The 70,312-nt window shown below is 32.4% G+C and overlaps 8 protein-coding genes across 18 annotated transcripts; 3 read left to right on the forward strand and 5 right to left on the reverse strand.

Annotated features, from left to right (window-relative positions):
- Positions 1-1,214: 1,214 nt before the first annotated feature.
- LOC107893482 (replication protein A 32 kDa subunit A) lies at positions 1,215-8,325 on the reverse strand. Of its 3 annotated transcripts, XM_016818491.2 has the most exons (12): positions 8,163-8,325; positions 5,367-5,501; positions 3,753-3,874; positions 3,451-3,561; positions 3,175-3,272; positions 2,930-2,971; positions 2,737-2,814; positions 2,363-2,456; positions 2,186-2,257; positions 2,018-2,097; positions 1,577-1,645; positions 1,215-1,464 (listed from the first exon to the last, which is right to left on the reverse strand). In XM_016818491.2, the coding sequence occupies exons 1-12, from the start codon at positions 8,263-8,265 to the stop codon at positions 1,380-1,382; spliced, it is 1,089 nt and encodes a 362-aa protein (XP_016673980.2). In that variant the 5' UTR covers positions 8,266-8,325; the 3' UTR covers positions 1,215-1,379. The 3 variants fall into 3 exon arrangements, with proteins under 3 accessions (XP_016673980.2, XP_016673979.1, XP_040941512.1); XM_016818490.2 differs by lacking the exons at positions 5,367-5,501; positions 8,163-8,325 and adding an exon at positions 3,972-4,363 and having other exon boundaries at positions 2,186-2,278; XM_041085578.1 differs by lacking the exons at positions 3,451-3,561; positions 5,367-5,501; positions 8,163-8,325 and having other exon boundaries at positions 2,186-2,278; positions 3,753-3,915.
- Positions 8,326-26,247: 17,922 nt separating this feature from the next.
- Positions 26,248-33,537, forward strand: LOC107893480 (plasma membrane ATPase 4). Its single transcript, XM_016818484.2, has 16 exons — positions 26,248-26,567; positions 28,796-28,915; positions 29,011-29,247; positions 29,342-30,103; positions 30,190-30,312; positions 30,404-30,508; positions 30,595-30,739; positions 30,871-31,035; positions 31,217-31,455; positions 31,559-31,591; positions 31,682-31,763; positions 31,876-32,036; positions 32,115-32,288; positions 32,507-32,689; positions 32,813-32,994; positions 33,082-33,537. Exons 1-16 carry the CDS (start codon positions 26,511-26,513, stop codon positions 33,176-33,178), a joined length of 2,865 nt encoding a protein of 954 aa, XP_016673973.1. The 5' UTR covers positions 26,248-26,510; the 3' UTR covers positions 33,179-33,537.
- Positions 33,538-33,630: 93 nt separating this feature from the next.
- Positions 33,631-36,965, reverse strand: LOC107893481 (uncharacterized). 8 transcript variants are annotated; one of them, XM_041085580.1, is made up of 7 exons: positions 36,819-36,965; positions 35,066-36,110; positions 34,852-34,902; positions 34,683-34,781; positions 34,443-34,592; positions 34,146-34,315; positions 33,631-34,040 (listed from the first exon to the last, which is right to left on the reverse strand). In XM_041085580.1, the coding sequence occupies exons 2-6, from the start codon at positions 36,083-36,085 to the stop codon at positions 34,187-34,189; spliced, it is 1,449 nt and encodes a 482-aa protein (XP_040941514.1). In that variant the 5' UTR covers positions 36,086-36,110; positions 36,819-36,965; the 3' UTR covers positions 33,631-34,040; positions 34,146-34,186. The 8 variants fall into 8 exon arrangements, with proteins under 8 accessions (XP_040941514.1, XP_040941513.1, XP_040941516.1 ...); XM_041085579.1 differs by having other exon boundaries at positions 35,066-36,932; XM_041085582.1 differs by having other exon boundaries at positions 33,631-33,977; positions 35,066-36,897.
- Positions 36,966-40,955: 3,990 nt separating this feature from the next.
- On the reverse strand, positions 40,956-41,697 carry LOC121212348 (protein MAINTENANCE OF MERISTEMS-like). Its single transcript, XM_041084818.1, has 2 exons — positions 41,638-41,697; positions 40,956-41,552 (listed from the first exon to the last, which is right to left on the reverse strand). Exons 1-2 carry the CDS (start codon positions 41,695-41,697, stop codon positions 40,956-40,958), a joined length of 657 nt encoding a protein of 218 aa, XP_040940752.1.
- A 9,201-nt stretch (positions 41,698-50,898) lies between these two features.
- Positions 50,899-56,128, forward strand: LOC107893479 (coatomer subunit beta-1). 2 transcript variants are annotated; one of them, XM_016818481.2, is made up of 6 exons: positions 50,899-51,116; positions 52,079-54,138; positions 54,406-54,915; positions 55,112-55,197; positions 55,524-55,776; positions 55,871-56,128. In XM_016818481.2, exons 2-5 carry the CDS (start codon positions 52,093-52,095, stop codon positions 55,726-55,728), a joined length of 2,847 nt encoding a protein of 948 aa, XP_016673970.2. In that variant the 5' UTR covers positions 50,899-51,116; positions 52,079-52,092; the 3' UTR covers positions 55,729-55,776; positions 55,871-56,128. The 2 variants fall into 2 exon arrangements, with proteins under 2 accessions (XP_016673970.2, XP_016673971.2); XM_016818482.2 differs by having other exon boundaries at positions 55,877-56,128.
- A 1,722-nt stretch (positions 56,129-57,850) lies between these two features.
- Positions 57,851-60,801, reverse strand: LOC107893478 (exocyst complex component EXO70A1). Its single transcript, XM_016818480.2, has one exon. The coding sequence runs from the start codon at positions 60,178-60,180 to the stop codon at positions 58,132-58,134; it is 2,049 nt and encodes a 682-aa protein (XP_016673969.2). The 5' UTR covers positions 60,181-60,801; the 3' UTR covers positions 57,851-58,131.
- A 1,364-nt stretch (positions 60,802-62,165) lies between these two features.
- Positions 62,166-65,411, reverse strand: LOC107893477 (exocyst complex component EXO70A1). The gene is made up of 2 exons (XM_041085583.1): positions 65,158-65,411; positions 62,166-64,881 (listed from the first exon to the last, which is right to left on the reverse strand). The coding sequence occupies exon 2, from the start codon at positions 64,858-64,860 to the stop codon at positions 62,812-62,814; it is 2,049 nt and encodes a 682-aa protein (XP_040941517.1). The 5' UTR covers positions 64,861-64,881; positions 65,158-65,411; the 3' UTR covers positions 62,166-62,811.
- A 1,830-nt stretch (positions 65,412-67,241) lies between these two features.
- Positions 67,242-69,448, forward strand: LOC107893476 (serine/arginine-rich splicing factor RSZ22). Its single transcript, XM_016818479.2, has 6 exons — positions 67,242-67,355; positions 67,573-67,704; positions 67,807-67,895; positions 68,477-68,711; positions 68,816-68,929; positions 69,152-69,448. Exons 2-6 carry the CDS (start codon positions 67,616-67,618, stop codon positions 69,186-69,188), a joined length of 564 nt encoding a protein of 187 aa, XP_016673968.1. The 5' UTR covers positions 67,242-67,355; positions 67,573-67,615; the 3' UTR covers positions 69,189-69,448.
- Positions 69,449-70,312: the final 864 nt, after the last annotated feature.

The raw sequence follows: 70,312 nt of genomic DNA on the forward strand, positions 1-70,312 counted from the left end.
ATTTAGAAATTAAAATATTTAAAAAACCAATGGAAATAATGTATTTAAAAAATAAATTAAAATACCATAAAATTTATAAAAATAAAATCTTTAAAGTTACAAATTTGTTAACAAAAAATTTAAACCGAAAAATATTATTAAGAATTTTAAAACATAACTAAAATATTTATGTAATTATAATTAACAGTATTAAGTTTTAAAAAAATGGATTATATTGTTAAATGTATTGAAATATGTTATAAAAACCATAAAAAATTGAAAAAAAACAGTCTTAAATTATATTAAAATTTATAAATTAACATAATTTGTAACCATGTTAAATTTCAAATTATATTATGTTGTAAATTGATATAAAATAATTTTGAAAATGCAATAAAAAACAGGAAAAAAATAGATTTTAAAAATAGTTTTGAATAACATATTTTTAAAATACATATCAAAACAATTAAAATTTGGCAGAAGTTTTTACACATTTTAGTATATGAGATGCCAATAAACTATTTCAATTAATAATATTTAATCACACTCATAATATATTTTTAGTAAAGAGAAAAAAAAGTTTCATTTGTTTTAAATAAATCTTATTATTTATTACAGATCGTGTGATCTGTGTAATTTAGTTATCAATTGACACACACGAATACAATCTATTGTAAAATTTATTGAAAGGAAAAGGATTTATTTTCAAAACTTCTAACATATATTGCGGGTGTGAGTGAGAACCAATATTTAAATGAAAAGCCTAGGCTTAATTTACTATATATATAGTTAAATTTGTTTGTTTTTACCTTTTTACTATTTTTGTATAAAACAGAGAAACATTAACGAAAATTTGATCAGTTAATATACTCAATAATTTGTTTTAAAACTAATTTACATGGTTAATTAATTACGGAAAAGCCAATTATATTGTTATTGAGGCTAATTAATATAATTTGTATTTTATAATCAAATTAAAATTTTGCATAAATTAAAAAAATAATAAGCCAACCGGTATATCAACAGAAGAATGTCATCCCTTGTGGCAATACCAACTCGTTCATACAAAAGATTTCTTTTGATACATTTCATATAATATGATATCTACCACTAAACGAATTTCTCTACCTATAAATGTATTTACTATAATATGATACTTGCATTCTAATACTAGGCAGAAATCATTTTGTTATGTTGTGTTGGTGTGGTTCAGCCTAGGAACGATGCCTAAAAGATTGAAGCATGCAATTCCATTCTATTAGATTCTACAAGATTGAAGCGTACAATCCAATACAAGCAAATATATCATACAAATAAAGTAAAAGAAACGACAACATCCATCACCAGTCATTACAGACCCAATTTAACACCTATTTCCAAGCTAAGCTATGCTCTGAAACTTAGAGACCTTCTACAGCCTTGTAGTGATAATCATCAATGGAGGAGTAAACCAAACCTTCCCTTTCAAGAAACTCAATCGCATCCCTACCACAAGAGAAGAGAAAAAAAAAGAAGCAAAAATGAATAAATTAATAGATGAATATTTATATATACATAACTAAAATTAACTCCAAAAGTATATTCATCATATACATACTTGATTTTCTCTAGGGGAGATTTCAACTGTTGTGATAGTTCGTCTACGTGTATTCCCATTTCTCGATCACTGTAAATGGTAATAACCATCCAGTCAAATCAATTCAGAAAATCCTTAGTAGTAAGTTAAAAATTCCAAGTTTGTTCCTTTGATGGAAAGCCCCAAATAGCTATTCAAGCCAACCAAACGTAACATGGATGTTTAAAATAGCACCAACCACCATCTCCAAAACAATTCTTTAAGAGCAAACAAGGCATTCTTCAAGCAATGCATCATTCAAGTTCATGAAAAAGCTTGATTTTGATTAAGTTATACGGGTAATCAGAACATGCTTCTCATCTATTGCAATTCATTCAAGTTGCATACGGGGTTTCCCAATTGAAAATTTTTGAAGCCAGGTTTCTTCCCTAGGGGAAAAACAAGTTTTTGTTCAGCACTTACATGTTTGAAGGTTGCTGCAGATAGTTCAGGACCAATTTATCAAAACTCTTGAGTCCATCAGCATTATATTGCATAGAGAACTGGAAAAAGAAAAGATAATATTTATTGAAAGAAAAAAAAAAAGAGGATTTAATGGAAATGATAAAGTTTGATATTTTGATTTCATACATCATTTGTCGAAGCTGGGTGGTGCCCATTTGATGCACCCCGCACAGGAGTGCTGAATGATAAATCTGGCGCCTGTGAGGCCAAAACACTACCCTGTGATTACAATTAGCATAAGGAAAAGCCATACTCATCTCCAAAAGAATAAATTAAACTGTATAAGCATCTTAATATGCAAACCTCGTCAGCTTTAGACTGTACTTTGGAATTCTGCAGGTGGAAATGTATGCACTCAAGATAGTGGCAAGTAACTTCATCGAAATTTGTCACCAACCTAGAATTGCAAGCAAACCAAAGAATATTACATATCCAAACTAGTCTGTTGGTTTACGATTAATAGGTTAGGCAATCAATTAGATAACAAATATAAAGGAATCCATATGAACAATTTGTCACATGATATGGATCAGATGCCGTTGGAAATCTTAGTAAGATCAGATTCAAGCACGGATCAGATACTATCAAACAATTTGTGGAATGTGATAACAATAAAAGGGAGATCCCAACCTTGCAAATCTATTGGGAAACTAGGAATTTTATTTATGGAACCATACCTCACAGAGAAGGCATTTAATTGCCTCTTGCTTTGAAAAGTTTGCAAGTGTCCATTAACACGAACATAAGTCCCATCTCTATAGCAAAGAGAAATTAAAGAATGACACAAAATATAATAATATAAAAGCATATAATGACATTTCAAAACAAGAAACAATAAATGCTTGATTGAATTAAATGGAGGGAACTTACTCCAAGGCATCCAAGTCTCCTGTGTCGAGTCTTTCAGTTACCCTGATTGAAACAGAAAAATTCGTTTAGAGAAATAGATACAGATTTCAAATCAAAATTGCTTCTTTCACTTCAATATTGATTTTTAATGCGGTGTTGAAACAAAAAAAAACCACTAAGGTTACCAGTAATGCAGGGAAACGAATTAAATAACAATAGGATGACATTCATAATTCGTAGAATTAAAATGGAATCTACCGCTTTACCATCTTATACATTCAATTCGGCCTGTTCCATCATCGAGGTGGAAACGTACATCTGAGGACCTTGAATTTTTGTTAAACACCATGCCAACTACAGTAACCTGAACCAGCAATGCATCCGAAAGTAAGATAAAAGAAAGAAGAATGAATTAATCAAATAATTCGATGAGTTATGAGGATTTCTTCAAATAAGCTAAGAGATTTGTAACTGTAGATGCCCAGATTTAAACACTGCGATTCTTTTCAAGGGAAACAGTGGAAGGATCTAAGAAACGGTACATTGGCAACATCAACACCATCAATTATGAAGCTGGATTTCTCATCACCAGATTGAGATGCTTCACTTATCTGCTTCACCGTCGCTGGTACCAACCCCTGCATATCACGGATCTGCTAACCCCCAAACAGGTAAAAACGTGAAATTAGATCGATCGACTTCAACAAACATTCAAATTTTCAAATTTCCTCTACTAGATTTATTTGATTTCCCCTGGCGCGAAACAATTCTGCCGATATTTTCCAGGCTGCCAAACAGAACATAGGAAGGATAAGGACATAAAGGTTAAAGAGAGATGACTGACCCTAGCAGAAGATGGAGTTGAGCCACCGAGCTGAGAAGACATGAATCCGCCACCGGCCAAGGGGGAGCTGTCTTCAAACTGACTACTAGAAAACATGTTTGAAACCCTAAAAGCAGAGATAACTGATACGAGAGAGGCAGAGACGAAAATGAAACTGAAATTAATTCTATATGCAAACTATATAAAAAGTACTTGCAGTAAAGAGAGAAGTTGGTTTACCGCTTTAAACTTTCCCGCCAATTAGTCTGTAGTTTTCCCGCCTGATTTTTCATTTTAACAAAGAAATTCAAGAAATGGACCGTAACCTTGTGCCCATTCGATAATAGCTCCTCTACTGTATATAACTACTGTTACCCTTCTGTCTTAGCGTAGTGATAGGAGGCTGTTTATTCAGCCCAATTTGCATTCCTCTTATTGAGTCCACTAAGTGTAAAGAACATCCAACTAGCAAAACTAGTCAGCAATTTTACGATTAGAGTTGTCCATCGCCGAGTTCGGTCTTAACAAGATTTCAGACCCGGTTGCTAGATTCGGTTTCAGGCCAATAAATGGACTTAAATTTTATTTTTAAGTTCGACCCGGATAAAAATGTTAAAATCCTAGCTCAATCCAACCCAGCTTGTATTAATTTTTTAAAATTTTATTTTTTTTATAAAAAATAAAAATACAATACACCAAATACACCAAAAATATTAAGATAAATATTTTCTAGCAAAATAAAAATAAATTTAAAAAGTCTTTATACTTAAGTAATACTACTTAACAAACAAATGTCTCTAAAATAGTAGCAAATTTAATAATAAAACAAGTGTTATACAATATCCAAATATTAACAACAAAATAATAACATAATAGTGAAATAGTAACAAAACAGTGGCAAAAAAGTGATAAAACAATAGCAAAACATGGAAAAACAATAACAAAAATAGCAAGGTTTTTTTATTGAAATTTTGAGTTGGGGCCGAGCCAAAACCTTACCTGAGGCTTAGTCTACTTTCTAAACAAGCATTGTTTTTTTGCCCAAACCCATTTTTTTATATTTTTATCAAAATTCTCACTTTTTTGGAGTGAACTTTCAGATCGAATCAAGTGGCTTAACCTATTGATAACTCTGTTTATGATTGACCAAAAATATTTTAACAATGGTTAAATAAATTAAAATTTCCATTATATTTATTAAAGATATAAAATGATTATAATCGCGAAAACAGTACTTTTGTTTGTGAATAAAGCAGAACAGGAGCTGTAAAAGATAAATTAGAAAACAACTAATTTAGGAAAAGTAATGGCTAAACTACACTAACTGCCCCTCAATTTTGTTCAAATTTTCATTTTTATCACTGACGTTTTAAAACTTACAAAATTATTACTAATATTATCGGGTTGTTACATCTTGGTCACCCATTCGTTAACTTTCATTATCCCCTAGCGAAAAGATGAAGTGGCACATAAATTTAAATGATTGATGATTAATATGACTCCTGAATTATAACTAAAATCTCATTTAAATACTTTAGAAATTTTCCTACACACACAATAGGGAAATATCCACACCATCCATGCGTACATTAAGTCTAAAGAGAGTTGCTCAAATAATAAAGATATACCACTTACTCTTCAAAAACTTAATACGGGAATTCGAATGGCATAAATTTGTTGAATGTTGTTTTTTGCCAACGAAATTCTGTTGCCTTGGAAAATGCCTAATTTTCCACCTCCAATTCATTCTTAGCAACTCCATAATTGCCTCTGTCAAGCATGAATTTAGCTAAGTAATACTTCTTTCTTCAGTCGAATGCAATGGTAGATCTTAACATGATCAAGTTTCGAAGAAATTTAATTAAAATTTCAAAAATTATTATAGATCTAATGAGAACTTTTTTTTAAAAAATGTGGTGTTTAAATAATTTTTTTAAATTACGAGGTTCGATAAGTAATTTTTTTATAAGTTTGAAGCTTACTTACATTTTTTAAAAGTTTCGAAATTTTTAATAAGAGCGGCTAAAATTTTTCGATAGTCAAAAATTTCTATATAAAGAAAAAGAAGAATCTTACATTTGGTTCCTATATTTTCATAAAATGTCTAATGTGGTACTTAAACTATTCATATGTGTTTTATTATGGTACTTAAAATTTCATAAGATGTCCAATGTAATACCTCTATTTTGAAAATGTTCAATGTGGTACCCAAATTGTATCATAATAAAATACATATTGATAGTTTAGGTACCGCATTGGACTTATTCAAAGTAGAGGTACCACATTGGATGTTTTATGATAGTACATGTACCATAATAAAAACAATATTGATAGTTTAATTATCACATTAAATAATTTCAAAATACAAGTACCACATAGAACATTTCATGAAAGTAAAGGTACTAAATGTGATATTATCCATAAAGAAAATCCTAGCTCCCATTACTTCTGACTAAAGGTTAACTAGAGTTGTCCATGGGTCGGGTCGAGCCCTAACAAAATTTCAAGCTCAATTGATAGGCTTAGGCCTCACCCAAAAAATGGTCTCAAAATTTTTGTCTAAGCCCGTCCCAGATAAAAATGTTAAAACCCGGACTCGGCACGGTGCACCCATATTAATTTTTTATTCTATTTTTTATATAAAAAATTAAAAATATAATACACCAAGTACACTAAAAATATTAAAATAAATATTTCTCAAATTTAAAAAATCTTTATACTTAAATAACACTAATATAAGTGTAACTTAATAAGTAAATACCTCTAAAATAATAGCAAAATTAACAATAAAACAAGTGTTATACAATATCCAAACATTGACAACAACATAGTAACAACATAATAATGGAATGGTAACAAAACAGTGACAAAAAATGAGAAAATAGTAGCAAAATAGTAAGATTTTTTTTATTGTAAATTCGGGTAGGGTCCAGGCCAAAAACCTTACTCGAGGCCCAACCCATTTTCTAAACGAATCTTAATTTTTATCCAAATCTATTTTTTAAACCTATATTTTTAATCAAACTCTTTTATTTTTGGGGTGAGAGTTGGAGCCAAACAACTTTAATGTTAACATTTATCCCTTTTCCACAAAACTTGGTCTACAAGAATGGTACTTTTGGAGAAGCTAAGCATTGGTTATGGTTTTTTAATCCATAAACCGTAGCAAATTAAGGGTGAGTTTAGATGGGCAGTGCGTTTACCTGCGGTTAGTGTAAAAACAGCGGTGGCGGTGAGATTAGATACTGTAGCGGTACTGTAGCGTGAGACAAAAAGTAAGCTAAACGCACCGCACCGCACCCAATCGTCCATCCAAACCCACCCTAAGTAAGTTATGCCTCTTTCCTTTTGATCTATTATAATAACATATTATTTTTAAACTGTAAAGTTAAAAGAGTATATAATAATTTTTAATTCTAAGAAAAGAATGATGATATTATTTTATTGGTAATTAATTTTTATTTTATTTTAGGATTACCTTTATGATGAAATAGAATTTTCTTATATTAATTATCCAACATGCATTATTATTTTATGCACTAACAAGAGAATTAAAAAAAAAACCTGGATAAGTAAGGTTATAACACCAAAATCCTTATTATTGCAATAATTTAGAAGAGTTTAAGACAAATTTTTTAAATTCAAAAAGATGAAAATACAATTTTTTATATTATATTACTTATAATTTCATAAATTTTGAAGGATTTAAATAATAATTTTACTCTTTTTTAGAAAACCAAAGTCACTGTGGTCAACCTCTTATCTAGGTCTTGTCATGGGTAGGATTATCTATTTAGACTCGAAAGTCCATCTGAAATTTGAAAGAATTTAAACAAAAATATTAGGCTCAAAAAATAGGTTCGGCCAAATAGATGAGACTTGTTTATAATATGGGCCGAGTTTAAGTTTGAACATTCAAGGCCCGATCTAATCTAACCTGTTTTTAAATTTATAATACTTTATATTATGTTATTTTTATATATTATGTAATTTATAACACATTAAAAATATATATAATACTACTATAATGTAAATATTAAAATAATGTTAAGATAACTATATAAAAAATTTTAAAAAATAAAAAATATAGATAGACTTAAAACTAGTTTAGATTAGTCTTTTACAAATATAGACGAATTTGAATAAAATTTTAGGCCCATATTTCGAACTAAACAAAACTTGAATAAGTATAAAATATGTTAATATTATATTTAAACCTAGACCCAACAACACCTTTACTGTTGTGTACCCGTCGCTTTCAACACAAATTTAAAAGACTGATGAATAAATAAAAAGATGGTATGGATGGAGTAGATTGAATTAAAAATATTAAAAAATAAAATGATTCTTGATAAAAATGAAATTTACGACTGGAATATTGATAGGACGACAGGCTCCACTAAACATAAAAGTGACAATGATAAGGCTTACCTTTTTGTACGTTTAATCTTAGAAGCGAGATTGTGTGGAGTCTATTAAGCCAGCCATTGCTAGATTCCATGCCTCTCTTACAGTTACCCCCACTCACTCTCATGTTTCCATCGTTTTATTAGAATTTAGGACCCCATCTTTTCTCTTTTGCAACAAAAGAATCCTATCTATGAGACAACCCCCCCCCAAAAAAAAGGGATTTGTATTTCACAGAAAAATGACCTCCTTTTTACAAGGCAATGTAAGCCAACATGTGATGCTCTCACCTGTCATCTCTAACACCATGTTCGTGTGTTGCAGCCCATTATTTGGCCGTCTCGCTAACAGCTTAGCTTAACGTTTTGAACAAGCTTTTGAGAATATATTATACAATGACAAGTAGGAATAGGAATATAGTAGGAGATAGCACCGACCATATTTGTTTGGAGGATAAAATTTTGGATAATCTACGAAAACAGTCACTTTTGTTTGCCTCGAGTTACATTTGAATTACTTATGTTTGAAATATTATGTTTTAGTCACTTATGTTACCGTTTTGTTACGAAATGATCATTCTGCCGTTAAGATCTGTTATCTCTCAAACAACAGTCTGACGCGAACGTTAAAAAATCAATTAATTTACTTGGCTGGACATCCATGTTGGCATTTAAAATTCATTTTAACTATCATGTCGGTCTGCCATTTAGAATGTAACAAATCTTAACGACAGAGTGACCATTTCATAACAAAATAATAACGTAAGTGACTAAAATGTAACATGAGATAAACAAAAGTGGTTATTTTAATAATTTATCTTAAAATTTTAGGTAATTTATCAGATGAGGTTGGGCTAGTAGCCATTATTAGCTAGGTGAGGTTAGATTTATATATATTAGGGTAAACTACAACAGTAGTCACCCAACTATGAATTTTTTCTTTTTTGGTCACTCAATTATCTTGAATTTTTGGATCTTTTCATTTTTACGTTAGTTAACTGGTAACTGAAAAAAACAAATTGAATAGTTGAGTTGACCAATTTTAAAATTTTTCATAGTTAAATGACAAAAAAAAATTGAGTGACCTTTACTGTAGTTTACCCTATTATTATTAATATCGTATATAATTACTTAAGTGTATATTAATCTAAAATGCGAGTTTCAAATTTTATTGAAGCTTACTCATATTTGTAAGCCACTAACATGAACTTATTTACATTCATTATATTATTTTGTATTTAATATTTAACAATATTAATATTTTTTCCTTTTATAATTTTTGAAAACATAAGCAGCTTAGCACATTTTCTGTTCTTTATTTAAAGTGAATGTTTTTTAAATATAAAAAAATATAATGTTTTTATCCAAAACATTTTTCAAGGGTCCATACTTAAAAATTAGTGTTGCGTCCTTATTCAAAGGAACGTTCATTGTTATCATTTTAGCATTTTAGTTCCTTTTGTTAGTGGCGTTGGGAAGGGCAAGTGATAGGAATCACCAAATATGCTGTAACCACTTGGGAAAGTGGGGGCGTCTACTCCTTATGTCAATCACCCCCAGGTACTCACAGTCTAGCTGCTACCTATTTCCACTCTTCTTCATTAACAACCCACGAACATTATGCTGTTGTTGAAAACTTTGAGACCTATGCAGTCAATACTACTGCTAACTTCACTGTACTGAAAAGGATGCGTCATAATATCATATTTAGTGCTAAATATTCATATTTTTTATCAGTTTGATCTTTATTTATTTTTCGCGTTAAATTTAGTAATTAATCTTTTAAGAAGAGTTAAATTTTTTAATGGAAATGATAATAAAAATAGTAATTTTTAATGATATTGATATGATAATTCACGAGGTAGTTTATGTGTACTAGATTTGTCTATGGATCGAGTCACCTGGCCCGACCCGAAAAGTGGGAAGATTTGGACAAAAATGTAAGTCCAAAAAATGGGCTCGGGCAAAAAATAAAGCCCATTTAAAAAATGAGATGGGCCTCGATGAAATTTTTTAGCTTGGGCCTGGCTCGGCCCGACCCAAATTAGCGAAAAGACAAAAAAATCTACTATTTTCTTGTTGTTTTCTCATTGTTTTGCTACAATTTTACTATTATGTTACTACTATTTTACTGTTATTGTTTGGATATTATATAACTCTTATTTTTTTTTGTTAATTTTGTTACTACTTTAGAGGTATTTGCTTGTTAAGTTACACAAATCTTAGTGTTATTTAAGTATAAATATATTTTTTAATTTATTTCTAATTTGTTGGGAAACATTTATTTTAATATTTTTAGTATTTTTGATATATTATATTTTTAAATTTTTTATATAAAAAATAATTCGACTGGGCTAGGTTCGAGTTTTAGTATTTTTATCCAAGCTAGGCTTGGGCAAAATTTTAACCCCATTTTTTAGACTGGGTTAAGCCTGAGCCTAGCAAACAGGTCTAAAATTTTGGAAAAACCCGATTTCGCTCATGGACAGGTCTAATGTGTAGTTTATGCTAACATGATATTATTTATCTTATATGCCACTATATCTACAAACAATTTAGACAACATACAAATGTTCAAAAAATTAGCATAAAATACTCGTGAATTATCATGTGAGCTGTCATATTTAAAAATTTAATGATTTAGTTAATATTTTATTTTTTTAAAGATTAAAGTCAAATTTAATTAAAAAATAAGAAATAATTTGATAATATATATGTATTTACACACAAATGAGCAACTCTTCCTGATTTGAGATTAAAGTGGTAGAATGCCTGGAAAAAAAGAAAAAAGCAAAGTCTTTTTGTCCAGATAATCTATTTGATGGGGTATCACTGTGGAAAAGTCCCTAAAAAAGGATTGGTGATAATACATTTGGAGGCTGTATGCTGTCACATTTTCAGATAATTATTCCTCTCCCATATGTACATATTCCCTCCCTCCGCCTTCCATTCTTCCCTTTTGCATTACGAAATTTGACTGAATTAACAGAAAAAAAAATGATATTAAAAAAAATATATACATTTTTTAAAAAATAAAAATAAAATAAATGAACTGAGGTTCCAGGCGTAGTTGGGGTGTTGATAGGGGCCTGACTCCACCTAAAACAAAAAAAATTTTATTTACACATTTTAAAATTTTAAAAAATTTAAATTAATAAGATAAAATTATATTTAATTCCTTAAAAATAATAAAAATATAATTTAATTTCTGACATTCCTAAATAATTTTTCTGATTTGGCCCCTGTTGAAGCCGGTGAAACCGTACGAAGACTTCATATAGGAATTGACTTCTTTTCTATCACTAATTCCTTTTGGTTCAATGGCTGTAATGGGAGGAAAGGTCTATTGAAAGAATCCTTAAAAGCAAGGTGGTGGAGCCATGGGAACAAAAATTGTGGACCAATTTAGGTGTTGTAAGGACAAAAAGTGTAAGAAGTGAGTGGGGAATATGTGCTAAAACGGAACAGTTATTGGATTGAACACCACGTTGCTAGATGTACATGGGCTTGCCTGCCATTCTCAAATTCCTTCTCATCATTAACCCAAGTACACGCATGTCAATCCCCTAATATTACAAAATTCATTTCATATCCTTTCTGGGGACTAATAAAAATTCAATTTGTTATCTTCCATCGTATATTGTACCTACCCTTGAAAAACAATAAAAAAGGTTACACCTAACCTAAAAAGTTTAAAGCATAATATCAAATTTGATCCTTAATGTTTATTTTTTTCATCAATGTGATCCTCATTTGTTTTTTTAAGTTAAATTTGGTTGTCTATCTTTTTAAAAAAAATTGAATTTAGCCATAGATTTTTAAAAAATAGTTAAATTGTTATTTTTTTAACAGAGATATTGATTAAAATATTAATTTTTTAAACAACTAGCTTAAATGACAATTCACATATACTTCATGCTTCTTCTTCTTTTTTTGTATTTTTAAAATTATTTGTTGTCATGACATATAAGATAAATAGTGCTAAAATTGCATTAAAGAATAAGGGCCACATTGATGAAAAATTATAATTATTGAAAATTAAATTTAATATTATAGCAAAAAAATTTAAAAATTATAGTGATGAATAAATAAAATATTACACTGTGGTGTCGATAATGTAAAAATATTATTATTTTTTAATAACATTGAGGAACAATGTATTCTCAAAATTTTATTTAAAAAACACTTGTTTTGAATAGGTAAATTTCATAACCCCTATGAATATAGACCATTTTCGAGAAACTATGATATTAGTTGGACTAGCTTCAACCTTCATTTTTTTTTTTGAACAATTTCATGTTTTGATTATATCTGTTCTTTTTTATACAATGCTTAGAATTACCTATAGCCCCTTCTCAATCGAGGATAATGCGCTTCAACACATTCAAATCCACGTCCTCCTACATTCACAACAATACCCATATCAATCGAGTTAAGATTCAATCAGCAACTCCAATCTTCATGCTTTGATAGGCTCTTATTATCATGCTAACAATTTACTTTTATCAAAATTTATTTAAAAAATGAATGAATCCGAATTAGTGTTCAAATTTATTTGTTTAATTTTACATAACAGCAAAAATCAAGGATTAGACATAATTTTAGAATTACTGCATTAAATTCAGGAAAATTGTATTTACTTATTTTCATTAATCTCCCCTTTTTATTTTAAATTCTTAGTGTTTAATTTTCATTAATCTCTTTCTACCATTTGGAATCTGGAAATAGGTGATTGAAACTTCAAACCTGCATTATACAAGAACAAAACAAAATAAAAAAAAGTCGATTGAGTCTTAACTCGATTAGTATAAACGAGTTTAAATTTATTGAAGTATATTTTTCTTCTATTTACGAGTTTGAGTCAAAAAATTTATAATATAACCTCATTTTGTCGAATTAGTGAAGGAAAATATTAAAATAAACTAAGATTTGTTTTCGTTAAAACAAAAAATAGTTGAGGAATCAATTAGACAATAATGATGGGAAGAGATAAAAGGTTGAACTTGGAGATGGAGGCAGCAACCATAGATTCACAAATTGGAGAAGAAGGTAAATATGGCATGACCTTTTTCAAAGTTTGATTGATAGAGATATTTGATTATGAAACACTTTCCCATTCCCATGCGTATACAGTACCATTATTATCCTCTCATTTCTACCTTCCACGGAGTTTGTAATTCACTGTTTAACAACTTAACTTGCGGGTAGAAAAGTAAAATTACTTTTTCAAAAGTTATAGTTTCAATTTAATGAATAAATTGTAAATTTTTTAAAAAAAAAAAATTTACTAGCATAGGTCAAATATTTGAAAAATTACAGGAATTGACCAATTTTGGTAAAACACTTCCACCTGAAAATATTTTCACGGAAAACTCAGAAAAACGCTTCCAATTGGATACGTTTTTAGCATATTGACAAAAAAACTCCTTCAACTGTAAATACACATTGTTTAAGAAAACAAGAGAAATGAGATTTTGGGTCTATATATATACATATATCAATTCCCATATTGTTTAAGAAAACAAAAGAAATGAGACTTTGAGTATATATAAAGGTCTATTTTGTAAGTTTTATTTCTACATTAACAGGTAGCACTAAAAAAATAAATACATTGATACTGCCACTTTTAGTGTTGATGTAGCAAAAAGCGCTTTCAGTTGGAAGCCATTTTTTTTGTCAATATGTTGAAAATGTGTCCAACTAGAAACGTTTTTTTAAGTTTTCCCTGAAAACATTTCTAACTGCAAGTGTTTTCCCAAAATTGACCCGTTCCCGTAAATTTTAAAAATTTTAGCCTATTTTCGTAATTTTTTAAAATAATGGGTTTTTTTTGGTTATTTAGTCCAATTTAATATATCCAAAAGATTACAATAAAATCATTATAAAATAAACTCATACATGCATCAAGCTTTTATTTTTTTATTGGTTCAAATCAATAACATAACATTTTGGCCATGCTAATAAAGACATTTGAAGTAGTATTAGTCCAACGGGAGGTTTTTTTCTTCATATGGTTGACATTTGAAGTTTGCCACACAATGTTGTTCTCCTAGAGAAGAAGTTTGATATCTTCTAGTGTCAGTTGTAGCTTTCATCCAAAGTTGAAACGTCCTGTAATAATATTCCTTCATTTATTGCTTGCATTGAGTAACATGCAATGATTGATATCAAAAGGTCTTCTAAGTATAAGAGCAATTTTAAGGATTAGAATATGCACAAAGGCCTTGGCTATTGGTTCTGAAGTTGTGGACAATTGTCATTTGAAAATTGTTAGGATCTTAGGCTATGACAATTGAATGATGTAGAGAGAGGACAACCATTGAGGGGTGTTAGAGATGGTCGCTGGAGAGCAATATAATGTTTTTTGGTTAGGAGCAGGTAAAGTAATGTTTGAGAATCAACAAAGGATTGATTGTATTAGCTCAGAGATAATTTTGGAAGCTGCCATAGGGGCATGGGTTGTAGTTTTTAGAGATAAGGTTATTTATTACTTTCTAAATGATCCATATGGTACAAACCATGACGGTGTATATACTTTTTAAGGATTCCACTGAGATATCATTTTCTTGAAGCCAATGAAGAATCCATCTAAAGACGGGATGTCGTCTAACTAGTCAATTCGGAGGGCTAGGGGGATCTAAAATAAACTGCTCTTGGAAATGTTTAATTGAGGAAAAGATGATTCATTATTTCTCTATCAGTTTTGTAGAGGGGGCAAATGAGATCATTAGTCGAAAGTCTCCTTGCAGAAGGTCTTTGGTTGGGAGGTTGTTTTTACAAATTTTCCACAAAAAGATGATGATTAAAGGGTATCTTTAATTACTATAGGTTTTTCCATATGGATTTTTGTGGTCTTTCAGGAGCAACATGATGATAACTCTTGTAGATATGTGAAGCGCTTTTAACCAAAAATGGCCTTTAAAGTTGCCCTTCTAAATGATTTTATATTGTCCGCCTTGTATAGAAGTAGTTTTGGTGATTAGATTAACAATTCTATCATGGTCAATGAACCTTAAGGCCTTGGATTGATCAATGGTGAATTTGCAGGGGGTAATGAAGTTGTTGCCCCAAAGTTTAATAGTTGATGTGCAACTGTGTCAATTTGAGTTTTGAGTGGGTTAGCTAATATCCAACTATTTTGATTACTTCATAGTTGGATAGTTTTACCCTTATTACAGATGTCCTTACCAGTAGTTTGTTACAGTATTTCACCGTGAGAACTTTAGTCAAAAGGTAATGATTGTCGATGAGTATACACTAGACAACTTTTGAGAGAAGGGATTCATTAAAAAGGTTCATTTTACATATGCCCATAAGAAGTGAGAGCATATATAATGTCCCAATTGCAAGTATGAAGTTTCCCATCTCCCGAGTCATGACCCCATCGATTGACCTAATTTTTTTATATCTCAAAAAATGACAAAGGGAACTTTAAAGACAATAATGGGATAAAGAGGGATAAATGAGAGTGGATTTAATTAGAATAAGTCTTTCACCTAATGTGAGGCAATTAGATTTCCAATAGAGCAAGTTTCGAGTTAAACTAATCAAGTAAGTTGCCAAAGATGGCAAGATGAGCAATGGCAGTGCCTCTTTAAGTCGATTGACAACAATTTTTGAAATGATATTGTAAGGCACATTGCAAAGACTAATTGGGTAGTAACTAGAGGGGTGAAACTGGGAAATGCCTTTTGGGATGAGAACAATAAGAGTTTTATTGAGCTCTCTTAGTAGATGACCCGAATTGAGGAATGAAAGGGTAGAGACCGTGGCGTCTTCACAAATTATATCCCAATATTTTTTATAAGAAAACCCTAGCTTGACATCAACACTAGGGGATTTGAGTGCTCCAATTTGGAAAACGACTATCTTGACTTCAGAAACGTTAAAGGGTTTAAAAAGATATTAAGTCATTCTAAGAGAGATAGGGCATGCTCAAGTTATTGAGATAAGAGAAGGTTGAGATTCTGTTAAATGGGGGTTGAGTTTTAAAGCGGTCAACAAAGAAGTTTATAAAGACATGTTTGATGGCTAAGGGATTATCCACCCGACATTTTGAAAGAGGGTCAAATATTCCTTCAATTATGTTGACAACTTTTCATATTTTTGTGGTGAGGTGGAAAACTTAGCGTTTCTATCCCGCAAACAATGCCATTGAAGTCTAGGTTTTTGAAGTCAATAAAGGTGCTCCTACTCTTTAAGTTGCTTTAGATTTTTTCTAATGGATTTTTCTTTATCAAAAGAGATGTTGATTGAGAGCTCTAATTGAATTCTCATGAGCTCATTTTCAATATTCTTATTTTTTATGGCAAAATTACCAAATTCTTGTTTGTTCCATTTCTGCAAAGACAAGCTCAGCGCTTTCATTTTATAAAGCTGCTTGTAAAAAGGAGATCCCTCTATACTGATTTTCTAAGTCTCATTGATAACTTCTCTGCATTGTGGATGGAGAGTCCACATAACTTCAAAATGATAAGGCCTTCATTGAAAAGAAGTCAACTTGTTTGTGGATAAAATCATCTGGCCATGATTAGATAAGGCAACAAGTAGATTGAGAACTGAGATGTTGGAACGCAAGTTTAGGCAATTGTTATTTGCGAAACCCTGTTAAGCATTTCCCAAATTGCTTTAACATTTTGTCTATTATAGTCCACGTAAAGTAAGAGTCTTTAAAAGGAATTTCAGAAAGATAACAATCCTCAAGGCATTAAATTAAGTCAGAAGCACATTTTAATTCATTAGAAAGTTTGAAAACTTTGCCTCAGTATCAAATAACTTGATTAAAATCTCCTAACATAATCCAACTTTCATTATTGTTTATAGTTTTAGAAAAGTTAATTAACTCATTCCAAACTTTTGATTTTTCATAGAGGCTTGGCTTACCATAAATGCAAGAAATCTAAGTACCTAGCCTATTTCCCTCATATAGCAAGAAATAATATTTTCATTAATAAAGGTGATATTACATTTGATATTCTTCTTCCATAGCAAAATAGTCCCCCCACTAAGGCTATTTCGATCCATACCAACAAAAATAATCAAATTCCATTTAGAGAGTAAATTTCTATAACTGTCTCTATTGACCTTAGTTTACATGAAAAAACAACAGTCCATCTTAAATTCGGAAAAAAGCTAGAAACAATTTAAGATGTTAGGGGATACTCGAGTTCCTTAACATTCTAACACAAGAAAATCATGACAATGAGGGGGGTTGATCAAAGAGAACTTGTCTCAACCCATGTGGACTAAAAAGGGGGACAAACACAATAGAAACTACAAAAAAAGTCAACCAACACACTTTCAGTAAAAATAAGATAACATGGGAGTTGAGGGAGTGGGTTACAAGATCGTAGGTACAATATTGCTTTCAAACAAAGAAATCTAAGTCTTAAAAGATTGAGCATCAACTATCAGGTTTGAGTTAGGAGGGGAACATATTGTGCGAGAAGGGATGGTCGCATAGCATCAAATGAGCATTGTCCAATAGATCTTTTCCTATGGTAGACTTTCAAAATGGGGTTTTTAAAGGACATAGCTTCTAATCTTGCTTTAGCTTTAACAATGCTGTTAAAAGAGGGGTATCTTCGTTTGGGGCTTCTTGAATTCTCCTTCTTTTAGATCTAAATTGGCCCCACGAGGCATCTGAAGAGCAATCTTTGTCAGAGTTGTCATGGTTGAAAATATAATCACCTCCACTAGGAAAGTTGAACCATGATGACTGAAGTTTTCTAGGCTTGGGACATTATCTGGTTCCAACTCGATAACCGGAGTAACATTTTCATTGTTAAGCCTGACAATCTCAGAAGGGTTAGAGGCAATAATTAAATTAACATTGATATTTTTAGGGGTACTTTCAATATTTTTATCATCAATATCTATAACAAAATTAAAAAGGGATAGAAGTAGAAATTCCAAAAATTCTTGCATTGGTGGAGTTGAACATAGAAGAACAATAAACTGAGTAAGCTTTTTTCAAGCCACGTAAAGCTCCAGCTCGACTTGATTCAGCTTGATTGGAGGAATTACTTAAAAAAAGATAGTAATTGGTAAAAGTAACCTTAGAATTTGGCAGACTAATGAAACCCTAAACTGACTTTATTTGCAAGAATCATCTAAAAGCTTCTAAGTTAAGATAAGTAAGCTTAGGAGGAAGTGAGAGGATAACTCAACAATAATCCATTCAATTTATTCAAATTGTCTATTGGCCTATTAGTTTTAAAGTTGTTTATTGGCATTGATAAAAGGGGTAAGGAATTATGCTATGATAGAGCTATCCACTTCGACATTAGGTGTAAATGGGCCAAAGTTTGGGATAGGAATAGAGAAGGGATTTGTGAAAGGATTGTTTTTGTACATGATAATTGCCAATGCATGATTATCAGAGGGAAGGGAGGAAGAGGGGACAAAGGGAAGGTCCACAACAACAACAATCATTACTAAATCTATTTCAGAGAGTTAAACCATGATTATTATCATCATCGTCATCCACTGAGGGGTTAGATTCCTTCTCACCAGCATTATTATCAGGGATATGGTTAGCCATACTCGAAACACCATTTTCAGAGCTGGGATTCGTTTTCTCATCATTTTGGTTCGTATTCTCATTATCTTGGTATGCATTTCCACTATTTGATGGGGTGGCTCTTGAGCTAGATCCAAAGCGAAATCTGCTTCTTCTAGAGAATGGGTAGAAGGTACTAGTGCAAAACCTAGCATGGGGGGGTCTAGGTTCACATAAATGGATCGATTGGTGCCTCTAGCTCTAATTGCTCTGATGTAATCTCTAAAACGGATTTGATTTGCATCTCTATAGATTTTATATCCCAGGTTCTCATGAATCTTATCCATTTGATCATTCATCATATACTCAACATCGTAGAGGTTACTAGATCAGTTATAACGCATATGACCTATCATACCATAATTAATGTACATTTTGCATATGTACTTATACCTAAAATTGACCCATTAGCTAACTCTGTCATTTTATTACATGCTAAATCCAATAATCAGATGTCTCAATGGGTTGATTTCCACTCCGACTTTAAGAAATTAAATGTTTTAAGAGTCTCATCATGGTCATCAACTTGCACTACCCTTTCAGCTATTTTTCCTAACTTGATTGCCACAAAAGATTGAAGATATTCTAGAGGTAGACATTGACTTTGAATCCAAACTAGCAAGGAGACAAAAAGGTCTCCAGAATAGATGACATTTGGGGCAAACCTAGCTAACATAAAAGCTATCAATGGCATATGTCCTTTCTCGAAAGACTTGAAGAAGCTTTAACTTGGAGTCGAACTTAAGAATTAATAAATCTACACTTCTATAGCTCACATGCACTATAACGGCCCAAATTCCAGTGGTGTCAGAGCAGTAATTCAAGATCACTAAATTCGACAAATGAGTAGAAAATATTATTAAGTTAATGAAAATAAGTTTGATGTGAAGTTAGGAAAATGATTGAAATAGTGAATAGTATTTTATAATAAATACTAAATAATTTGGAAGTGAAAACGAGGTATCGAGATCTCGAAATATTAAATTGAGACATAAATATTTTTATAAATATTTCTGGACTGTTAGTAAGTTAGTATTAAAGTTTCGTCAAGAAATTTTAAGGTTTCGGTAGTCAATTGGGTAGAAAGGACTAAATTGAATTAACTGTGAAATTGTAAAATGTGATTAAATAGCTCTAATAATAATTAAAGGAGGACTAAATAGGCAATTAAACACCTATTATTGGGATGGACGGCATGTGTGTGCAAGAATATTGAAATTAAGTGTGAACAAGGGGTAAAATTAGAAAAGAAGTAAAAATTAAAATCTAGAGATTTCTTTAATTTTCTTTATCCTCTTCAGCTAAAAACAGCCATTGAAGAAACCTTAGAGCTGGTTTTTCATATTTTTACTGCAAGTAAGTTCAAATCTTGATTATTTCTTGAAATTTTTGTGTTTTTGGGACTTTTACAACTAGGTCCTATCATCTAATTCATTAGTTTTTGATTTCATGGTTGATTTTGAAAGTTTCCATGAATAGGTACTGGAAGTTTATGATGATTTAGCATGGAATTAAAGCTTTAATTTGTTTATATGCTGATTTTATTGAAAGAATTATATAGAAAGTGAATATTTGGGGATCTAATTGTAAAAGAGCTTGAAATTAGGGATTTATGTGGAAATTATAAATTTCAATGGTTGTGAAGTAATTTAAAATGTCTAAGGAAAGTGTTAATTAAAAATAAAAGGTTTTATTGATGAGTTAATTGGTCAGGGACCAAATTGTGAAAATTGTAAAATTTGGGGTAAAATTATAATTTTAGGAATTAAAGGGTATAAATTGTGAGATAAAATAAAATTGAAATGAACGCTAATCAATGAATGATTTTGCAATTATAGATCAAGAAATTGAAGTGAATCGTGAAAAGGAGAAAACAATTGAATAATTTTCTCGAACTTCTACAACTATTGCAAATTAGCCCAGGTAAGTTCATGTGGCTAAATTTTAGCGATCTTTGTTATTCTTATGAATTTTATAATGAGTTATACTATATGATTATGATAAAACCATGAATAATGTCAGCATATGAAATTGAAGAAATGATCAAATTGAATGAAACATCGGATTAAGTACTTCTGTCCAGTGACAAACGATGAATTGACGGAAAAAGACCATGGTTAGACCATGGCAACAAGTGATAAGTGATTTCCGTATAAGACCATAGCTGGGCTATGGCATCGGAAAACAAGTGATAAGTGATTTCCGTATAAGACCATAGCTGGGCTATGGCTTCGGATTAAAGTGATACAAGTGATCCATATAAGACCATAGCTGGGCTATGGCATCGGAGAAAAGTGATAAGTGCTCCAATGTAAGACCATATCTGGGATATGGCATCGGTATGATATATGACTCGTGTAAGACCATGGCTGGGTCATGGCTTCGGAAAGTGAAGCGTGATCATGTGCAAGTCCATAGTTTTACTATGGCAAAGTGAAAAAGAAGTACTCAATTTCGTATAGTTTCTTTATTTGAAAAGAGATGGTAAGTGATACATGGGCCCAAAAGAATGAATTTTAAGTGTGAATAATATTAAGTGAAATTGACTTGGCTTGTGAATGATAGGAGAAATTAGTGAATTGGAATATATGAATGCTTTACCATATTTGGTAGGTTTACGTTCTAAGCCTATGAACTTACTAAGCTTTCACAAGCTTACTTGAATGTGATTATCATGTCTTGTAGATTAACGTGGAGTCGGAGGATCAGATCATCACCAAGAATCACACTATCCAGATGTTCTCCGGTAGTTTTTAGGTTATTACCTTTGATTTATATGGCATGTATAAGTATTTGGTTGGATAAAGTTATAGATGGTTAAAGTATGTAAAAGGGATGGCATATGTGTATGAAACTTAGTTTAATGGTTAAGTAGTAGTGTGTTAATATAAAATGCATATTATGGGCATAAATTAGTTGATTGGTTGGTTGTAATTTGTATAAAATTGAGTTTAAGTGCAGGTAATGGATGAAAGGGTGAGAAAAGTGGCCTAAAACGGCCTATTTTCGTCCACATGGATAAACACACGGGAGTGTATCTAGGTTGTGTATGACACACGGTAAGCCCACGGGCGTGTGGAATGATCGTGTGTCCCCTGCATCTTTAAATGTGAAGTTAGGATAGTACACGGGCAAAAGACACGGCCGTGTGTCTTGGTTGTGTGAAGGACACAGATTTCAAGCATGGTCATGTGTCAAAATTGTGTGAAAATGACTTAAAAATGGTGAAAAATCAGTTTACCACACGGCCTAGCCACATGGGCGTGTGCCCAGGCCGTATGCCCCTTTGATGCTTAAGAAATTGCAAGTCAGAATTGCCTACGGGCTGGCCACACGGCCATGGGAGCCACATGGGCTGGCCACACGGGTATGTACCCTTAACTTCAAGAAATTTTTTTAAAGTTTTCCAAAGTTACCAGTTTAGTTCCATATCACTTCTAAAGCATGTATTGGGCCCCGTAGGCCCAGTACATAATGTATAAGTTCAGTAATGTCTCGTAACCTTATTCTGGTGACGAATACGGGTTAGGAGTGTTACATGCACCCTACCCCGAGTGTTCCAAAGTCTGTTGATAGAGCGCTCGAGACTATGAGAATCGAAACATCAGTAATCATGTATGCATCTAATTAGGCAATGACTCCGTTGCACGCAACTAACTTCAAGTTGTTGTTGACTGAAATGGATGATAGGTCTTTTTCTAAGTGTTTCATTTGCATGGGGGTAAAATTCTACTTGAATGGTATGTTGCATTTTGGAATCATCCTCTGATAAGGTTTTGGAAGATCCACTATTAAACCAAGTGCAATCTCTAAATAGTGGTGTTTTCGTGACATGTTTGAGGGGAGGATGACTAATGAAGGCAATATTTGAAGACGATGAGCAATGAGAGGGAGATGGGGGAGAAATTAGACCAAATAAGCCAATTTTTTGGCGTTTTATGTGCCTACAAATCATGGTAACTTAAGAAGCCGAAACAGTGAGAATAAATATTCTAAAAGAAAAGAAAGGAAAAATGAAACGACATGGAGGGAGGGGGTCTGACGAGGGAAAGTAGCGTTATAATAAGTTTAATGAAGGAAAGGATAGTCAAAGGACGAAAGGGAAGTATAATAATGAGGGGAGCGATGGAAGAAGAAATTGGAAAAAAAATCAAGGATTGGGTTAAGAGGATTAAATACAGAAGGAAAAGTGGTGACAATGAGATGGTTACAAGAAATGAGCAAATGCAAGGGAAAAGAAAATGCAATGAAAAGAATTAGAGAAGAGAAATTGGGAATCGAGGAAGACCGAAAAATGAGGAGTTATCGAGAAGGTTAAACGACGGCAAATGCCTAAAAAGGAACCCTAAGGAAGAGGCTGTTCTAAAAGGATTTTCTAGAAAGAAAACTTAATATATTTAATACTTATATTAAATTTAAAATCAAATTAAGCTAAACTCATAATTCGAACTCAAAACCTTTGTCTTAAACTCAACAAGTTTTGAAATATTATTTTAAATCTCAAATTTGGTTTAAAGTAGCTAAGACTTAGATTTTTTTTATTCAGATAAAAAGATATTACAATTATGTAACAACTCGTTTTTCAGTGGTGTCGAAAACAATGGTTTCAGGAGCACAACTCTAACATGTCAGTCCATAAACATTAACTATTTAAATGTTTACAGGGTTGTTAATATTGTATTAAATTTTGGTTAAGAAATTTTATCATTTAGATAGTTAATTAAGTAAAAGATTAAATCGTAAAAGTCGATAAAGTTGATTGCTATTAGTTAAGATTATTAAATAGCTATAGAAAGGTTAATTAAGGGACTTGAATGGTAATTAACTCATCATCACCTATAGTAGACGGTAATAGGCTTAAAAAATTAGTGAAAGTTAATTGTATATTAAAGGGTAAATTTGTAAATAGGTAAAAATGTATAATATAATAAAACAAGTTAAAATTTTTATCATCTTCTTCATCCTATCTCCAACCGAAAACCATAGAAGAAACTAAAGAAAGCTTTAGTCAAGCTTTGGTCCTTCGATTTGATCAAGAACGAGTGGAAAATCGAGGAAAAGAGAAAATTGTAGAATAGTCCCTATACTTTTAACGTTGCTACAGTTTAATCTAGTAAGTTCGTTCGGTTTAATTTTAATAATTTTTAAAGCGTATTATATGAACTTAGTTGTTGGATGATGGACAATACATTGATGTATATAATTGAGAATTAAACAATGGATTGATATAACATTAGCTTCTGATGAAATATCTTGAGCCAGATGAACGTAGGATAGAGTATGATTGGCATGTCAATAGGTTATTATTCAAGCGGTATGAGATTGGTATAAGATGTGATGATGATTTTCATATATCTCATGTTCACTGAATATACCAACGTCCTACATTTTTTGCAAACTATCGTGTTATATTACAATGTTTTCTAGTATGTCATCGGGGGCGGATGTTAGCCTATGGGCTAGGCACTTATTGTCAAGGCGTGTTATCGGTTGGATTAGGTCATATGAGCATTTGGTGTGTTCTTGGATGGTTAACCATGTACTCATATCTATATATCGTTCATCACCAATGTTTTAGTGATAATAAAATGATATTGAAATGTCAAAAGTTTGATTTACATCATTGTTGAGCATGTCTCACCTGTTGTGATTGTGATTGATAGGAAGCTTTGATTTTTTTTTGTCTTGTACTTTGAATTGATATGTTTAATACGGTAAGTTTTATTGTTTTAACTTTCGAACTTACTAAGCTATAGAAAGCTTACTCGTATTATTTGTCTTGTTCCTTTTAGATATTGTTTTTTGGAAATCGAGAGATTGGATTAACTTTGAGAATTCAAACTATTCAGGGGCCTTTTGGTAGATTTTGATTACAACTTGGCTTATATGGCATGTAATAGGAGGAATGAATACTTTTGTATTAGCCTATAATATTTATGTAGTGGTACCAATGTGTGATAAATTTTGCTATGTTATATGTCCATGTAGTGTAAGCATATATATAACTAAACTAGGTCACATGGGTATGTGGTTGAATGAGCACTAAATGACATATAGATTATGAGCTATTGTAGTGGTACCAATGTGTAATAGATTTTGCTATGTTATATGTCCATGTAGTGTAAGCATATATATAACTAAACTAGGTCACATGGGTATGTGGTTGAATGAGCACTAAATGGCATATAGATTATGAGCTATTGTATGCCAGAGAGGAGTAAATGTGATTGCATCATGGAAGTTGGCTATGTTGGTGAAAAGTATAAGTGTTTGTTTGTGGTATCATTGATGACCTATTGGTCAGGACTTAGGTTGATAGATTTAGTATGTTTTGATTGTTCTTGAATGTAGTTGAGGTCTCGTGATCCTGTGTTGAAAGTTAGTTTCGGTACCTAAGCATTTGGATAAGAATTGAGTATGTTTTGGGTCAATTTTAGGCACATACGGCCTGTCACACAGTTGTGTGTTGCACACGGGCAAACCCACACGAGCGTGTACCCTTAGCGTGTTAGGTGTAAGTTGGTCTACACGAGCACAGAGAGTTACACGGCCGTGTGACCTTATATTACACGGGCACAGTTAGTTACACAGCCTGCGTACACGGGCATATGGAGTAGCCACATGGCCATGTCTGGAGTCACATGGTCTAGGCTCTATCACACGGCTTGGGCACATGGTCGTATGACCCCTGTTTTGAAAATTTTTAGTTTTTCCCTAAACTTTCTACTTTGCTTCGAATTGGCCCCTGTTTATTTCTAAACTATTTTTAAGGCCTCATAGGATCAATTTAAGACCCATAAGTGTATGTTTGACTTCAATTTGAATTATTTATGAGTGTTGTTAATTAATTGATAAGTTTAATGTTACTTGTTGGTAAATATTCTAAATGTACAATAATACTTTGTAACCCTAATCCGACAATGAAAACGGGCGAAGGGTGTTACAAATTATTTTATTAAATTGCAAATTTTAAACTAATAAATAAAATTTTGGTTTTATATACATGTTAAAAGGAACAATTTTACAAATGCAACAATCACAATATCAATTAAACAAATCTATACTATAAATACTTGAAAGATTGATTAATTGATTGAAATTATGTCACAAATTAATGCAACAATGACTTATTTAAGAAAATGTAAAAACTCTAATATAATATCTTATATAATTAAGGCTATTATTATAATTTATTTTAAAAGAGACATACATTTAAAAAAAATGCAAATAGTTTCTTTATGTAAAAAAATTACCCACTTTGGAAAGAAAATCTTCCTTACTAAAAAATAATCAAAATTTTGTATAATTAACCCCTTTTTATTTTATAAATATATTTAAAAAATTTATCGATATTGTGTTAAAACCCGACTATGCACAGACCGGACCGCGCACCCAGCGGGCAGCACCCTAGTGTGTGAAGTGAATTGAATGAAGCGGCGCGTGGCGGATCGAAACGAGCAAGAAATGGACAGGTTAAGCGGGTCCCATAGCGGCTACACTTTTTGCTACTACAGATGGAGGGCAACGATTAAGGCTCCTCCTCCGCCATTTCACGTATATATACCCTGAAACAGAGACTCCATTCATTTACGTCAATATAACCAAACCCAAAACAAGGTGTGAACCGTAAAAAATAAAAAATAAAAAACTAAAGAAGAAGGGCAACGTCTCCGTTTATTGTTATACCGTCATTATCGTCTTAGAGTTTTTCATTAGTATTGCTTCTTAGCATTGGTATTAGCCATTATTGGCTTGTGTATGTGGCTCTAAATAGCTGCTACTACTACTAGTTCTTTAATCTAGCTAATACAGATGGCTGGCAACAAGGGCATAAGCCTCGACGAGATCAAGAATGAGTCCGTCGATCTGGTAAATTAAATTCTTTCTTCCATCCTTTAAATCAATCAAGTTTATGCATGTTTTTTTTTCAAGTATTGAATTGTGTTTAATTTGGCTTTTAGATCACCAAAAGACGTGATTATACATGAACTATATGTTTTTTTGTATTGTTCTCTGTTGTTGAATTTTATAAAAAAAGTGTACCTGAACTTTGCTTCTGTTTTTTTTTTTTAAAGTCAATTAAGCGACGATTTGCTGTTGCTTTTATGAAAGAAAGCTTAATACATACCAATATCTTCATTTTATTTTTCTTTAATTAGTTTGATATCTGTTTCTAGTGAGGTTTACTGCCAATTTTCTTTTCATCTCCAGCATTTATGTGCTTTGATCGTATCTTTTCATCACTCTCTGTATTTTTTCATTTTTTTTTTCCAAAGAATAAAGAGGTTTAGACTGAGGTAGCTGGTAGCTAGGAGTAAGAGCAGGAATCATTATTTTTCGCCATAAATCTTGCGTTTTTGTTTTCAACGTTGATTTTACTATTGAAAAATAAATAGAAGTTTCCTGTAGTCCTACGATTTTTAAGAACATGTCTTTATTAGGATTTTTTTTTTTCAAAAAGAAAGAGAAAAATGTTAAATTTTGTTTTGTTTTTGTTATCGGGAGTTTCTTTGGGTTTTTTTATATGACTGAGAGGGATCACATGAAAAAACAAATTCGCGACTAACTACTGAACAGTGACTAAAATTTGATAAATCGGTTTTTATATGACGGCGAAGAAAAGGGTATCATAATATGCCCCATGATCCATCGAACCAAAAAAGAAATGCCCCAGAGTCCCATATCGACATGCTGTTAGTACATAGTGAGGCTGAGCAAGATTTAAAAAAAAAAAAACCGGAAAAATGATTTCAATCTTCATATTTAAATCTATTTTATTTTATTTGGTTTTGGTTCTATTAGTATTTAAATGTATTCATTGGTTGCTTGGTTTAAACTAATAAAAGAATTTCAGAAATTTATATAAAAAAACTTTTTGGAAAAAAATTCACCCATGAATTGAAAAATCAAAATAATATATTATATAATAACTTTAAAATTTTCAAAACTAATATATTTAAACATTTTATTACATTGATGTCACTTTTAATTAGGTCACCAATTCAATTATAAATATATAGAAGCACGATTCTTTTAAATTATAATTAATATTTTTATAATGATATTTTTACTTTTTTTATATTTTTATATCATTTTTAAATAAAAAAATTAAAAATATAAAATTATTACCACTTCACCAATCTTTATTAGTGAAAAAAATTTAAAAGATAATATTTTTAATATAAAATATTTTTTTTCATTCGCACAGTAAATGTGACAAAATCTATTTATAGTAAGTTTGTTTCATTGCCATTGTCTGTGGGGTTAAGATGACGTTCTATTATATTTTTATCATTATTTTTAATTCATTAATTTTATTATTCATCCTTATGAATAAGAAAATCATTATTGATTGATTAAATTTGTATTGAATAATAATTAGGAAAAAAAATTATGGATAGCTTGACCTTGCCAATACCTCTTACCATAATTTAATATAAAACAGATCCAACATATCTGCATTAGACTTGTGTTGTTTTGGGCTTTTGAAGTTGAATTATTTAGCTAGGTTTCATTTTTCTTTGAATTTGTCTTACGTTAGGGCAAAATTTTCTTTGGAATTAGGTAATAGCTTTATTATAATTATTATTAGAAAAATAGGAGTATGTAATTCTATTTGTAATACTAATAATTACTTATAATATTTTGTTTCTCCAGCTGAAAGTTAGTTTGATTTAGGTTTAGTTTATAGCTGAAAAGTAGTTTTTGAAAAACTTTCTTTCAAAATTTTCTTTTTGATCATCAAATAAAAGGTTTTTTAAATTGAAGTATTTAATATTATTGTAAAAATGTACGGTAAAATATTTAAATATTTTATTTTAGATATAATATTTGAATATAAAAATAATTTAAATGATATTAAAATTAACTTACATTAAATATAAATTTTAAGCAATTAATATGACTTATTTGTTTTAGTCTAAAGGTAGATTCTTTTATTGGTTGTCACTTGGGTGGGGACATATGTTCTTTGTTATGAGACACTTGATTTTCACTTAAATGCATACACATACGAACAAAATAACAATTCTCCTTAGGTGCACTTTTATTGAGGAAGTGGTAATTAAATTGGCTAAGGAAGTGATAATTGCTTATAGGAACGGATTCCAATTGAGGAAGTGTTCGAGCAACTGAAATGTACAAGAGCAGGCTTGACTACCCAGGAAGGTAACAATCGCCTTCAAGTTTTTGGACCAAACAAACTAGAAGAGAAAAAGGTCCATATTCATTACCATAACCTCTTTACATACCAGTTTCTAAATATCCAGCTTGTAATCCAGTTGTATAATATGGTATGATATGCTGCCAACAGGAGAGCAAATTTCTCAAGTTCTTGGGTTTTATGTGGAATCCTTTGTCATGGGTCATGGAAGCTGCTGCTGTCATGGCTATTGCCTTGGCAAATGGTGGTGGAAGGCCTCCTGACTGGCAGGACTTCGTTGGTATCATTGTCTTGTTGGTCATCAACTCCACCATAAGTTTTATTGAAGAAAACAATGCTGGTAATGCAGCTGCTGCTCTCATGGCTAATCTTGCTCCCAAAACTAAGGTGGGAAATCAACATTCAGCTCACTCAACCGTTCGTTGAGTCATCTTTTTGTCTTTCTTTATTTTAATCATGATGTTCTTGTACCATAATGTAGGTTCTTAGAGATGGTCGATGGAGTGAGCAAGAAGCAGCAATCCTGGTTCCTGGGGACATTATCACTATTAAACTGGGAGACATAGTTCCGGCTGACGCTCGCCTTCTCGAGGGTGATCCTTTGAAGATCGATCAATCTGCTCTCACTGGAGAGTCTCTTCCTGTCACCAAGAATCCTTCGGATGAAGTGTTTTCGGGATCAACCTGTAAACAGGGTGAAATAGAAGCAGTTGTTATTGCAACTGGTGTTCACACTTTCTTTGGAAAAGCTGCCCACCTGGTCGACAGCACCAATCAAGTGGGACACTTCCAGCAAGTGCTTACTGCCATTGGTAACTTTTGTATTTGTTCAATTGCCGTTGGAATAGTCATTGAGTTAATAGTCATGTACCCGATACAGCGCCGCAAGTATAGGGATGGAATTGACAATCTACTGGTACTCTTGATCGGTGGAATCCCGATCGCTATGCCAACCGTTTTGTCTGTCACTATGGCTATTGGTTCCCATAGGCTTTCTCAGCAAGGGGCTATCACAAAGAGAATGACCGCCATTGAGGAAATGGCAGGCATGGATGTTCTCTGCAGTGATAAGACTGGGACCCTAACTCTAAACAAACTTACAGTTGATAGAAACTTAATTGAAGTGTTCGCAAAGGGAGTCGAAAAAGAGCAAGTGCTGCTTTATGCAGCAAGGGCTTCAAGGACTGAAAACCAGGATGCTATTGATGCTGCAATTGTAGGAATGCTTGCTGATCCAAAGGAGGTATTAATTTCATCCAAGTTTTTCTTCTTTTTTTGTTACCATTTGTTCCTAGAATTCATTTGTTATCTTTTGTACTGATTTTCCAGGCACGAGCCGGTATCCGAGAGGTCCATTTCCTACCATTCAACCCTGTTGACAAAAGAACTGCTCTAACCTACATCGATTCCGATGGAAAGTGGCATCGTGCTAGCAAAGGTGCACCAGAGCAGGTACTAATACTGCTTGCTCATTTTGGAATATCCATTTAAAATGTCTTGGTGGATAACTTCTAACTAATATGCTTTCAATGTTTTGAAATAGATCATAACTCTTTGCAACTGCAAAGCAGATGTAAGGAACAAAGTTCATGCAGTTATTGATAAATTTGCCGAACGCGGGCTTCGGTCTTTAGCTGTTGCAAGACAGGTCTGCAAAACAAACTTTTGCAAAACTCATGTTGATTAGATTAAGTAAATCGGTGTAGTCATATTATTTAGTTTCCATTTCTACAGGAAGTACCTGAGAAAACAAAAGAGAGTCCTGGGGCACCATGGCAGCTTGTTGGTTTGTTGCCACTGTTTGATCCTCCTAGGCATGATAGTGCTGAAACTATCACAAGAGCCCTAAACCTTGGAGTGAATGTTAAAATGATTACTGGTAAGAGTTGTTTAAATGTTATTTTAATATTGTACATTGTACATAATCTCAAAATGTAAATGTTATTTTAATATTTTACATTGTACATAATCTCAAAATGTAAATTTTGTATTATTTTCCTATTATACCAGGGGATCAGCTTGCCATTGCCAAAGAAACTGGCAGGAGGCTTGGAATGGGAACCAACATGTACCCTTCATCTTCCTTGCTTGGTCAAGACAAGGATTCTTCCGTTTCTGCCCTCCCTGTTGATGAATTGATTGAGAAGGCTGATGGATTTGCTGGAGTTTTCCCTGGTATGTTGTGTACCTCAATATGTTATATTCTGGAAAATGGAAATTATTAAAATATATTCTTACATATTTTTTTTTTTAAAAGAAAGAGTCCTTGATATATCATTAAATTTATTTGCTATAAGGTCCTCTGCTTAGTTTTTTTTTTTTTTCCACTAACAATTTATTTTCACGTCAATGACAGAACACAAGTATGAAATTGTTAAAAGGCTGCAAGAGAGGAAACATATTTGTGGTATGACAGGAGATGGTGTCAACGATGCTCCTGCTTTAAAGAAGGCAGACATTGGTATCGCTGTCGCTGATGCCACCGATGCCGCTCGAAGTGCTTCAGATATCGTACTTACTGAACCTGGGCTTAGTGTCATTATCAGTGCAGTGCTGACCAGTAGGGCTATTTTCCAAAGGATGAAGAACTACACGGTTAGTCATCATATCTCAGCTTACTTTAGTTTGCATTTTACAGTCCTTTACTCCACAGGGCAAGTGTTTCTAACATCGTTTCTTGTTCGTTTCGACTTTGTAGATCTATGCTGTTTCAATCACCATCCGTATTGTGGTAAGCATATACACACCTGTCGAGCCTTGAACAATGATAAAGCTGAAAATTTTTACAAATGGTTTAGCTCATTCATTTTCATTTTGGCAGTTTGGTTTCTTGTTCATAGCCTTAATATGGAAGTTTGATTTCGCACCGTTCATGGTTTTAATCATTGCCATTCTAAATGATGGTAAGATGATATTTTTATCAGACTGTTGCTTCAATAAGTCTGTTGTAAAGTCCACCAGAAAACCTACCATAATCTTGAATCTGATTTATTTCTTTATCACACATATCTATAGGTACAATCATGACAATTTCCAAGGACAGAGTAAAGCCATCTCCACAACCAGATAGCTGGAAACTCAAAGAGATTTTCTCTACTGGCATTGTGCTTGGAGGTTATTTAGCACTAATGACCGTGTTATTCTTCTGGGCCATGAAAGACACTGATTTCTTCTCTGTAAGTACAGCTTTTGCTATGTCCCCATTTATGTGTTATTTTTTATGAGTTTTCTTTTGATTTTTTGCTATATTTCAGGACAAGTTTCATGTTAGGTCACTGAGGGATCGTCCTGAACAAATGATGGCAGCTTTATACCTTCAAGTTAGTATAGTAAGTCAGGCCCTCATTTTTGTCACACGGTCTCGCAGCTGGTCCTTTGTCGAACGTCCTGGACTTCTATTAGTCACTGCATTTATTGCTGCTCAGCTGGTAAGAAAATTTAACTCATAGATGCTTTGTGTTGCAGTGAATACCTGTGTACCACTGAAATTGTGGTGGTTTATATTGTGTTAACAACGTAGTGGAAGTTGATAAATGAAAATTTCAACAAATTCTGCTTCATGGGTTTCATTTTACTTTTATTTTTCAAATGTAACTGATAGCTTCTTGGTACAACATAATGAAGCTTAGCTGCTTGTATTTGGCAGGTGGCCACTTTGATAGCTGTCTACGCTAATTGGCGTTTTGCAAAGATACAAGGCATGGGTTGGGGATGGGCTGCTGTAATCTGGCTTTACAGTTTGGTCACTTATATTCCACTTGATCTTATAAAATTTGCAATCCGCTATGTCCTTAGTGGAAAGGCTTGGGACAACCTTTTGGAGAACAAGGTAGGCTTCAGCATGAATTTCAATCAATCTCTTCATTTCTGATATTTACATACACACATATATATATGTATGTATATATATTTCTGATTCAATGGTTCTTATTATGCTGTGTTCCCATTAAAGACCGCCTTCACTACAAAGAAAGATTATGGAAAAGAGGAAAGAGAAGCACAATGGGCAGCTGCTCAGAGAACTCTGCATGGCCTTCAACCACCTGAAACCTCAAACGTCTTCAATGAAAGGAGCAGTTACAGGGAACTTTCGGAGATTGCAGAGCAGGCCAAGCGCAGGGCCGAGGTTGCAAGGTGAGTTGCACTAATTCCCATTCATATATGGCCATATGCACTGTTTTTTTCCAGGCTTATAATCATAATACATAACATATGTTGTAGGCTGAGGGAGCTGAATACACTGAAGGGTCATGTTGAATCAGTTGTGAAGCTGAAGGGACTTGATATCGATACTATTCAGCAGCATTACACAGTTTAAAGCTAAAGCCACCGCAGATGATGACGATATGCATTTTAATTTGAGACAAACAAAGGATCATTCATGATCTTCCCTCCCTTGCTACAAAGAAAATGTTGATGATGAACAAGGCCTATGGAGTATGGCCGATGTTATGAGAAAAAAAATAATGAAACAGGAATTTGTATTATGGTAAGTATTCTAAGATGGTATAGGTTATGTATGTTATGCTCTCTTTTGGAACACGGGATAAGCTAGTACAGGGAAGGGAAAGAAGTGTTTTACCTTTTTTATAACTGCAAAATAACAACAGGCTTTCAATTCATAGCCTGGCCTTGTTTGCAGAACCTTGCTTCTTAATCTTTCTTCATTTTCCCCAATCCTTTTTTTTCTTTCTTTCCAATTTTGATGGTTCTACATCTACAATTAGTTCTACGTATATACATACATACACACACATATACGCATATATGTATTCAGCAAAGGCAAACCAATTTGCTACTCTCTTATTGTAGCTAATATTAGCCTATCAATATCATTCACCATTTAAGTTAATCTTTAAACATCAAAAGCAAAGAAAAAAAAAGGCAACTTTTTGTCTTGGGCACTAAAAGGAAAGGTTACTGTCCTATATGTGAATTTGCAAACAACTATTGTTGATTGATAGATATAAAACTACTGTTGTTGATTGTTGATTGGATATATATGAAGTTGTCCCTTGTTTAGAATTCCTGTATGAAGTTGCACTTGCAGAACCATCATGCTAGGTTGGTCGCGTTGCAGAATGCTTGCAATTTTCTGCATTCTGATGCCTAAACATCTGGAATGGGAAAAGGGCAGTTGCCAAGAGACAAACCGGTCACGCTTGGTAAGTAACATTTGTCTGATTCACATTAAATTTATAGACGAATGAGTTCTTTCCATTGCCTTATTACTTGACTGACATGAAAGGGATTTCGTATTTACATACTTAAAGAAAACAATGTACCAGTTTGTACTTTGTCCCTTTGATTTCTATTCAACTTCAACTCAATTATGGGGCGAAAATTTGCAAATAGGGCACCAATTCTTCACCTGCAGCCAATTCTGTACGCACGTCACGTGATACCTATGCTCACACTGCAACATCCCTACTTCATCTCCATTTACATATTCTTCCTGCAATACAAAAATCCATGAATTCTATTTGGTTGAACTCAAACCAGTCCTTATATGAGATGACCAGAGCAAAACTAGCATAAAGTTTGCATTGATAGATAGTGTGGAAAGTTCTATAGGGAAGCACCTGACAGATACTACATTTGGTAACATCCTTTTCACCGTCACAGTCGACACTAGCACCTTCATAGATGCTTTTCATAAGGCATTTTGACAATGCTTCTTCTGATAGCACAGTGCTCACATTACCCATCCTTTCTTCTAGATCTAGTAATTCCTGTCATGATATCAAGCAAAGTTAATCTCCATTGTTTTATCTTTAACAATAAACTTAGACTAGAATACATCTTAGTGAGCAAAAACAAACCTCATATGACATATTGTCTATATCCAGCCTCATGTTACTATACTGGTCGTAAAAGTTTAGGCCATCAAGAAACAAGGTGGTCTCTAGAGCAAGTAATTGCTGCAAGACAGAAACCGAATCAACAACAGACAACCCATCGGGTAGAAAGAGACACTCCAAAACTAGTTACCTCATGTGTCAAATCTTCATCTTGTTCGATCCTCTCTAATGCTAATAAAACCTGCATAAAAAATAAAACAATAGCGATAGATGAAGCTTCAGTACTTCAAACAAACTGCTAATGCTTTATGTTAGCCTCTCTCTGGAGAGTATATTGAGTCCCTTCCTCAAGTTCCATAGAAAGAAGGAATATAGAATATAAAGATATAAATATGCTAATATACCTCCCCAGTGCCATCAATATTGTAGTGCCAGAAGCTGTCACGGTTAACACCTATTTCTGAAGGACTAGATGGCATGATATCGAGTAAACTCTCACTTATATTATCTGGTTGACTGTAAGAACTAGCACGAGTCGAGGCAATTTCTGTGGAAACAGGATCATTCAAATTGATAGGTATATCAGATCGAGGCACTTGGGGCATGATCACATGGTACTCGTTCGAACTTAACCTATTTCCATTTGCTTGGTTAGGGAATCCCCGTCTACCATAACTACTGTTTGACCTCCTAGTCCGAACTGAATAAGCAACACCACTATCTCTCCAGTTTCTGGCTTGCCTTGAATCGGCAGAAATAAAAACACCATGACTAGGACCGTTGTTCTGTCCCTCCAAAGATGACCCACTTAACTTCTTTCCCCTACTGGAACCGGAGGAACTTCCCTCTCCATCAGAGTTTCTCGTTTTAACCGTGTCTTCCCTTCTTCTAATGCTTGAATCTGATGATAAACAACCAGACGGGACAACATCGGATATGGACTTACATCTTAAATTTCTCAACCCATACCTGCTTGCGTTAGCACGAGTTGCCAAGCCCACAGAAGCACTTGGAGATCTCTGAATCATGTTTCTCCTCCAACTTGTGCTCGATGCCACACTAGAACTTCGCACTTCCCAGGAATCCACATTTCCAGATTCAGACTGCGGAATGAGCTCCGACACTTGCAATTCATCCCGAACACTACTAGTTTCCAGCTGAGATGATAGCTTCTTCTGAGGATTTATAGAGGATTTTCTGTTGTTACTAACAGTAGGGTTTACTCTAGAGGAACTTCCAATTATTCCCTTTCCATTTCTTGAGCAGCCATTTCGAGTATCATTCATGGAGTTTAGCCTGGCACCGCATCCAATTCGATTGCAAAACCGAGCATTTCGTTCTCTGTTATTAACATGATCGTTCAAAACCAGACCTGATCCCTTTCCAAGCCCATCAACACCTCTTTTACCACCATACTCATCCATCTAGGTAAACAATTACCCTTTATACCTGAAAGACATCAAAATAATGCATCATATAACATAATCCTGCAACATGACATAACTTTAGGACAGGAAAGAGGGAAAAAAACCCAAAAAAACCATAAATTCATTAACAAGAACTAAACCAACAGTTAAAAGTTTACAAAAATGAACCATTTATTAAAATCCCAGAAACTTTCCACCCAACAGTTAAAGCCTAGAGGGATACTCAAATTTGAAACCAGAAAGGTAAAGTTCTGTCTTTGTTCAACCTAAACATAATATGTATTGCTGTGTAACCTTGAAGTGAGATGAAAAAGAACACAAAATATTACCAAGAACAGTTTGTAAAACTTAGTCCAAAACCCAAATTCTATTTTACAATCTACAAAATCTACATATATGCATATATATGTGTGTGTGTGTGTGTGTTTGAATTATATAACAGAGTTTTCGTAAATTCCAAACCATATTTCCCAAGCTCTTCTTGTAAAGCATCATCGAAATAATCGATCTTTTATACTACTGTTTATAAAGTCGATTGAAACAAAGACAATTATTTGCCAAAGGATCTGATTTTCTATTATTATTATTATCTGTATTTACTTGAAAAAAAAATTGTGAGAGAAATAAATAGACAAAGGATGAAGCTATCTGTGAGTGATGAAAAAGAGAAATAATGGATAGAATTTACGAAGAGTTAAATTAAAAGGAAAGAACAGCAATCAAAATTTACTTATTCCTTTGATTCTTTGAATATTCAGAGAGAGAGAGAGAGAGAGAAAAGGATGTTTAAAGACAGAGCAAAGCCAACGCCAATAGTAAGAAAGTAACATAGAGAAGGGTTGAAGAAGCAATAAAACGTGTACGAAACACGATCTAATACTGCTAAAAATAGTAACTTGTACAGCTAATGTTGTATTTTATTGCAAAAACAAAACATTAGTGGAACGGCGAAGTAGAAAAAAAATTTATTTATATTATAATTTTTTAATAATTAAATTAAAATTTAATTATTTTTAAGAAATAAAGTATAATTTTTTTATTTTAAAATTTTAAAATATCCAAACGAAAAAAATTTTATTTTAAAGGTCGAGTCCATTTTCAATCCCTTAAATACACCCTTTATCAATAGGTGATGATGAATAATTCAATTTAATCAACCCCATAACTTTTATATTTGGTATAAAATATAAAATCTCATTATTATATCTTAAATTACATTTTAGTCTCTCTAATAATCAAATTAGTCATTTCATGAGTCAGAAAAATAGTCCTTCATTAAAATTTTGTATTTATATTTAAAGTATAATAATAAATTTAATCCTCAATTTTACACATTTATTCATTTTGACCCCTACTCTTTTAATAAAAATAAATTAAAAATTTTTTAAATTAATAAAACTAAAGTATTAAAAAAAACATTACTAACAAATTAAAAAAAATTCTATTAAACCCTTTTAATTATGAAAAGATAAAAGTGGCGTGCTTATCATTCCTTGAATATGCATTTATTTATACACAAAAATTATAAACAAATTTACAATAAAAATACTAGATAAAAAAAGTGTAATACAAATAAATTTTAAATAAAAACATGATTAAAAGAAAAAACTAAATCAGCCAACACTCTTCAAACTTGAGTTTATGTGAAGGTTGAACTAATGGAGATGATAGGAAAAATGCGAAGTATTCAACAAATTAATGATACAATTATTATTTAAAAATTAATTTCTAATAATTCGAGTGTTGTTTTGTGTAGAGTGGAGTATGAAAATTGAGTCTGGTAGGGGCTCGATCCTTTAAAATGAAACAAATTCAGTTAATTTTTTTATAATTTATAAATATTTAAATTAATAATAGTAAAATTATATTTTAGTCTTTTAAAAAATAATAAACATTTGATTTTATTTTTTAAAAATTATAAAAATATAAACTAATAAAATAATAAAATTATATTTTTACTATCGTAAAATTATAAATTTTAATTTTAATTTCTGTAAAATTTTTTCTAACTCGGCTATTATGTAAAGAATAATAGTTATCAATAAACTAATTATTATAATCAATAAATGTTAGAGGTAATAGTAAATAAATTTATATTTTTTAAATATATATATATATGTTGGAATTTTAGAAATAATATAATTAGAGAATACCACGATTCACCTGTGAAAAGAGAAAACATCGGGTTTTTTACCCAATTGGGTTAAAAAAAATTTAAAATACCAAAATAGGGTGTCAGATACATTATTTACGAAAATGGATTGTTTTTTGGGTTGAGCCAGACCCGGAGGCGCAACCATTCGCGCCTGCTGCAGGGGCGGACCATTCGCGCCTGCTGCAGGGGCGTGACTTCCCTGTAGCCCACCACGTGTCCCTGCCCCCCCACCCCCCATCCCTGCACCCTCCCATGCCACCTGCAAAGAGAGAAAAGAAAAAAAATTTATTAAGTTTAATAATTATTTAGGGTTTTTTACTAAAATAAATTTTTTAAAAAAATTATTTATCAAATAGGTTGTCAGCCCAATTATATATGAAAATTGGGTGTTTTTTTCATTCGTGCCTATCTGACAGGCGCAAATGATTATTTTATATTAATTTTTTTAAATAAAATATTATTTTTTTATTTTAAGGTTAATATGACTCGCGTATAAATACGAATACAGGTTGCGCCTACTTGAGAGGCGCGACTAATCAAGCCTTTCTCAGAGGCGCAAATGAATATGGTTGTGGTGGGGCCCACACGTGCTTAACTTTTCCCCTATATATACTCCCGAAAATCAAATGGTTCATATACCACAAAATTTAGCATACGAAAGTTGAACGGAAAAAAGAAGATAGGAAGAAGAAAAAAAAGAAAGGAGAAGAAAACAAGGAGGAGGATAAGGTATTTTAGTTTTTTTTTGTAAATAGAATGTAAAGTTTTGTTAGTAATTTTATTATTTGAAAGTTATTTTGTTAGGTTATTAATTTTGTTAGCTTATGAATGAAAATTTTTGCATTAAAAATTTTATGTATTTTTTTTCTATTCGAAACTGTTTTGAAAATTTTGAAAATTTTTTTAACAGATCTAGTATTGAAGATGGAGAACCAATTTTTTGAATGTGTTTTTTTCGATGGAGAAATTTTAACAATAACCGTGGGATGTATATTTGAATGTCGCAAACAAGTAGCAATCAGATTTAGTAAAAATATCTCGTTTGATGATATGAAGGAAAAAATTAGTGAAAAAATTTATAAACGTTGTGGGAGAAGGATGTCGAAACTTTTCTACAAGTTTCCAGTTTCGACAGATCCCATAAAATTCACCGAAATAGAAGTCGTAGACGATGAAGACGTGGAGACAATGGTCACTCTTTATTGTGGGACTCGAAGCAACCAAAATGCATCGATTCAGTTATTTGCTGAGTTAGCTGGTATAGAGGCAACTGAATATCCCACTTCATTAGGTGAAGAAGATAGAGCTCAAGAGCCGTGTATGGTGGTTCCGATATCGTACGTTGATAGCCAATCAACTATACACGGGATCGACATTAATCTTAATGCTGCACCCGAGACTGATGTGGTTGGTGATGATATATACCATAGTAATGATCCTTCTGATCATGAAGTCGATAGTGAGAGTGATCCCGACGTAGACGAGGTCCCGGATGATATTGACGACGAAGGCGTTAATGATGATAAAAACGTTAACGCGTCTTCAGTTGGGAACCAGATTCGTTGTATTGCGATACACAATAATCCTGGGGTACACATGTCTCGGATAGACCCCGATGCGGCGCACGTAGCTGAGTTTCCGGAGTACCCTGAAATACTACCTACTTACCGGATAGCTGTATATTCTGATTCTGAGGAGTTGTTCGTAGGCCAAAGATTCGAAAGTAAGGAAGAATGTGTTTTTGCCATTAAGCGGTATAGCATGAATATATCAGTAGACTATAAAGTTGTAACGTCTAAACCGACATTATACATTGGAGAGTGTTGGAGGTCGGCGGAAGGCTGCAATTGGAGGATACGAGCTGCATTTATCCAGAAGTCGCAGATGTGGGAGATACGAAAATTTGTTGGGCCTCACACATGCACTTCAACACGTATGACAGAAGATCATCGAAAACTTGATTCCAAAATTATCTGTACGTGCATCATGCCAATGGTGAAAGACATGCCTACCATTAAAGTTTCAGTACTGATTGCCGAAATGCAAGCACGATTCCAGTATCGAGTATCATACCGAAAGGCATGGATAGCTAAACAAATGGTAATGGAACAATTGTATGGAGATTTCGATGCATCGTACAATGAGTTACAGGGATGGATAGCCGCTATGAGGGAGTACGTGCCAGAGACTGTCATTGAGTTGCAGACGCGACCTTATTACGGGCCAGATGACCAACTACAATCGGGAAAAAGAATTTTTCATCGAATGTTCTGGACGTTTGATCCATGTGTGCGCGCATTTCCCCACTGCAAGCCGTTTGTGCAAGTAGATGGGACCTGGCTATATGGAAAATATACACAGATCCTACTTCTTGCGATTGCTCAAGACGGCAACAGGAACGTGCTTCCGATAGCATTTGCCATTGTCGATAAGGAGAACATAGAATCGTGGGAATTTTTCCTTACCAACCTACGGAGGTATGTTATTAGCAATGATAATATTTGCATCATCTCTGATAGAGGGAAATGATTAATTGCTGCCATTAGGTGTTCTGGTATGCCATGGAGATCCGTTTACTGCATCCGGCACATCGCGGCTAACTTCCAGCGAGATTATAAGAATGCAGACTGGAAGAGACAAGTTGTGAGAATGGGTAAATGATTACCTTATCTTTTCAATATAAGTTTTAATGTTTTAGGGCAGTGTTGTAACTTATCTTTTCTTAATACAAAGTTCGCGGTATAGCGTGGCTAACACTGCAGACCCCCAACTGTATGAACGTGTGTTATGCAAATTAGACAGTAGCGGTAGGTACATCAAACTGACCTCACTGCCGTGTGAATCCGGCACGAGTACACCTCCTATAAGGTGCATAATGTAACCTTGAGCGGCCTGCATAACCTCCAATTCAGTGGCAGTATTGGGCAAATGCTCAAAATTGGCCTTTAGCCATGAAAACCGCAATGTGGCAAATTTCCCCTCACTTGGGGAGCGTCCAAGTAACTCGTAGCAAATGCGAGCCGGCCTCGAGATTGAACTTACGCCCGTGACCACGTTCCCGTCGATTGGGAGCCCCAGCTGTACTGCAACGCCCTCTAAAGTTATGGTGCACTCCCCGCACGGCAAATGAAATGTGTGCGTCTCCGGACGCCATCGCTCGACTAAAGCAGAAATTAAGTTATATCGCAGATCAAAAGTCCGGATCAATGCTGCTGATCCGAACCCCGCTAACTCTAAGAACGGTATTACGCGTTCATCCGGCTGAAACCTTACATTATAAATACGACCCCTCAATACGCGGTACTCGACCTGACATTATTATATTTACGAAATGGTTAATACAATATAATTTCATTCAACAAATAATGTGACTATCAAATAAAATTTTCATTACTATCTCATTAATGTTACTCGATATGTGACCCTTATTTTCATTATCAATCAACGAACCCATTTGCTGCAATTAAAATTATCAAATAAATAAAAATTATAAATTTACATTATATCAAAGTTACATTAAAACTACATTAAAATTTCTTACTCTCTTCAGAATTATTTAATTTTATTTCTTACTCTCTTTAGATCGTTTATTCAACATCTTTTCATATTCAAAGTAACTTATTTCTCATATACTCACTTTCAACTAGTCAATTATGCATCTATTCAACCGCAAAGTACTACATTACTTCCAATCATAAAGCCAAATGCATTTTAACATATCATTTATATTAATGTGTTTAATTCTTTAATATATATTATTTCTCTTGTTATGTGTTTTATACAAGTTAAAATACAAGCATAATTTATTAATAGTCTATTTTACTCTTAAAAATATTTTATTTTTTCCTTAAGTTTTGATTAAATTTTTATAAAATTTAAAAGAATTATTTTTTGAACACTTTACATAGGTAAATTTAATTAATTTTAAAAGTTTGAAATTAAATTAAATTATAATTTAAGAATATTTGAAAAGATTAACTCTCAAGTTTATACATTTTACATAGGTATAAATTTTTATTTTATTTTTTAGAATGTATTAGTCACTATATTTCTCACTTTTTGTTAACAATGAAGTGAATGCTAGTAAAGTTTTTTTTAAATAAAATACAAAAAATATTGATTCCAAGTAAATCCGGAAATGGACAATAACTGGCAAAATATTAATTTTTTTATATATTTATTTAAAAGGGAGGCTGCCATTAAGCTATCAAAATCGAGCATCAATGACAAAATAATGGGGTTTTTTACCCAACTAGGTTAAAAAAAAATTAAAACACCAAAATAGGATGTTAGATAAAAGTAAAACAAAAATCATGGACTTGAAAATTCAACAAAAAAAAGTTTAAATTAAAAAACAAATAAAGCAAGACTTGACAAGTAGTATTAAAAACAAAAACAAAAATTAGCAACTAATAAACTATATTCAAGCACAATAATTACATAACACTCTTAAATTACTAATATTTTACTTTTTTAAAAATATATATTTTTTAATTTTAAAATAATTACAAACACTAAAAATTATCACATAACACTAAACTACTAACATTTTAATCTTAAAATAATTATAAAAAAATTACTAACATTTTTTTTCTTCTTTCTCCTCCTTCTCCTTCTTATGCTTCTTCTTTTTTTTTCTTCTTCTTCTTCTTTTCTCTCTTTGCTGCTGCATTCACAAAATTGGGGGACCGGTGCTTATATGGTCCCCCGTTACAAAATTTAATTTTTTTCTCTCTGTCTCTACAGGTGGGATGGGGGGTGGGGGGGGGCAGGGACACGTGGCGGGCTGCAGGGAAGTCGCGCCCTTGCAGCAGGCGCGAATGGTTGCGCCTCCGGGTTTGGCTCGACCCGGTTTTGACCCGACTGAATTTTAAAAATTTAAAAATTATTAAAATATAATAAAATAATAATATTTTAAAAAAAATTATATTATTAAAAAAATAGGTCGCGCCTGTCAGGTAGGCTCGACCCAAAAAAACAACCTATTTCCGTAAATAATGTATCTGACACCCTATTTTGGTATTTTAAAATTTTTTTAAACCCAATTGGGTAAAAAACCCGAAAACTTCCCATGCGAGACGTAATGCTTTAATGGTATTGTAATGTTAAGGTAGTGGGATAAGGTTGTTGGCAGTAAAAATAGAGCGTTGAAAGCATTAATTAATTAGATGGCCAAATTTTTCAATGCTAATTCTGTTAGACAAAGACTTTAGTAGTACAGTGGCTTTTTCATAACATGTCCCCAGGAGCTTAGATTTTTCTCTTTCTTTTAAAAGTAAATTTGATGACGAATAAAATGAGGTAAGAATGACTTTCTTTATGTATTCTTCGTAGTATAGTTTATAATAATAAAATTAATTTTTATATTTCTTCTAAAATTAAATTATTTTAATTTTTTTGTAAATCTAGGATTAGTTTAACATTTTCTTTTAAGAAGTACTTTTGCAGAGGTGAATTTAGAGGGTCACCAGGGGTCTCACTTCTTCTTAAAATAAAAAATTATTATTTAAGCTTTTTAAAATTTTTTAAAATTTTAAATTAGTAAAATTAAGATTATACTTTGGTTTCTCTAAATTTATAAAAATTTTAATTTAATCCTTTAAAAATTATAAAGATATAAACTATTAAAAAATAAAATTTTAGTTCTACTTATCCTAAAAAAAATTAACTTTCCCCTTGCACTTTTGAAACAAAAAGTGCTTTTGTAAAAAAAAAAAAGACAAAAAATTTTAACTTTTACTCAAAATTGATTTTCTTTTTAAAGAAAAAACTTTTTTTTATCTTAAAAATATTTTAAAAAACCTAAAAGATATCTTATTTAATAATACTTTTATTTCAAACGTATTTTTTATTCCTAAGAAACAATCGAAATTAACCTCAAGAATCAAGATTCTTGTGATAGACAGTTAAAAACATAAAAATAGTTATGAATAAAAGCGAAAGTTGAGGAAAGAAGAAGCTGGATGGCTGCCAATTGTAACCCAAGGTGAGGTCCAAAGTCCCCATACTTTAATTATTTTATGTTTCAGTTAAAGCGCTTGTCGTTTGTTATAGCATTAACATCAATATCACATTTTGGTTTAATAATAACCTCCTTTTTCTTTCCAATGACTTGGAAACTAAAAAATATATATTGATTTTTTATTTTTACTTTTTAATAAGAGATGATAGACTTAATCATAAATCAAGTCAATGTAAATTTTTAGGCTCATTTTTTATGCTCGGGCTTAATTTGACTTGAAAAATAGGTTTAAAATTTTATCTAAGCTCGATCTAAATTAAAAATACTAAACTCGAGCATAACTCAGCCAGTCCATATTTAATTTTTTAGATTATTATTTATACAAAAGAATTTTAAAAATACAATTCATCAAAAACATTAAAAACGTTAAAATAAGTGTTTCTCAACAAATTAAAAATATATTAAAAAAGTCTTTATACTTAAATAATATTAAGATAATTACAACTTAACAAACAAATATCTCTAAGATAATAATAAAATTAATAATATAAGAGTTATACAATATTTAAACAATGACAATAAAATAGCGAAATGGTAATAAAATAACAGTAAAATAATAGTAAAACAGTAGCAAAAAGAAAACTTAGGCAGATTTGAGTTAAATCATGCCCGAGTCAAAAAAATCTTACTTGAGACTTGACTCGTTTTCTAAACGAGTAATATTTTTTTATCTAAATTTATTTTTTTACTTAAACTTTTTCATTTTTCAAGTGGCCTTAATCCAACACATAATCAATTCTAGGTAATGGCAGCAAATTGATAATACGTAGGACACTAATTAAAAAACAATTAATTAGTAATCGGGGGAGATAATAATGGAAAGGTTGGCTTAATCCACTAAAGTAGAAATTTCGGAATAGCGTGTCGTGTGGGCAACTAGAAATTGCCAAACATCATATGTCATGAGACAAGACAACAAAAGTAGTTTTTTTTATAAGATGTAGATTCGGATTTTAGGATTAATATTATTAGAAAAAATAATAATAAACTTTTAAATAGATTGTAAAATGAGCATAAAAAATTTTAAAAAATTATTTTTATTTATTTTTCACAGTATTTATTTGATATGGAGATTAGTTATTAATTTTTCGTATTTGATAGGTTTATTAAGGGGATAAATGCTGACCACGAATTTTAAAACTACTCTATACCCAGAGTGAGGATCGAATTCACGATCACTGATTAAAGTAGAAGAGATCCGTATCATCTCATTTAGCTTCTATAATTAAAAAAATATTTTATTTCTAATCACTATAGATTCATTAAAAAAGGCCAAATATAACAAATGGGCTAAAAAGATCAAAGACAAAAGCAAGGAAAGCCCACCAACACCAAGCTCCGAAAAACTCAAGTAGTCAAATTTTGTTGCCACCTTGTTGGAGAGTAGGATGAGAGCGCAAGGTAATCGTAAATGGCCAATGATATGCACGCCTGTGACGGAGGCTATGCGATAGTGAAGCCTAAAAATTGTCAAACCTGCCACAGAACCGAATAAAGCACCAACAGAATAGTAGCCAAAGCTGAAACATCCACAACAGTGGCCACCAAAAGTTAGATCCTGATACTGACATCGTTAGTAACTTCGGTATTTTTTTAGCTCTCCAGTTAATACCGTTGAAATATGCGGACGTGACATTAACGATCAATAGACAATGATACATGCATATGTGAGGTTATCATGTGTCATTATACTATTGCTTGTTAATGTCATGTCAACATATTTCAACGGTATTAATCATGTATCTAAATAAATATTAAGTTAGTTTACAGTTTTTAAATTTAAGTATTGATTAGATTCAAAAATAAAAATTTAAATACCAAGCTTACGATTTTTAAATTTAAATATTAATTAGATTCAAAAATAAAAATTTAAATACCAAGTTTACAATTTTTAAATTTAAATATATAAAAATTTAAATACCAAGTAAATATAAGTTACTTACTTCTTCAAGTACCTACGGATATATTAAGTAATTTTAATATATCAAATGATTTTTCCTTAAATTTAAAACAACAAATGCCAAATTATTTAGCAATATATCACTTTGTATTTTGGAAAGAGAAAATAATTGTTGTTGGCAACATTTTATAACAAAAATACATCTTATGAAGTATGCAATTAAGGAGAGAGATAAAGGCTGAATTTAGAAATTGGATATTGAGAATCAAAATCATGGTGGTCGGTTTTGCATCAGTTCCGATCGTATTAATTGATGTGCATCGTTATACTGCTAAAGTGGAATAAGCAATACCTTTTTTTGTATTGATATAAATTTTGATTTGTATCGATCGCATTGACCCATTTCGGCAAATTTCGATCACACCGGCCGAAATATGGTGCATCGGATCGTACATAAATAATATTAGAAAAATATAAAAATTGTAACTATTTACTATTATGCTAAAGACTTAATTGGAATATGTTGATGAAATAAAAATGACTTTTAACTTTTAAAATTTTTGTTTTTCTTCTACATAATTTCACATTTAAAATATAAAAACTAAGATATAATTAAAAAATTCACTCACCCGATTATCAAAGTAAAAACTCCGCTCACCCTTCGATTTATTTTTTCTTGTTAATTTGTTTTGAAAGGTTCTTCTTGTCAATATTAGATTTACTTAATGATGTATCTTTATTTTTGGAGTTTATAGACGAGTATTTTATATAATTGATGAATATTTTATATTTAAAATTTATTTAGAATCATTTATTTGATATTTGTAAATATTTATATATAATAAATATATATATTTAAATATCAATAAATTTAAAACTGTACACCGAAACAAATCAGTCCCGATTCTAGAACATACCAATTTCAATAGAAAAATAGTGTAGTACTAGCTACCTTAATTGAAATAGAATTGTAAATTTTATATAATTTAATAATTATAGATAAAAACTTAGACTGAAATTTTTTAAATTTTTTTAGATTTTTATAATGCTAGATTTTTAGAATTCATCAATTTAAAATGCTAGCATTTGTAAATTTTTTGTTTGGATAAATAATTTATTTAGGGAAAATTAGGTTACTGAAAATTTAAAAATTTAAAAATAAAAATTATATTAAAAATAAATAATATAAAAATATTCAATATAAATATAATTATATTTGTAAAAAATTGTAAATATTTTTAATAAAATAAATCTAAAAAATTATTATAATTAAATAAAAATATTTTTGAAGTTGAAAAAAAAGTTGAGCTATTAAAATCCCTCTTAAATTTACTCACGATTTTGAAATCCATTTAACATCTTTATCCAAACAAGTAAATTCAATTTTAGAATTTTGAAAATATTGAAACAAATCAATTCCCTCCTACAAATCCTTCAAACAAATACACCCTAGTGATTTTTTAAGAAGAATAATATTATATTTAAATCTAGTCTCCTTCTTTGCAGAACTTACTTATAATACATTTTTAAAAGTGATACCAATGTATGCGTTTGAAAATTAAGGATTTAGAATTTATACGTGTTTAAAAATAATATACAATAAATAATATGTGTATGGTTTGAAATTAATTAATCATGATAACACATAAAATATATACAATATTAAAATAAAAAAAGATTAATTTGTGAGGAAAAAATAAAATTTAAACCACAAATATATCATATTAACAACACTAAATGCACTATAATTATTTATCATGGTGTTGTTATCAATTGTGAGTTAGTGTTGAGTTGACTTATGGCACCAACTCAATTAACAATATTATTAATATATAAATTCTATCACATATATATATGCGTGCGGAAATCACAAATTTAAAACACATATATGTGTTTAAAAATAACGTATAATAAACAAAAAAATGTATGGTTTGAAACTAATTAATTATAATAGCAAATGAAATATGTACGTTATTAAAAGAAAAAAAATAGATTAAATTATAAGTAAAACAAAATTTAAACACATAAATACATCATATAAACGATACTAAATGCACTATAATTATTTATCATGATTTTGTCATAAATTGTAAATTAGTGTTAAGTTAACTTATGATATCGACTCAATTAACACCATTATTAATATATACAATTGATGAAGATAATAATTTGTGCATATTAAAATAAAATTATATAAAATTTATTAGAATGAATATTTGGTTGAATGGTAAATTTAAGATTTTATTGATTCAAATGGCGTAAATTTAAATCCCACCGTATGTATTTTTTTAAAATGAAAATACTAAAATACTCTCGAATAATATAATTTATTTTAATTATAGAAGGATATTTTTGTAATTTTTATCTAGAATGGTGATTTGACTAAGGGTGACACCAACTTAATAAATAATAAAAAAACATTTTAAATAAATTTGAGTTAACTCAAAATCAATGCATTATTTTTATAAAAAAAGTAATTATTATAAATATAATGTACATAATATATTATTTTAATTTAAACTACTTGCAATATATAAATATTAATATAAAAACTATCAACTTTCTTTAATCAAAGTAATGAAATGTTGAAATAATTTATGGAATGATCTTATATATGAGATCAACTTTTTTTTTTAAATTTTAAAATTGTTTAGTGATAGAATTGTATTTATGAAGTTATTGATAAACATTTTATATTAAAATTTCTAATCTCATATACAATTATTTATATTATTATTTAAATCATTGACTGAGTTCCTGTCACGAGTTAAAGGGTACCAACTTGGTTAATGAAATTATTAAAACATCTTTTTGAATTTAAATAAGTTATATTATTAGAGGTGTTTTTTCTTTTTAATTTAAAAATAAAAAAATATAAATATGGTGAGATTTGAATCCAACATTAATAAAAATTTAAATTTACCACTAAACCAATGCTTTATTTTTATTTTTTTACACCTTGTAATTATATTAATTAATTTTAAACCATACGTTTCATTATTTACTGTAGGGACAAATCTCAAAATTATACATGAACTTTGATTTAATGTGCAGTTTCATATATGAACTTTAATTTAGTGTAATTATATACATGAAACTTTGATTGAGATTCAAATATATATAAAAAAATTTAATTTTGGTTCAGTTATACACATTTAAAGAAATAAATACATCAAATTATTTTATATTTAATAAATATAATTATTTATGTATGTAATATGTAAATATAAAATGATACTATATCGATAATTATGTTAATAATTTGTGAGGATTGTATCAAATAAAAAAAATTATGAATAAAATTGTACAAAATTAAGGTTTATATATAAAATTGCATATTAGGCCAAAGTTCATGTACAGTCTTAAAAGTTATCCCTTTATTGTATGTTATTTTTAAACACACCTCTATATCCTAAATATGTGGTTTTCACATGCATAGCATGTGATAAATTTTCTAGTCATAGATAAGTTTTTTGGGTTATATGCTAGTTTTTTTTTTGTGGGCGTTTTATATTGATTTGATTATATTTTATAATTGACAGAACATATATTTGTAGTTTCACTTAAAAACTCTCGAATAAATCATGTATTGATCTGTAAAACAATAAATTCTTATATACTTTACTTTATCAATAGAGTGGACTATGGGCTAAGGGTGTACATATTTCGATTAAAACTAAATTAATTGACTGAATTGAATTGATTCAGTTAATCGATCAACCAGCAAAATTAAATTTGTTCGGACTGATTAAAATTTTTGTAAATATTCAATTATCAATTAATTTAGTTCGAAAATGAATAGCCGATTGAATCAAGAAATTAATTGATTAATCGAAATTAATAATATATATTATATATTTGTAAGCATGATATATATCTATAGTAGTATATATAGTGAAGTGGACTTATAACTATTGATATTGATATAATGGGTCAAAGACAAAATATTATGAAAATAATATTAATGTATTTTTTTAGTAATATTAATGTAATGCTTTTAATTTAATGTTTTTATTGTATTATTTGTTATTTTCATCTTCTTTTAAACTGTTTTAATTAAAAAAGAATATTATCATTGTATTCGTAATCATGTTTTAAACTTATTTGAACTGAAAGAAAAAAAACTCACAAATTTAAGTTAAGTTGATTAACTAATCGAATTAATTCGATTCGAACATAGGTTAATTCAATTAATAATAGTTGGTTTCGAATGATGATTTAATCAACTATTTGAACACCTCAATTTTCATTGGTTACCAAATTACTAGTATTTATCTTTTGGTTAAATATATGGTCAGGGCATGTACTTTTATAGAATTTGAGATTTAGTCCATATATTTAAAAATTAAAAATTAATTTTTCTTATTTTTAAATTTAAATATGCTAGTCCAATCATTATCATTGTTAGTAGTTCTTGTCAAAATTTGTCAACTTAATATGTTTATTTTTGTTCAATCATATGTCATGTATTATGAAAATAGCCTAATCAACATCTCAAATTAACAAGTTTTGATGGAAAATACTAACAATATTAATGAATGGACTGAAAATTTTAAATTAGAAAAGTAGAAGGACTTAATTTTTAAGTCCTTTAAGTACAATGACTAAATCTCAAATTTTGTCAAGGTCTAAGGACTAAATGCATATTTTAACCTTTATCTTTTTATTCAATTTCCTTTGGTTAAGAAAAACAAAAGCCCTCGTCTCACACAGTAGTTAAGGCCCGTAAAAAGGGAGAAATATAAATTGAAATTACAGTATTCAAAGTAGATCTTAGATCTGAGCGCATCCGTCTTCTTCATTTCCCCTCAATAAATAAAAATGATGTTATTTTGAAGAACGTTCCCATTTCCACCCTGAAAAAGAAGAAAAAAAAAAAAGAAAGAAAAGAAAAAAAGCTGCTTCACCTTCAATAAGCGGCCTCTCTTCTCGACGGATCTGATCGTTCGAGGTTCGTTTCTCTCTCTCAATCTTTCCAATTTTCCGATCTATTGATTTACTTTCTACTTTCCTCGGTTTTGTATTGCGTTTTACTATATTAGTTTCTTTTTATTGGAAAATCGAACGGAGGCATTCTTATCTTTTGTTTTCGAAGCTGCAACAGTTGGATTTACGTTTTGGATGTGCTGTTCCTTATTGATTTGATAAATTGGTTGAATGCTTCACACACTGTAATAAATATAGCGAAGAGAATTCTGCTTTGTGGATTTGAATGAGTTGCCTCCTTTTTCTTTTGGCCGCGCTTTCGCAGTGTGAATGTATTTTGTTATTAAATTCGTTATGTTTTGATTTTAATTGGCAATGTCAGCACTAATGCTGGAATTAGGAAGATGAAAACAGATGGATGTTATCGTTTTCTTACTCGGTAGGCTGACCGGCAGTGATTTTCTATTAATAATTAAGCCAAAATGAGCATGATTCTTTATTTTGATCTATGTCAAATGTGGCATTAGGACATATTTGTATCGGTTGTAAATATAGTGCATTTTCCTATGAATTAGGAATGGCGAAGATTGATAGCTCCTCCCGTTTAGTATGAGCATGCAATTCAAAAATATATGTAGTAGAGCTTTCATGTGAGATCTCAAGCAGAATTTATTCTAAACCATGCATTAATAAATGCTCATTATTGTTTAAAAGAGTTGAAAAGCAATGTTCTATGCAAGATATGTCTGCAAATCCTGTAGTAATAATGTTCTATGCATGTGGAGTTAATTGAGAGATGGTATTGTTTAAGACCTTGAATGATTTGTATAAACTATGTTTTTATAATTTTCATGTTATAGATGCTTGTGTTATGCTGGGATGGCTTTATTTTAATCTGGCTTTGATAATCATCAATAGCAGTATACATTTTATACTTTGTTTTTTGTTGATGATGTGATTTTTCATTGATGTTCTTTCTAATTCTAGAAAACAAGTAAGAAATGGAGAAGTCATGCACTCTTCTTATTCACTTTGACAAAGGAACACCTGCAATTGCTAATGAGATTAAGGAAGCGCTTGAAGGAAATGATGTTTCTGCAAAGGTTGATGCCATGAAGAAAGCAATTATGCTTTTGTTGAATGGCGAGACCCTCCCCCAGCTTTTTATCACCATTGTCAGATATGTTTTGCCTTCAGAGGATCACACTTTCCAAAAACTTTTGCTTCTATACTTGGAGATAATTGAGAAAACTGATGCAAAGGGGAGGGTATTACCTGAAATGATATTGATCTGCCAAAATTTGAGGAACAATCTTCAACATCCAAATGAATATATTCGTGGTGTGACCTTGAGGTTTCTCTGCCGCTTGAATGAGACAGAGATTATTGAACCACTAATCCCATCAGTTCTACAAAATCTTGAGCACCGACATCCATTTATTCGGAGGAATGCTATATTAGCTGTCATGTCCATATATAAGCTCCCACAAGGTGATCAGCTCTTGGTTGATGCACCTGATATGATTGAGAAGGTCCTTTCGACGGAGCAGGATCCATCTGCCAAGCGAAATGCATTTCTTATGCTATTTACTTGTGCACAGGAAAGAGCCACTAATTACCTCTTGACCCATGTTGATAGGGTTTCTGAATGGGGTGAATTGCTTCAGATGGTTGTACTGGAGTTGATTCGTAAGGTTTGCAGAACAAACCGTGGGGAGAAAGCAAAATATATTAAGATTATTATAGCTTTATTAAATTCCCCATCAACTGCAGTTATTTATGAGTGTGCTGGCACCCTTGTTTCTCTCTCATCTGCTCCCTCTGCTATTAAGGCTGCTGCCAACACTTATTGTCAGCTTCTTCTATCTCAAAGTGACAACAATGTCAAGCTTATTGTGTTAGATCGGCTGAATGAGCTCAAATCTTCTCATAGAGATGTTATGGTTGATTTAATCATGGATGTGCTTAGGGCACTTTCGAGTCCAAATCTTGACATCCAGAGGAAGACGCTCGATATTGTTCTTGAATTAATAACTCCACGAAATATCAATGAGGTTGTTCTTTTGTTGAAGAAGGAAGTTGTGAAGACTCAAACTGGAGAACTTGAGAAGAATGGAGAATATAGACAAATGCTCATTCAAGCTATTCATTCATGTGCAATCAAGTTCCCAGAAGTTGCAAGCACTGTTGTGCATCTGCTGATGGATTTCTTGGGAGACAGTAATGTTGCTTCTGCTATTGATGTTGTAGTTTTTGTTCGAGAAATAATTGAAACCAACCCTAAACTTAGGGTGTCCATTATAACTAGGCTATTGGACACATTCTATCAGATCCGAGCTGCACGTGTTTGCTCCTGTGCCCTTTGGATTATTGGAGAGTATTGCCTTTCACTGTCTGAAGTTGAGAGTGCCATAGCAACCATCAAGCAGTGTCTTGGAGACCTACCTTTCTACTCTGCTTCTGAGGAAGGAGAAGCTACTGATGCCTCAAAGAAAACTCCACAAGCAAGCTCCATTACCATCTCCTCCAGGAGACCAGCTGTTCTGGCTGATGGTACCTATGCAACCCAGAGTGCTGCCTCTGAGACAGCTTTCTCCCCTCCCACTATTGTTCAGGGATCATTGGCTTCTGGGAATCTCAGGTCTCTTCTCCTTACTGGAGATTTTTTCCTCGGGGCAGTTGTTGCTTGCACACTGACTAAACTTGTTTTGAGATTAGAAGAGGTGCAGCCGTCCAAAGTTGAAGTTAATAAAGCAACCACACAGACATTACTGATCTTGGTGTCTATGCTGCAATTAGGACAGTCTCATGTTCTTCCACACCCAATTGATAATGATTCGTATGATAGGATTGTTCTCTGCATGAGATTATTGTGCAATACCAGTGATGAGATCAGGAAAATATGGTTGCAGTCTTGCCGTCAGAGTTTTGTTAAAATGCTTTCAGAGAAACAGTTGAGAGAAACTGAGGAATTAAAGGCGAAGGCTCAGGTTTCTCATGCACAACCAGATGACCTCATTGACTTCTACCATTTAAAAAGTCGCAAGGTGAGAAAACAATTTATAGTCATCATTTTATGTGCGTAAGTTAACATCTTTGGTTTGTGCCAAGTTGGTCATGCTCATATCTGGTCATATTAGTATTCTATTTTAGCATTCATTTTTTGGTTCCTTTTGATAGAATGTTCTGCTTTATCTCCTTTTCCCCTTTTGGTTATGCCGGATCTTTTGGCTTTGACACATAAATTGATTCTTCCTTGGATTTGTCATGAATTTAAGTGCTAGTATCTGAAAGTTTCAGTTGCTAACTTCCAGGGAATGAGTCAGCTTGAATTGGAGGATGAGGTCCAAGATGATTTGAAACGTGCAACTGGAGAGTTTGTCAAGGATGCAGATGATGCAAATAAGCTTAATCGCATTCTTCAACTGACTGGATTTAGTGACCCAGTATATGCTGAAGCATATGTGACTGTCCATCACTATGATATTGTTCTTGATGTCACTGTTATTAATCGAACCAAGGAAACTCTTCAGAATTTGTGCTTGGAGTTGGCAACCATGGGTGATCTGAAACTTGTTGAGCGTCCACAAAACTATACCCTCGCTCCTGAATCTAGCAAGCAAATAAAGGCTAACATCAAGGTGTCTTCAACTGAGACTGGTGTCATATTTGGCAATATTGTTTACGAGACTTCAAATGTGCTCGAAAGAACTGTTGTTGTTCTTAATGACATTCATATTGATATCATGGACTACATCTCTCCTGCCGTTTGTAGTGATACTGCATTCAGAACTATGTGGGCAGAATTTGAGTGGGAAAATAAGGTATCTTTATAATTAGCAACTTGCAATATCAGCTTCCTTTAGGCTCAACATTGATGCCCTTAGTATGAGTAAATTTGACTTGTTCAGTTTGCTAAAATATATTAGCTCAGTTTTATAAGTTGCTCACATTCATTTGCATGGTGTTTGATTACCCATTGATGTTTATATTTAAATTTTCATTATTGTTGTGATTCAGGTTGCTGTTAACACTGTAATTCAAGATGAGAAGGAATTCCTTAACCATATTATCAAGTCCATCAACATGAAGTGTCTCACTGCACCGTAAGTTTGACTTATTTAGAAACGAATATAGATTAAAATATAAACCGATCAGGTTTTGGTTTCTGCATACCATGCTCTACAATGCACAATATTAACATTACAGCATGCTATATGACTTATAGGCCAGTATGTTGCGAATCAACTTAATGAATCTATTATGGTCAATTTGTAGTATGTTTGTTTCCGAAGTACATTTCTTTATGGTTTAGTGGCGCCAACAAACCTTTTATCAGGAGTTGCTGTTGATTTTAGCTCCCTTATAGATCATCTGCATTGTTATTAATGTGTTCTTTCTTGTCCCTTTTTCTGGCTGGTTTGTGTTTCAGATCTGCGCTAGATGGTGAGTGCGGATTCCTGGCTGCTAACCTGTACGCAAAAAGCGTATTTGGGGAGGATGCATTGGTAAATTTGAGTATCGAGAAACAAGCAGACGGGAAGCTTAGTGGGTATATCAGGATAAGGAGCAAGACCCAAGGAATTGCTCTTAGTCTTGGGGATAAAATCACTTTAAAACAAAAGGGAGGCAGTTGATTTGCTTGCAGTATTTCAACATTATCAATTTGTTTTCTCCCAAAACTGGTAGTCGCTCTTGTTTTGAATCTGTCACTTGGTGCCTCCATCCCCCATTGAAATCCCAATTTTAATAGTATATTTTTTTTTTCATGTTTTAAAGTTGCAGGTATATTAGTTCTCGCATTTGGAAAGATGGCCACCACACTTCATTTTTGTTGTGCTTTCTGTATCTAGCGGTAGTAGCACAGTTGATGACCTTGTTGTATTTGGAGTTGCATATTTGAAGACAAAAAAGGCCCCCATTGAGCAATGGTTAAAATACTGCCTTTTATCATTTTTATGCTGATTTTTTTATAATATTGAATTCATTCAGACCTTTCCAGGACCATTGGCTCAATAAATAAATCTCTTCATTTAACCTTTTTCTTTTTGGATGTATTCCCATTTTTTCTCAGTGTACTCTCGATAACGGGCATGTTTTTTTATTTATCTTCTTGCTTGTTTATTATTTTAGGATTTTTTATACTACTAATAAAAAAAAACGAAAATGGTATGAAATTAGAATTAATTATGAAAATGGGCTATTTGAACAGTGAACACTGGTGTCGCCTGATTGGTTGGAGGCATCACCCTACTTTTTCCATAATCATTGTCCAATCTTATGCAACTGCGAATACTTCTCATACAATCAGGTTCCATCAATTTGGACAACTGACTTACTGTAGGGAAAGGACTTAACGAATAAACCGAGTGTTCAGAATAAGCATCTAGTTGGTCATCAAAACCAATGACAGGATGATGATTGTAGAAAAAGTAGGGTTGTACGGCCAACCAATTAAGTGGCACCGTTTTTCACTGTTCAAAAACAATCAATTTTCGTAATTAATTATTATCTCATATCATTTTCGTATTTTTTTTTATTATTTGTATAAAAAACCCTCTGTGTTAACTTCCCAGCACTCTTTGCTGCCTCATGTGTGTGATTTCCATCTTTTACCGAAAGCCTTAAATCATCCATAATGGTTCTCGAGAACTTATCCACACGGCTCAAGTTTCCTACATGTGATCGCATTGTTATGTATTATGGTTAGATTCGTTAGTTGAATTAAATTAATTCTTATAATTACTTATTAATCGCCTTATTGTCTATAGATTAAATTCTAAAATTTTTAAGAGAAAATAATCAAATCAATCAAGACCATTAAGGTGTACTTGGTTAGAATGCAAAAATGGAAAAAAAAATTAGAGTATACTTAGTAAAAAAGAAAAGTGAAAAAGAAAAAGAAAGAAGAGATGATCACTTTCAATTATGAAGTACAAAAATCAATCTTTCAAAATCGAATCGATGAAATGGGAGAAAATGAAAGAAAGATATTTATTAGTTCAAAATTATATATTTTTAAATATTTTATTTTATTTACTTGTATTTTTCAACCTACTAAGTTATAAAAAGAAAATTACTTAATTCTTTCAAAAATTTTCTACCAAACAATACCTATGGAAAGAACAAAAGATACATTTCTCATATTTCTATTTTTCTACCCTATAACTTTTTTTTACCTTTCCAATACTCTTGCCACTCTACTAAGTACACCCTTAAGCACATATTTATAATTAGTGTATTTAAGCGTATCTGTGGATGTGTTAATGTCATAATCAAATACGAATTTAGTTGAGAAAATGACTAAAAACCTTTTTTTTTATTTTATGAAATAACAAATATTATATTATGATGATCTTTTTTATATATATTATATAAAATCTATAAAAATCAATTTAAACTCAAAATAAAATTTTTAAAAAGTTACACATAAATTGAATTGTGAGTTGTGACTATTGTATATACATAATTTGCCAGCATTGCCAAGAAGAAAACGAAATGGCAGGTCCTAAATTTGAAAACCACATTATGCTTGAAGAAGAAAGAGAAGGGGAGGAATATGCTCAAATGAATATGAAAAATGAACAACTATATTTATTCTTTGAATAAATAAGAATGCCAGAAACAGCCCACACTTCATTCCCAATACAGAGGAACTCAACTTATCAAGAACATGTGCACCCATTCTAATAAAATTAAACAGTAAGGCATCAAATCATCAAAGTCGATTCTTTTAGGGAATATTGACCACTAAATAAATTAATCAATCAAAGCTAACGCTTCAGTTTCCACTTTTATGCCTCAATATTTATACATGAAATTCACTAAATTACATAGCTTTTATGCCAAACAAGCTAGCAACTAAATTAAATAAACTTAATATGAAATTATAACATGAAATGGTATACCTGAATGTATCATTATCTTTATCTACCAACCCAACACAGTTTTAACTTTGATGGGCAAAGGATGAATATATGATGAAGAATAGTTATAAAACACGTACAGTTTAACCACCGCGACAGAAATAGATTGGACAATCATGCAACAGCAGATGCAGTCCGGCGAAGATCTACCCCATTATCAATTTTGCTGCCTGTTGGCCTGCCTTTGAAACTGCCGTACCTTTCCCGCCTCGGTAGAAAAAGAGAAAGGAGCATTTGTTCCAATCCCTGCACTGTGTACTTTGCATACTTACTGGAACTTGCATCTTTCTCTACCAGTGGCCCATAAGTTTGCATATAGCTTCGATATACTGGTAGAACCGTTTGCACTATTAGTTGGCATGTCTTCTCCCTCAAATCTCTTTCTGGGATAACCCAAACAGACTGCTTTCTAAACATCTCATCGAAAGCTTCATTAAAAGTCTTGAGCCTTTTCTTTACAAGATCACGAGCTGTGGCACGGCTGCCTGAGAACAGAATTAACCCTTCACGGCTTAAATGACTAGGGAGCTTACCCCAGCTCTCTCTTAAGAAGATAGCAGAATAATACTCCTTGTACTGTTCATGTTCTTTCAACCAAGAATCTCCCATGAGCTCTCCAAGTTTTGTTCCCTTTAAATGTTTGTATAGATGCCAGTGGCAGTTCATGGCAAAAACACATGACAAGGTAGCATTGCCATATGCCTTCACCCACGTTTCCAAATTCAAATCAACGGCCTTTATTATTTTCAGAACCTCATTTACAAGGATCATCTCCTGGAACTTTTTCTGCTTCCAACTTTGATGAATGACAAGAACCTGACTCAGGATCGGCCTATAATTATCACCGAGAAGTTCATTGCAGTAATCAGTTATAAAACTCACCAATCTTGGAATGCTCCCATCCTGAGGAGGAGGGCTCTGCCTCTGTAATTCCACCTGAAAAAAGATTTCCCAGAAAATTTCGGCCGCACCGTCAATAACCCCCTTGATGAGATCTCTTGTCAAGTTTTGGATCTCAGCACATGCTGCTCCCCCAAAGAGCCTGTTGAAATCCAATCTCAATTTGTTCAAAGATGAAAATATATCCAATAACTTCAGAAGCTTTACAGGTTCTTTCTTACTCTCCGTAATAGTCCTTCCGAACTGAAGAAATGCAAGAATGCCAGCTTGTGCAGCTATTTTTGCAAAACAACCCATCCAAACATCCAAGCCAATCCTCTCGAAAACATCATTGCAAAGCTTGAAATCTGCCTCAAACAAATGCTTTACTGCAAACTCCAAATGTTTTCCCCACTGTTCTATATACCCCTCTATGCTCTGCACATTATTGAACTCCGAAATTGAGATCTCAAGATAATCCAGATCAAGTGCCTTCAAGCTAGCTCTGACATTTGAACTACGAACTTCAACATAGATTGTAATGCACTTCTCAAGTCTATTATTAGCAATCAGCCTACCAAGGATTGCTTGCAACTTCTGAATAACAGTCACAGGTAAGGGCGATGGTGCAATGCATGCCTGTTCGCCTAGTGAAGGTGATGACATTGGAAGTGGCACACTATGCTCCGTCAATAGTCTTCTAAACTCATTTTCCAGTTTATCCAATGCAGCATCCAAAAGGCCTCCATCAAGATGTACTCTTTCCCCATCATTTTGCAACTCCCTTAAGCCCTTGAGCGATGTCTTCAAATTTGACAGGTACATTCCGTCAGCAACTCTGTTATCCTCCAAATACTCAATTATATCTTCCAACCATTGAATTGCCAGTCCGCAATTATCACCCAGAAACCTTAATGCCTCTTTGAGGCGTTTCAACACTGATAAATACCCAGGAAGATCGTTCCTGGGATCTGATAGCAGGGACTTTTCAAGTCCATGAACAGCATCGAAAACCTTAAGCACTGCCGCAGCAGGGCCCACAGCTCGGTTAATATGGCCCCCGACAGCAACAAGTGCATCCTTGTCGGCGCGAATGGGGCGAACAGCAGCTTCTAAGGAAGGCAATCGTTGGTTGATCTCCTCTAACCTAGGTCCAGCCTTTTCAAGAGCCAATCCTAGAGTTCTCGATTTCTCTAAGCTAAGCTTCAGTGACTTTCTTGCAGCTATCAATTTATCAATACAAAAATTGTTCTTGCAGTCGTTACCAGATGCAGATTGGTCCATCTTAGCCCCCAAAGAAAAATCCTAATCACAACCCTAAACCAGAAAAACCCAAGCTTGCAACTATAACTATGAGTGAACTGAGACTACAAATTTGAAAATCTACAAGCAATACCGCAATGGGGTTTTTTTCCCTAGCTTACTTTTTTTGGGCGATTTGATCAATTTTATACGAATTTAATTAAGAAAAAACTCTCTTTTTTTTTCTTTTATTCTTTACCGAACTCGCACCAAATTAAACCCAAAAACAAAGTGAATGGCGGAGAAAGCGAGTAAGAAAAACTCACTCCGGAAATAGTTGATTGAGAGAGGCGAGGTGAACCGGAGAGCTGAGCTGGAGTGGAATCTGAATCGGTGAGTTTTAGATTCCGAATTTCCAAGAGAGAAACCCTAAAGTGAAAATAAGAGAGTATAAATAATCTAAAAAATTTGTCCCTTTTTTTTAAAAAAGGAATAATATATATTAGCATTGTAGAAATCGCCGCCAATGGTTTGCCTATGGAATCGTGTTTGGTTCATTTATAGCTTCAGGACACAGTATATTTGTCTTCATGTCATACTAAAGATTGACTCCATTTTACTGCAATTTCATCATCTCAGTATATCACTCTCTTGGTTTATCAATATTCAAATGCAAGTCGAAAAATAATCAGAGCTAATGATGGAAATTGTGTGGTGAAATAAATAAAACCATTGCCCAACCTCAAACTCATATTCCAAAATTATTACTACCCTTTGTAAATAATTACATTTAACTTTTAATCAAATCAAAAGTGAAACTAAAAATTTTGTTGGGTATCAAAATTATATTGTAATTTTTACGATATAAAAAATATAATTTTGTAATTTTTAATTGTAGGGAGTTAAAATGTAATTTTATTTTTATTAATTTAAAATTTTAAAAAAATTTAAAATAACTCCAGAGGGTTGGGGCCATTGTAAATCCCTAATTTCACCACTGAATCAATTTGTCAATTTTTTGTACTTTACTTTTTTTTTAAACATTATTGATATTAGATTGAGATCATGGCAGTTGATGACAGTTCATTTAAATGATCGAGAATCATACGATGTATTATAAAAGTTTAAGAGGAAGAGAGATTGTTGATAGGGAGAAAGAAAGAGAAAAATCTCGTAATCGTAAGCTTTTGAGGATTTTATAAATGATATTTACGTCTTTTTTTCTGATTGTAAATTATTATGTAAGAACAACATGTAAATGAGACGCACAAATGATAGAGAGAACTTGTAAGATAAAGGATAATTGTTTGATGAACAAGGGAGGTAGTCCTGTGAGGTGTGTGCATATAGCATATGAAACTTGGATTTTACATTGGCCACCCAACTCTAAAGTTGTCTCATTTCATCAGCATTGATACACTAGTTTTAAGTTATATAATAGGCATGGAATAGATGAACCCAATGTTCTTTGGGACTAGATTTGATATATGATGAATTAGAGCCTCTTGAATTTGAAATAATATAAAAGAGTTAATACCCCTAAATAATTATTCAGATTTTAAATTAAATTTTAAAATTTAAAATGTTTTGATTGAATCTTCGAAATTATTGATTGAATCTTCGAAATTATGTTCATCATATCTTTTTTTTTGTGAAGCCAGTATCAATTTAGGTATTAAACACATAGATTAGACTACAAATACGTGAATAAACAACTGCATGGACAATTTATATTTGATATGAAGGACAAATAGAGGATTATATAATAACACAATACAATATAATTTTGAAACAGATTTATCTTAAAAAGACAAAACACCTAATAATAATATAATTTCGTAAAGTTAGATTAATGTTGAGTACAACTCGTGACACCAACTCGTAAATAATAATGTATGTATGTATGTATACATCAGCAGGATACAGGAAGTTAATATTGCCAGGATATGAGCAAAACAAAAGCACAGCTCCAAAATATGGTAGAAGAAGAAAGGGAAAGAACAGGATAAAGAAGATGCTGAAATAAATTCGAAGAAGGAACATCTATATTTATTCTCCAATAAGTAAAAATAATCCAAGAAACAGCCGAACACTTTATTCCCAATGCAGAGGAACTGAGGAAGGTAAGTTCTCAAGGACATGTACACCCTATCCTAATAGCACAAAATAATAAGGCATCTCATCCAAGTTGATTCTTTAGGGAATGTTGATCTCTTAATAAATTAATTAATCACAGCTAGCCCCTTCAGTTTCCACTTTTTATGTCACAATATTTGTACATGAAATCCACTAAATTACAATGCTTTTATCCCAAACAAGCTATCAACTATATAATTAAATAAACATAAATATGAAATTAAACTTGAAATGCTATACCTGGATGTTATTCTCTTATCTACCAACCCAACACTGTTCTTGCTTGTTATGTCCCCCAATCCCACCCCACATTTGCTTTACAGTTGACAAAGCAAAATCTGCTTCACACATCAAATTCTGGCAATTCCTTGAGTAATGAAATGTCAAATGTCCAAAGCATGTGCTGTCCAAGGGCAAAGGATGAATGATGGAGAATAGTTCTACCTCCGCCCTAAGAACACTGATATGTACAAGATATAAGATTAAACCTCTAAAACATGAACATTTTAACCACCGCAACATAAATAGATTGGACAATCACGCAACAGCTGATGCAGTCCGGCGAAGATCTACCCCATTATCAATTTTGCTGCCTGTTGGCCTACCTTTGAAACTGCCGTACCTTTCCCGCCTCGGTAGAAAAAGAGAATGGAGCATTTGTTCCAACCCCTGCACTGTGTACTTTACATACTTACTGGAACTTGCATCTTGCTCTACTAATGGCCCATAAGTTTGCATATAGCTTCGATAAACAGGTAGAACCGTCTGCACTATTAGTTGGCATGTCTTCTCCCTCAAATCTCTTTCTGGGATAACCCAACCAGACTGCTTTCTAAACATCTCATCAAAAGCTTCATTAAAAGTCTTGAGCCTTTTCTTTACAAGATCACGAGCATTGGCACGGCCGCCTGATAACATAATTAACCCTTCACGGCTTAAATGAACAGGGAGCTTAGCCCAGCTCTCTCTAAAGAAGACAGCAGAATAATACTCCTTGTACTGTTCATGTTCTTTCAACCAAGAATCTCCCATGAGCTCTCCGACTTTTGTTCCCTTTAAGTCTTTGTATAGATGCCAGTGGCAGTTCATGGCAAAAAGACAAGAAAGGGTAGTATCACCATACGCCTTCATCCATGTATCCAAATTCAAATCGACAGCCTTTATTATTTTCGAAACCTCATTTACAAGGATCATCTCCTGGAATTTTTTATGCTTCCAACTTTGGTGAATGACAAGAACTTGGGTCAGGATCGGCCTATAATCATCACCAAGAAGTTTATTGCAGTAATCAGTTATAGAACTCACCAATTTCGGAATGCTCCCATCCTGAGGAGGAGGGCTCTGCCTCTGTAATTCCACCTGAACAAAGATCTCCCAGAAAATTTCGGCTGCTCCGTCAATAACCCTCTTGATGAGATCTCTTGTCAGGTTTTGGATCTCAATACATGCTGCTCCCCCAAAGAGCCTATTGAAATCCAATCTCAATTTGTTCAAAGATGCAAATATGTCCAGTAGCTTGAGAAGCTTTATAGGTTCTTTCTTACTCTCCGTAATAGTCTTTCCGAACTGAAGAAATGCAAGAATACCAGCTTGTGCAGCTATTTTTGCAAAACAACCCATCCAAACATCCAAGCCAATCCTCTCGAAAACATCGTTGCAAAGCTTGAACTCCGCCTCAAACAAATGCTTTACTGCAAACTCCAAATGTTTCCCCCACTGTCCTATATACCCCTCTATGCTCTGCATATCATTGAACTCTGAAACTGAGATCTCAAGATAATCCAAATCAAGTGCTTTCAAGCTAGCTCTGACGTTTGAACTGCGAACTTCAACATAGATTGCAATGCACTTCTCAAGTCTATTATTAGCAATCAGCCTACCAAGAATCGCTTGTAACTTCTGAATAACAGTCACAGGTAAGGGCGATGGTGCAATGCATGCCTGTTCACCTAGTGACGGTGATGACATTGGAAGTGGCACACTATGCTCCATCAATAGTCTTCTAAACTCATTTTCCAGTTTATCCAATGCAGCATCCAAAAGCCCACCATCAAGATGTACTCTTTCCCCGTCATTTTGCAACTCCCTTAAGCCCTTGAGAGAGGTCTTCATATTCGACAGGTACCTTCCATCAGCAACTCTGTTATCCTCCAAATACTCAATTATATCTTCCAACCATTGAATTGCTAATCCGCAATTATCACCCAGAAACTTTAAGGCCTCTTCAAGGCGTTTCAACACCGATAAATACCCAGGAAGATCGTTCCTGGGATCTGATAGTAGGGACTTTTCAAGTCCATGAACAGCATCGAAAACCTTAAGCACTGCCGCAGCAGGGCCCACGGCTCGGTTAATATGGCCCCCGACAGCAACAAGTGCATCCTTATCAGCACGAATCGGGCGAACAGCAGCTTCTAAGTAAGGCAATCGTTGGTTGATCTCCTCTAACCTAGGTCCAGCCTTTTCAAGAGCCAATCCTAGGGTTTTTGATTTCTCTAAGCTAAGCTTCAGTGACTTTCTTGCAGCTATCAAATTATCAATACAAAATTCGTTCTTGCAATCATTACCAATACCAGATGGGTCCATCTTAATCCCCAAAGAAAAACCCTAACCCGAAAAATCCAAGCTTGTAAATACGAATACGAATGAACTGATACTACAAATTTGAAGATCTACAAGCAGTACAATAATGGGTTTTCCCCCCTTGTTTACTTTTTATGCGTGATCTTATCAATTTCCCACGTATTCATGCAAGAAAAATCACTCATTTTTTTCTTTCATTCTTTACTAAAATCTCATCAAATTAACACCCCCTCAGAAAAAAAAGGGAAAGAGTACACACACGAAAAGTAGGTGGGGAGAAAGCGAGTAAGAACAACTCACTTCGTAAATGGAGAAGAACAGTAGTTGGTTGAGAGAGTCGAGTTGAACCGGCAAGCTGAGCTGGATCGGTGAGTTCTGGATTCCAAATTTCAAAGAAAGATCGGAAAAAGAGAACCCTAAAGTAAAATAAAGGGAATATGATCTATAAAAATGTATAAAAAGTAAAAGACGTAGAAGCACTGTAGACGTGTGCTAGCTTAAGAAAATGACGAACGACTTTTTCTATCCCCGCTGTGGCTTATGGGAAGAAGTGAAAAATACAACGGAGATAAAGAGACAATGGTTAATTCTTATAAATGCCCCTAACTCCAATTTTAAATTGACCCTTCAACTTTAAAAATATTTAATTGAGTTCTTAATGGATTTTTTTATTAAAATATTTAAGGTGATTGTTTCCATGTTAACACGCGTTAATTTTTTATTCGTATATGATTTTAATAGTTATCGTAAATTTAATTTTTATTAATTAATAAAATAAATATATTAATATTGTTAAAACTTACAAATAAAAAATTTAAATAAATGATTATTGATTTCTAAATTTCTTTTGAAAACATAACAAGTATAATACAATTACGCCATGCTTGGTTGGGGAATAGAATAGCAGTCTCCCCTTATTCAATAAAGGGTAAATTATTTATTTGTTTAGTTAAACGTAATACTCATTTCATATTCTTTGTCCTCCCGTAATAGTTATTATTTGGTATCGTTAAAGAATAGTTATTTCATACAACATTGAATAATTAACAAAATTAATTTTTAGATTTATCCTTTAAATTTTGGACTCAGAAAAATATAAAAATAAAATGTTCGAAATATTTTAATGTAATTTAATATAAAATAATTATATTAAGAATGTTATTAAATTATATAATATTATTTTTATTAAATTATATTTAATAATAATCATATTAAATTTTAATAACAATAACAATAATCATTTAACTAAAAATATTTTGTTAAAAGTTCTCCGATCGTTTCAACTTTTTTTCTTTATGCTTTTATAATATCTATTCTATTCAACCAAACACCATAATAATATTACAGTTCTATTCCATTCAATAGAACAATTGAATTATTGATTACAACTTTATTTCATTCTAACTCTATTCCATTACAGTAAACCAAACGTGCCATTAAAGTATAACTATAAGTTCAAGTAACCACAAGTATCAAACTGTTACAAATGGATTACCTTAGTAGTCACAATGCAGAATTAAATCATTACATCAAAAACAAATTAAAAGCTAATATAATTTACATTAAAATCAACAAATTAACTGAACTAACTGAATTAAAATCTACTTATAACAATCGCACATGATAAGATTTAGAGATCTACACATATAATTGTGCACGATTCTCGAATCTGGATACTGAAAACCAAGGACCTCTCTTGATTGGTAATTTTTAATTTTATATTAGTAAGTACTTATTTTACATTTCAGATTGTTTTTTTTTTTAATTTTGCAATGGGTGCAATCTTTTTATGGGCTGAATACTAGTTTTAAGCCATATAACAAGCAAGGATAGAATGGACCCAATACTGTTTTGGACTGGATCTCATATGATGAAATAGACCCTCCAAAATCTGGGATAATATAATGGTTAATTCCATCATATGACCTCAGGCTATTGCTTATATTCTAAATTAATCCTTAAATTTTAAAATGTTTTAATATTGTAGCTTAGCTATAAAATTAGGAATTGAATGTCAATTGGAGTCTGATGTGAGGATATTTAGAGATAATTTCGATCTAATTTGTTAAAAAAATAGATAGTGTCAATAAAATTTAAGAGGACTATTATATATAAATATGTTAAATTCAAATTGTTCTTGAAATAGGTACACATATTTACAATTTGATCTTCTATTTTAAAATTCCTTTAAAGTAGATTTGAGCTGACATATAATGGTAAATGTAATAATTAGACTGACAGAATGACTTGATTAATAGGATACTTATACATTGAGGATTCAATTAAAATATTTTAAAATTTAAAGACTAATTTAAAATTTTAGTCATAATTTGAGGAAGTTTAATGGAATTAACCCAAATATAAAAACACCCTTATGAAAGCAAGGGTAGTAGCCATTGAACAGAATACTAAAAAAAATCCCTAAAAATCAAAAAGCCGAAGCAGCTGATTTCGCTACCGCTACTGCTATTGCTTCTGCTTTGGCGCAGTTCACCAGGGTGAGCTTCAGATCTCTCTATCTTTTCGCTCTTCCTTCTCTAAATATCGTCAGGAATTGCAAATTAATTTGATTTTCAAGTTTCTTTTATATTTTCTGAATCTTGATTTGGTTTGTTTGATATATATACATACATATAAAATCTGGGAACACCCTTTTTCTGGTTGATTTGTTGGGTGTTGAATTGAAACATGAATGACGTGAGAATTATTTCGTAGGTTTCTTTTGAACCCCCCCCCCCAAAAAAAAAAAACACACACGATGTCTCGCGTGTACGTGGGTAACCTAGACCCACGAGTTTCGGAGCGGGATCTTGAAGATGAGTTTCGTGTCTTTGGAGTTATTCGGAGGTATAACCTTGTTTGCTCTCTTGCTTTTAACATGATTCGGGTTTTCATAATACTCCAAATGCTGACCTTTTCATTTGATGTTCTTTCTTTTCCCGCCCTTAGTGTATGGGTTGCTCGGAGGCCTCCTGGTTATGCTTTCATTGACTTTGATGATCACAGAGATGCTGAGGATGCCATTCGTGAATTAGATGGTATTCCAACAATTTCTTCTTTTTTATGAAGATGACATTTATTGCATCCTAAATGTTTTGTCTAGTTACCTGTGAATACTAGCCTTTCATGTAATAAAAGATAACACATTGGTTATGGGGTTTCTCTTTCCTAATTGATAAGAAAGATTTATAATGAAAATTATAATTTTGGTACGCCCCTTGAAGTCTATGTTTATTCAGAATCAGATGAGCTTTACAAAGAACATATTTTTCCATGTCCGCATCTTCATGTCTATTTTGTGGAGGAAGTTTGTTTATGCTGTTAGATCACAAACTATGTTGCAAATGTTGCCCATATTTGCTCAAGACCTTTGGTCTTTACCCTGACCAAATAAAATATGTAATTGGCTTTTTTTTCCCTATACAATTTGTTTTTCTATTGTTCTTGACTGTTTAGTTTTATATTAATGCGGCAGTCTGTAAAATTTGTTGGCAGGATCATAGTGTTTATCTCTTTCATCCATCTAAAAGCAAGCCCCTGTTTTCTTTTTCATAATGGCATCTTTAATGAGCATGAGTTTAGTTTGAGAGTCGCAATCTATTCCCTGTATTTGGAACAGGCAAGAATGGCTGGAGAGTTGAGCTTTCTCATAACTCTAGAGGCAGAGGTGGACGTGGAGGCGGAGGTGGTGGTGGTGGCGGTGGCGGTCGTGGACGCTCTGGTGGTTCTGATTTGAAGTGCTATGAATGTGGTGAGCCTGGTCATTTTGCTCGAGAATGCCGCACACGTGGTGGTTCTGGAAGACATCGCAGCCGCAGCCCTAGATATCGTAGGAGCCCAAGCTATGGTCGCAGGTAAGGCCTCCTATGCTAACATTGATTATCTTTTGATTATCTTTATGATTGATTGAAGTCTGTTATCTGTATGTGATTGGATGACACTTAGCAATTTGATGCAGAAGCTACAGTCCTCGTGGACGGTCCCCAAGACGCCGCAGTCTCTCTCCGCGTGGGCGTAACTACAGCAAGTCTCCCCAATACCGCGGTCGCGAGGAAGTGCCATATGCTAATGGGTGAAGATCCTTAAACTTTATACAAGAGCTGAATGGGCCTTGTAGTAATCTTTTTCATCAATAAACTTCATACTAGGAACCGGTTGAGATTTTGTTATCCGTCCTTTGCCCTATACATTTGATCATGCTTACTGCCATGCTTGTCTTAATTTACTTTTGCATTGTGTGGCCTTTTGCTTTATGATATATGAGCATGAAATATTTCTACTGAATTTGGTGCAGAAATGGTGTAAGGGACCGCCATCGCAGCAGGAGCTAAGTACCACAAGGATGTAGCTTTTATGTGAGGAGACTGAGATCAAGAATGTTTAGTTTGTTTGGACTTCAGTGCTACTGTTTTTAATTGGGCAACGCCCTCAGCCTCTTGGATTTGGATAAGTTCGTTTCCGTTTTTCTACATTCTACGTTGGTTTTCTTTGCTTTATATATGCTATATAGTCCTTTCTGTTAGGAAAGAAGAAGCTTAAGATGATGTCTATAAATTTTGTTGAGAAATCATTCCAAGAACTCTGCTAAAAATTCATGCTTTTTTTTTCTTTTTCTTTTTGTGTTGAGGTGTTTTCTGGGTCTGCCTCAGTGTTTTTCTGCTTCTACACTCCCCCGGGATTTACTTCTTTGCTGGCTGGCTATGGGATCTTCAATACTAGATGATTGTGGGTCCCATTTGGCATCATCTCTATTTGGCTATTTGCTATTGTTTGAAACTTTGAATGAATCTCTCTCTCCAGCTCTGATGCAACTTCACTCAAACTCTAGTGGCATTTCTTAACTTTTTATCTTTAAAGGATTGAGGAGCTGCTTCAAATGCTTCTGGCAGGTACTTATATCTGTTCCACAGAAGTTGATATGTTTTAATGTCCTTAAAACATCTAATAATTTCTTTGCAAACTTTTAAAAGAGACAACAAAAAGAATTAGAATGTTACAAGGATGGATACTTTCTGCTTTTTTCAACATAAAGAATAAGTTGGGAGTTCTCTACTTGAGTTTGAAAGTTGGGATGCTGAACTCGCCTTTCTTCATAGTGTCTGCATCTATACCAAGATGATATAGAAAAGAGTTTGTTTTTAAGGAATTCTTTCTTTGTTTGTGTTGGCTCTGGGTACCTAAAATGAGGGGTTTTCTGGGTTTTTCTTTTGGGGTTGTCTTTGTGGTATGCCTAAAATGGGGAGTTTTCTGGGATGGTTAGCTTTAGCTGCAGAGCTTGATACTCATAGACAGTTATCTTCTCAAGTTAATCATGGTTCTTCTACCTGGTTATAGCATTGGCTGCAAAACAAGTATAGCTGATATAGCTGAAGGGAATTGCCACTTCCCTTCAGTCTCAAATGGAACTTGCCTCGTCTAGTCGTCTATGGTCATTTGCATAGGTAGATTGATCTTT

This window comes from Gossypium hirsutum, chromosome A13, assembly GCF_007990345.1.
Source record: "Gossypium hirsutum isolate 1008001.06 chromosome A13, Gossypium_hirsutum_v2.1, whole genome shotgun sequence".
Classification (NCBI taxonomy): Eukaryota; Viridiplantae; Streptophyta; class Magnoliopsida; order Malvales; family Malvaceae; genus Gossypium; species Gossypium hirsutum.

What these genes read in the sequence shown, in the direction of transcription:
- LOC121212348 (XM_041084818.1), bottom strand. Translation starts at nt 41,697, where the DNA reads ATGGGTTCGTTGATTGATAATGAAAATAAGGGTCACATATCGAGTAAC. An exon ending in CGAGTAACATTAATGAGATA is followed by an intron (nt 41,553 to 41,637) that starts GTAATGAAAATT and finishes TAATAATGTCAG; the next exon opens with GTCGAGTACCGCGTATTGAG.
- LOC107893480 (XM_016818484.2), top strand. Translation starts at nt 26,511, where the DNA reads ATGGCTGGCAACAAGGGCATAAGCCTCGACGAGATCAAGAATGAGTCC. An exon ending in AGAATGAGTCCGTCGATCTG is followed by an intron (nt 26,568 to 28,795) that starts GTAAATTAAATT and finishes AATTGCTTATAG; the next exon opens with GAACGGATTCCAATTGAGGA. An exon ending in CTTTAGCTGTTGCAAGACAG is followed by an intron (nt 30,509 to 30,594) that starts GTCTGCAAAACA and finishes CCATTTCTACAG; the next exon opens with GAAGTACCTGAGAAAACAAA.
- LOC107893481 (XM_041085580.1), bottom strand. Translation starts at nt 36,085, where the DNA reads ATGGATGAGTATGGTGGTAAAAGAGGTGTTGATGGGCTTGGAAAGGGA. An exon ending in ATGAAGATTTGACACATGAG is followed by an intron (nt 34,782 to 34,851) that starts GTAACTAGTTTT and finishes TCTGTCTTGCAG; the next exon opens with CAATTACTTGCTCTAGAGAC. An exon ending in TAGACAATATGTCATATGAG is followed by an intron (nt 34,593 to 34,682) that starts GTTTGTTTTTGC and finishes ATATCATGACAG; the next exon opens with GAATTACTAGATCTAGAAGA.
- LOC107893477 (XM_041085583.1), bottom strand. Translation starts at nt 64,860, where the DNA reads ATGGACCCATCTGGTATTGGTAATGATTGCAAGAACGAATTTTGTATT.
- LOC107893482 (XM_016818491.2), bottom strand. Translation starts at nt 8,265, where the DNA reads ATGAGAGTGAGTGGGGGTAACTGTAAGAGAGGCATGGAATCTAGCAAT. An exon ending in AAGATTAAACGTACAAAAAG is followed by an intron (nt 5,502 to 8,162) that starts GTAAGCCTTATC and finishes CATGCTTGACAG; the next exon opens with AGGCAATTATGGAGTTGCTA. An exon ending in CAACTCCATCTTCTGCTAGG is followed by an intron (nt 3,562 to 3,752) that starts GTCAGTCATCTC and finishes GGGGGTTAGCAG; the next exon opens with ATCCGTGATATGCAGGGGTT.
- LOC107893479 (XM_016818481.2), top strand. Translation starts at nt 52,093, where the DNA reads ATGGAGAAGTCATGCACTCTTCTTATTCACTTTGACAAAGGAACACCT. An exon ending in ACCATTTAAAAAGTCGCAAG is followed by an intron (nt 54,139 to 54,405) that starts GTGAGAAAACAA and finishes GCTAACTTCCAG; the next exon opens with GGAATGAGTCAGCTTGAATT. An exon ending in AATTTGAGTGGGAAAATAAG is followed by an intron (nt 54,916 to 55,111) that starts GTATCTTTATAA and finishes GTTGTGATTCAG; the next exon opens with GTTGCTGTTAACACTGTAAT.
- LOC107893478 (XM_016818480.2), bottom strand. Translation starts at nt 60,180, where the DNA reads ATGGACCAATCTGCATCTGGTAACGACTGCAAGAACAATTTTTGTATT.
- LOC107893476 (XM_016818479.2), top strand. Translation starts at nt 67,616, where the DNA reads ATGTCTCGCGTGTACGTGGGTAACCTAGACCCACGAGTTTCGGAGCGG. An exon ending in GTCTTTGGAGTTATTCGGAG is followed by an intron (nt 67,705 to 67,806) that starts GTATAACCTTGT and finishes TCCCGCCCTTAG; the next exon opens with TGTATGGGTTGCTCGGAGGC. An exon ending in TGCCATTCGTGAATTAGATG is followed by an intron (nt 67,896 to 68,476) that starts GTATTCCAACAA and finishes TATTTGGAACAG; the next exon opens with GCAAGAATGGCTGGAGAGTT.